General features: G+C 35.5%; 3 protein-coding genes across 4 annotated transcripts in view; all 3 read right to left on the bottom strand.

Moving 5' to 3' along the window:
- Positions 1-32,320: 32,320 nt before the first annotated feature.
- Positions 32,321-36,753, bottom strand: LOC107613704 (BES1/BZR1 homolog protein 4). 2 transcript variants are annotated; one of them, XM_016315813.3, is made up of 3 exons: positions 36,174-36,753; positions 32,750-33,483; positions 32,321-32,634 (listed from the first exon to the last, which is right to left on the bottom strand). In XM_016315813.3, exons 1-3 carry the CDS (start codon positions 36,384-36,386, stop codon positions 32,619-32,621), a joined length of 963 nt encoding a protein of 320 aa, XP_016171299.1. In that variant the 5' UTR covers positions 36,387-36,753; the 3' UTR covers positions 32,321-32,618. The 2 variants fall into 2 exon arrangements, with proteins under 2 accessions (XP_016171299.1, XP_016171300.1); XM_016315814.3 differs by lacking the exon at positions 32,321-32,634 and having other exon boundaries at positions 32,746-33,483; positions 36,174-36,718.
- A 22,560-nt stretch (positions 36,754-59,313) lies between these two features.
- LOC148547678 (uncharacterized) lies at positions 59,314-60,612 on the bottom strand. Its single transcript, XM_088495526.1, has 2 exons — positions 60,199-60,612; positions 59,314-60,012 (listed from the first exon to the last, which is right to left on the bottom strand). The coding sequence occupies exons 1-2, from the start codon at positions 60,610-60,612 to the stop codon at positions 59,314-59,316; spliced, it is 1,113 nt and encodes a 370-aa protein (XP_088351652.1).
- Positions 60,613-69,486: 8,874 nt separating this feature from the next.
- The window catches only part of LOC107614253 (craniofacial development protein), a 2,729-nt gene continuing 126 nt past the window's right edge, over positions 69,487-72,089 (bottom strand). The window contains exons 1-3 of the mRNA XM_016316477.3: positions 71,550-72,089; positions 70,387-70,504; positions 69,487-70,289 (exon numbers count right to left, since the gene is read on the bottom strand). The exon at positions 71,550-72,089 is cut by the window's right edge and continues 126 nt beyond it. Of these exons, the coding sequence (XP_016171963.1) occupies positions 70,068-70,289; positions 70,387-70,504; positions 71,550-72,089 (880 nt within the window). The 3' untranslated portion in view covers positions 69,487-70,067. The remainder of the gene's footprint in view (positions 70,290-70,386; positions 70,505-71,549) is intronic.

Below are 72,089 nucleotides of genomic sequence, written 5' to 3'. Positions count from 1 at the left end.
AAAAATCAACCTGAACGAAGGAAGAAGCTTCGAAAGAGATTGAAAATGGAAAGACGGAATCGCTCAGAAAATCACCGAATGACGCCGCAACGCAAGAAAGGCAAAGTGTAGGCGAAAACAGAAAGTGAGAGAGTGAAGGGAGAAGTTACAAATAAAAACGAAGAAAAGAAACCGTTTCTGATTGCAAAATTCAAAATAAAAAGCCAAGGGAAACGGGGCAATTAAAACCAATTAATGAAGATATTAAACCCTCGCACGTTCCCAATAACAGAGCGCTGATATAAAAGCGTGCGCTTTCAGAGGAAAACGTTCCACATTCAAAAAATTTCTACAAGGAAAGAAATCGACAAATGCTCGAGTTTGGCTTCACTAGAGAAGGATCGAAGTCAAGGACTCGACCTCAAAAAAGAAGACCGAGCTCAAGCAGGTGCACTGTTCACACCCTGGGTCGAGCTATCCGATTCGGGATGTTCAGTAACAAAGCAACCGACCTCTTCAGGTCAGGCTATCCGACCTCTTCTCAAAGAGCTCGGTCAAATCAACAGGAAAGCCCAAAAAGGGGCCCAACTTAAGGAATACGACCCAAATCCAAAGGCATCCCAAACCTACAGAGAGAAGGGCGGTTCCCTTAAAGATAAGCTGACCTCACTCAAAGATAAGATAAGATAAAGATAAATTAACTAACTTATCTTATCTAAAGAAGGTCACCCCACGACCATTATAAATACACTGGAGCACCCAGGTATAACTCATACTCTGATTCTACATAAAAAACCTGCTAATACCCTTGCTAACTTAAGCATCGGAGTCCCTTGCAGGTACCCCCCCACCCTCCAGTGACAAAGGATCAGCAGTGCAGCTAAATCAACACGTCTGACACGACAGCTCCGGCCGCCACTCACCAGCCGGACACATCATCTCCGACTAGCACAGAAGATCTCGTCCGAGATCGACCTACAGTTTCAAGTAACCCTTGGAACACAAACCATTCCACAACCCCTTTCTCGGGTTCAAAACCAAATTAGTTTCAAATCAAACTAATTCTAAAAATTCATATCATTCTCATCTTTCAAGAAAATAAATTCAAACTCAATTCATTTCCAACAGATTAAACTTGATTTCAACAACTTTTAAGGAACAACTTTGAAGAAGCACTTCAAGAACAGTCTCTTTTACAAAATCGAATAATAATCCAATCACACAAGCATTCATATTCATCCAAGACAACCAACATTGCATAAGACTTATACAATCACTCAAGAATACATTTTTACCACATAATATCCATATATAATAATTCCAATTTATAAAATATGCTTTTCTGAAAAGTCCCCTACCTTGATACGCGAAACCATAGCCCAAACGCCTCATAGAGGTCCTTTCGCCTCAACCTGAATTAACGGCAACCAAAATCTCGGCTCCGCTTGCTCTCACAAAATCTGAAACAGCTTCAAACGCCACAAGCAAACTCGGACTTTAACTCCTAAAATTATTAACATCGCAAATACTTTATTACACAGAATAGAACATTAACGCAGAGCTTTCGAAACAGAAATACTTACTGCACTAGCGAAATAAAATAGCGGCGGGCTCTGAACCAGTTTGGCAGCGGCCCCGGCAGCCACCTCAAGCGGCAGCGGCGATCGAACTCCGGCGATGGTGACTGAAACCCACATACTGAGACGATAAAATTTTTGGAATCTTAAACGAATGAAAACCAACTTAAAAACCCTTACCAGTAGTGTTTTTCCGGCGACAGCAGTGGCGTTCTCTGGCGGTAGAGGCTCAGCCACTCACCTCCAGGAGCAATGACGAAGTAAGCGACGGCAGTTGGACATGGCGGTGGTGGCAGAACCGACTTCTCCCCCCTCTTGCGCGCACACTCTCATCAGTCTCTCTCTCTCTCTCTCTCTCTCTCTCTCTCTCTCTCTCTCTCTCTATTTCTCTCTCTCTCTTCGGCCGCAATGGTGGCAGAATAGCGAGGACAAGCTCCTCCGGCTCGCGTGCAGCAGCGCTGTTGGGAGATACGGAAGCAGCAGCGGCCGAACACAAACGCGATACCTCCCTCGCGCATCAACCTCCCTCTCGGTGACCACTCAACGGAATGGCGGTGATAGCGCGGAGGCATGACCTCCTTCCCAGGCCCCGTCGACAGCGCGACGGCATGATGGGTGGCGATGAAACGCAGATGGAAGAATGCATGGTGGCTCTCTCTTCTCCCTTCCCTTGCGCGACACCTCTCAAGGCGTGACACGACGGCACGGCGGCAGTGATGCCCGCCGGCGTCGTCCTCCCGTCCTTCCTCCTCTCCTTCTCTTCCCGGTTTCTCTTTCTCCGTCCTCCCTCTCTTCTTCTGCTGGTGGTTGCGTGTGTGTTTCAAGTTTGGGGGGAAATGTTTGCTGATGGGGTGGCGGCTAGGAAGGGAAATTAGGGTTAGTGTTGTGTGTTAAGTTTTAGGATTAGGGTAAATTTAGGTACAAGGATAATTTTATAATTTTAATAAAAATAAGGTAATAGAGTAATTGAAAACAAAATTTTTAATCAAATAATAATATATATAAAATACTATTTAATTATTAACTTAGATTATTTTTAAATACACTCTAATTCAATAGCTAGTGATAATTAAATTAATTTCCTTTAAATCATAATAAAAATTTAAAATCTAATTATTCAAACTAAAGCAAATAAAATTCATTATTTTTCAATCACTAAAATTTTAAATCAATAATAAGAAAATACTCAATTAATATAAAAATTTCTGGTCATATTCTGGAATAAATAAAATAAATCACTAAATAACAATATTTAGTTTCTGAAGATTCGAGGTTTTACACAAAAACCTGCTTCCCTCCCTCCGGCTGTGGTGGAGGCATGGCGCCCAAAAAATCCTCAACCCACTCCCTTGTCGGGTGTCCATGCCTCTGTTGGAAGTCTCTGGTATAACCCCCAACGGCCTCTCCAGCAGTGCGTAGTCCAATGTGGTAGGCAACATCTTGGAGCGTAATGCTAGCCTCACCCCATGGAAGGTAGAAGGTGTGGGTCTCTGGCCTCCACCACTCAACAAATGCAGAGATCAAGGAATTGTTAAACATAAAATTCCTCAACTCTACTACATGTCCAAATCCCGCCTCCCTTATATAGGGCAACAGGATGGGCGGCGGCGAGAGACCCAGGGTCACACGGCGTGGCTAACCGTGGTCTCTACAATTCTCAAAACATTTACTAGTGCATATTAATTACATCTAAATTATTAATTGTTGCTAAACATTACTAAAACTTATAATCCAGCTAGATAAGTATTTACATTAAATGTAACAAATATCTATTTATTGTACTAACAGGTTCAATAAGAGTCACTTATTTTATTTCTTTAACTTAGCTCACAATTAGGTACCTATTTTATTTATTTAACTTAAGTAATTATAATCAATTATACAAAGTATACAACGATCCCAGGTATATCAAACAAACCAATATAACTCTTGTAACTTCAGCAACTCACTATACCTACTCCACTAACTAAGTCACTAAAGACTAAACATCTTAACCTATTATTAACTAACAATAAAAAGGGTTAAACTACTAACCTCAAAGTCTAATGCTCCAGCTACGTGCCAAATAGCATTCAGTCTGTTGATGTCTCCTTCGCTGACATATTGTCGGGGAGCCATATTTTTTAAAGGAACTCGATTTCATACGTCAAGAAGTTCACAAAAATGGAAAAAAGGGTTGTAGTGCACATTCTTCTCGAATGTTGTAACTTATATACACAATCGTCCTTATCTAGGATGTTGAGCCCCCCTTTAGGACAATTGCGTTTATCTCGGATGCTCAATATCCGATATCAGCGCATGTTTATATCATCGGTGTATCCGAGATATGATTCGCAGTCACTCTATCACAGAATGGGGTCTGTGTATCCGAGATATGCTCATTTTTAAAAAATACCATCAACATCCGAGATGTGACCGATGATGCATTTTGTGATTACCACACTGTTTATTTATTTTCGTAAATACTATATTTATTTAATTTAAATAAAAAATCCAATAAATACAGTATAAGAGAGTTATTAATTGTGATGAAATCTAGAAAATAAAACTAAGACCAAATCTTTAAAAAGGAAACAAGAAAAACATGAAAGGAGAGGAGGAAAAAAAAGTGGAGAAGAGAGGAGAAGAGAGGGCCAAAAGAGAGAGGAGAAAAAGATTAAGATAAGGATTTGGATCCTCTAAAGTTTGAATTTCACTTTAGAGAGTAAAGTGTGATTTTTCACCATTGATTTCATAGGTGGGACCAAGAATAAATATGAAAGAGAAACTATTCAAGGGTAGAAGATCACACTTTACTCTCTAAAGTAAAATTCAAACTTTAGAAGATCCAGATCCTTAAAATAAAGGTAAAAAAAAGTGGGTAGAGAAGAAAAGAAAAAAAGAGGACTAGAAAAAAAAAAGAAGGGCGAAGAAGATTTAAAAAAAAAGGAAAGAAGAGTGGAAAAAGAAAAGAGGATCACTGCTACTTTGGTAGTGATATAGTGACAACTTTTTAAGGATTAAAACTTTCTGATTCTTATAGGCTACGTTGGAAGGGAGACTCAAACAAAGGGTGTAAGTTGTCCAACCGAACTGAAAATTACTGCAAAACCAAACTAAAATTTACAACAATCAAACTGAAAATAGAAAAAATTAATTTTTTTTATAAAACCAACTGGTTCGGTTCTGTTTTCACTTGACTCAATAAAAACCGAACCAAAGATTAGCATAGAGTGGCGATGCTTTTACTATTTTTCCCTTTAACCTAGCAACAAAACCCCTATCCACAGCACGTCCCTCCCTCATCTTTTAGTTCTGAATTTCCATCCTCCTTTTCCATCCGCAACGCTCTTCTCCTTCCCTTTCATCATTCTCACGCAATTTATAGTGGCGCTTTCTTCGTTGCGTCGTCGCGAGTTCCAACTATTGCACTCTTCATAGAACCTCATTTTACTGTGATTAATATTCTATTAATTAGGATTTAAAAACCGAAAGAATCGACTGAAATCAAACCGTTTTTGGTTCGGTTAAATTTGATTGTTGCAAAAATAGCAAATCGATTAGTTGATGCTATGTGAGAACCGAATAGATTGGTTCAGTTGTTTTTTTGTCTAAAATCGAACCAAATCGAACCGATAACACCCCTAACTAAGACTGAGAGACTAAGACTAAATTAAGTCTTTATATTGTGTTTGATGTAAAATGTACTAGACTGAGTTGTGTCAAAGTATCATGTTTGGTTTAAGATAAATGTGAAGATTGAGGGGTAGATTTGGAATTTAAAAAGTTAAATGAGAGTATTTTTGAAAAAGAAGTGTTATTAAAGTTACAGTCTCCAGTCCTAGAAATTTCAATCTCCTGTGTTTTCATTGTTTGGAAGTAATGAAAGAATTGAAATTTTGTATCCTTAGACTAACATTTTAGTTTCAATCTCTGACCATCAAACACAAACACAATATTGAGTCACAATTTCTCAATATCAGCTCCCATCTCTACAAACAAACACTACCATAAAAATAAAACAAAAGCTAGAGAGAAGGCGGAAATGTAAAATGCTAAGACGTGAGTTTAGAAAAAAAACCGTCATAATTGAATTGTAGCAGAAAAGAAGATAACATTTACGCTAATTATAAGAAGTAAATTTCATCTTAAATTAATAAACTTTTAAGAGTTCTAAAATTTAACCAAATTATAATTCGACATGGTTAAATTTCAAATGATTAAAAGCTTTGTAAAATCAATTAACAACCTTTGAATTAAGTAAAGTGATGATTGTTTATTAGATCTGTTGGTTTAAGAAAAACCAACTAGAAATAAAATTGCATTAAAAAATAACTTAGAGAGTAAAATGACGGCAAATGGTAGTTTTATATATTGTAAAAGAGCAACACTACTATACTACACTCTTATTGTACTATTCTTTTGGTTTTTGCCTTCCAGCCAACTCACTATTACATCTCCCTTTTAGGTGATAAACAAGTCTAAGCTAACAAAATTATCCTTGTTTAACTCATTAAAAAAGACTGATTGGGCTTAAATTTTAAACTGTCAAGAAAAATATGTCTGCACTAACCAGCAACGCTTGATCCATGAAATATAGTAGGATAGGCTGACAACCACCTGTCCTTTCTCTAACACCTGTAATTTAGGGCTACAAAATTAAAATATAAAAAGGATAAAACCTAATCCAAAAATTCTTATTCCTTTTAAACACAATTTATAGAATCACATGGAAAATATTAGAGTAAACATCCAACTCGATCTCTGTCTATTTTTTCGAAAGACAAGGCGATCTCTAATAAAAAAAATGGACATTTCGGTCTCTAACAAAATTATTTTGAGATAATATGATCTATCTGTTAAAAATCCGTTAAATAGTAACGAAAATTAGTATTGTAAGATTTTTATTTGTAATTTATAGGAGTTTTAAACTTTTACAAAGTTCTTTTCTACAATAAGACCAACTACCATCACCACTATCACCACCTTTTCCATTATTATCGTTATAATTTCTATTTCTAATATTTTAATTATGCAGTCATATCTCATCATCATTATCTCCTCACTATCAACACCAACAACACCATCAACATCACCATGCTCTTCTTTCATTTTTTGTTCGTCGCTATTTTTATTTTTTGAAAGGTTTTATGTTGTCATTATTTTTTCTTCCTGTGACATTACTTCCGCAATGGTCCTTCTTCGCTTAATCACTATTAGTAAAGAAATTTTTCAAAAATAAACTTATTAATAGTTTGTGGGGATTTAAAATTCTACAAATTATAAATAAAACCCCCACAAATCTAGTTTTCATTACTATTTAACAAATTTTTCAATATTATATTGTCCTAAAATAATTGTTATTGGCCAAAATGTCTCTTTTATTTTGATAGGAATTACATTATTTTTTGAAAAAATAGACAGAGATCGAATTGGGTGTTTACTCAAAATATTACTAGAGAAGATACTTCTACAGGAATTAGTTTAAATGATTTTATGGATCTAAAAATAATAATGATGATAATTGAGCATTTGAGCTACTAAACTTTGTAAGAATGATATTTCTTGTCCTTTTATGTAGAATATGTACGGTAGACTTGCGAGCTTTTATCAAATATTTCTTATATTATAAGTTTTACTTTTATTTTAACTAACTTAACAATGCGTCGTTTAAGTTTTTTCATGTGAGGAATACATACTCCTTCAACTTGCTCTACTAGAATTTTTTCCAAAACAGAATTTTTGTGCCGTCTAGGTCAATGTTTGATTTTGTCAATTCCTTTCTTAATTCTCTTTTTTATTCCTTCCCTTTGATTCGCCATGAGAGTTTTTTTATATAATTGTCGCGGTTTGCGAAGATCCCTGACAGTTCGTAACCTTAAAGGGATGTGTTAATCCCACTCCCCCGAGATTGTGTTTCTATGTGAAACGAAAAACCAATCTCGTTTGGTAGAAAGTAAGTTGAGATCTTGTCATTTTACGGATTGGAGGATTGTTAATCCAACGGGTACAGCTGGTGGATTGGCTTTAGCATGGAAAGAGGAGACAACGGTTGAGATTCTTGCTGAAAAAGAGTTTTTTCATAGCTGTCAAGGTAAATGATCATGCTTTGAACTGTTCTTGGAGGTTGATTGGAGTACATTTAAATAGCTTGGATGGGATTCGGTCTACCCACATGGAACTTTTCTCTTTTGTACAATGTTTCTTTGGAAAAGTTATAATTATGGGTGATTTTAATGCTATAGTGAGCCTCGATGAGAAGGAATGAGCGGGGTTAAAATCAGTTTCATCTATTTCTGAATTTGTAAATTTATGGTGGACTGAAGGACTTGGGTATGATTGGGAGAAGGTTTACCTGGACTAATAGGCGATGAGGGCAGGACCAAATCAGGGAGCGGCTTGACCGTGCACTTGTAAACGGTGAGTGGATGGATTGTTTTCTATCAGCCTCGCTGTCTCGGCTCGCAAAATACGGTTCATATCATGCGCCTATTGGTAGCACAAATTGTGAATCACACTTTTCACAACGCGTATCACTAACCAGCAAGTGCACTGGGTCGTCCAAGTAATACCTTACGTGAGTAAGGGTCGAATCCCACGGAGATTGTTGGTTTGAAGCAATCTATGGTTATTTTGTAAATCTTAGTCAGGAAGTCAATTATGTTTATCAGTTGAATTGTGAATAACCAGTAGAGCATAAATTAAAAGTTACTTGTTATGCAGTAATGGAGAATATGTTGGAGTTTTGGAGATGCTTTGTCCTCTGAATCTCTGCTTTCCTCTGTCTTCTGATTCACGCACGCACGTCCTCCTATGGCAAGCTGTGTGTTGGTGGATCACCGTTGTCAATGGCTACCTTCCATCCTTCCAGTGAAAACTACGCTCACGCGCTCTGTCACAGCACGGCTAATCACCGGTTGGTTCTCGATCTGGTTGGAATAGGATTTACTATCCTTTTGCGTCTGTCACTAACGCCCAGCCTTCAGGAGTTTGAAGCTCGTCACAATCATTCAATCCTTGAATCCTACTCGGAATACCACAGACAAGGTTTAGACTTTCCGGATTCTCATGAATGCCGCCATCAGTTCTAGCTTATACCACGGAGATTCTGGTTAAGGAATCTAAGAGACACTCATTCAATCGGATATAGAACGGAGGTGGTTGTCAAGCACACGTTCATGGGTTGAGGAAGGTGATGAATGTCACAGATCATCACCTTCATCACAGTTAAGCGCGAATGAACATCTTAGATAGGAACAAGCGTAATTGAATGGAAAACAGAAATACTTGCATTAATTCATCGAGACACAGCAGAGCTCCTCACCCCCAACAATGAGGTTTAGAGACTCATGCCGTCAGAGAATACAAAGTTTAGATCTGAAATGTCATGAGATACAAAATAAGTCTCTAAAAGTTGTTTAAATACTAAACTAGTAGCCTAGGGTTACAAAATATGAGTGGACTATGATGGATGATGCAGAGACCCACTTCTGGGGCCCACTTGGTGTGTGCTGGGGCTGAGATTTCGTGCAGAGGCCATTTGTGGAGTTGAACGCCAGTTTTTGTGCCAGTTTGGGCGTTCAACTCCAGTTTTTGATCCTTTTCTGGCGCTGGACGCCAGAATTGGGCAGAAGGCTGGCGTTGAACGCCAGTTTACGTCGTCAATTCTTGTGCAAAGTATAGACTATTATATATTTCTGGAAAGCCCTGGATGTCTACTTTCCAACGCAATTGGAAGCACGCCATTTCAAGTTCTTTAGCTCCAGAAAATCCACTTTGAGTGCAGGGAGGTCAGAATCCAACAGCATCAGCAGTCCTTTTTCAGCCTGAATCAGATTTTTGCTCAGCTCCTTCAATTTCAGCCAGAAAAATACCTGAAATTACAGAAAAACACACAACTCATAGTAAAGTCCAGAAATATGAATTTTTCCTAAAAACTACTAGAAATAGACTAAAAACTAACTAAAACACACTCTAAACTATATGAAATTATCCCCAAAAAGCGTATAAAATATCCGCTCATCACAACACCAAACTTAAACTGTTGCTTGTCCTCAAGCAACTAGACAAATAAAATAGAAGACTAATAGGTTGGGAAGCAATAATATCTCAGAGTTTTTGATTGAAGCTCAGATTCTAATTAGATGAGCGGGACTAGTAGCTTTTTGCTTCTGAACAGTTTTGGCATCTCACTTTATCCATTGAAGCTCAGAGTGATTGGCATCTATAGGAACTCAGAATTCAGATAGTGTTATTGATTCTCTTAGTTCAGTGTGATGATTCTTGAACACAGCTTCTTTATGAGTCTTGGCCTTGGCCCTAAGCACTTTGTTTTCCAGTATTACTACCGGATACATGAATGCCACAGACACATAACTGGGTGAACCTTTTCAGATTGTGACTCAGCTTTGCTAAAGTCCCCAATTAGAGGTGTCCAGAGTTCTTAAGCACACTCTTCTTTTTGCTTTGGACCTTGACTTTAACCGCTCAGTCTCAAGTTTTCACTTGACACCTTCACGCCACAAGCACATGGTTAGGGACAGCTTGATTTAGCCGCTTAGGCCAGGATTTTATTCCTTTTTGGCCCTCCTATCCACTGATGCTCAAAGCCTTGGGATCCTTTTTATTACCCTTGCCTTTTGGTTTTAAGGGCTTTGGCTTTTTCTGCTTGCTCTCTCTTTTTTCTTTCTCTCTCTTTTTTTTTTTTTTTTTTTTTTGCAAGCTTTGTTCTTTGCTGCTTTTTCTTGCTTCAAGAATCATTTTTATGATTTTTCAGATTATCAATAACATGTCTCATGTTCATCATTCTTTCAAGAGCCAACATATTTAACAGTCTTAATCAACAAATTCAAAAGACATATGCACTGTTCAAGCATTCATTCAGAAGACAGAAGGCATTGCCACCACATTTAACCAATTAGAATTTGTTTTATTTAAACTCGAAATTTTATTGCCTCTTATTCAAAAGATCTACTATTTTATTCATGTTTAATGATGATGAAAAAAATAAACTATAGCTTAATTGGAGATAAAATCAAATAGATACTAATTACTATTATATGACTCCTAAGGTAAAATTAAAATAAGAACAGTTATCACAGAGTTAAGGCTAAGATTAGAACTCGACAACCTTGAGGTTTGGGAAGTGGATGTTCCTCTAGTTTGTGAGGTGCTTGGTCCTTTAAATCACGCCCTTGCTCCTCTTGGAGTGGGTTGTTTTCCTTTAGGGGCCATGATCTTAGTGATCACGGATAAGCACACCAAACTTAGAGCTTTGCTTGTCCTCAAGCAAAAGAAAAAGAAGGAGATGGGTAGAAGGAGAGCTCCTCCCCACCATCCTGGCGTTTGAACGCCCAAACACTGCCTGTTTTGGGCGTTCAGCGCACAAATGCTGATCTCCTGGGCGTTCAGCGCCCAGTTGCTGCCATTCCTGGCGTTCAACGCCCAGTGGGTGGCCACTTCTGGCGTTGAACGCCCAAATGCTGCCATTACTGGCGTTTTCTTGCCATTGAGCTCTTTTACTCTGTTTTGTGTGCCGAGGTCTCCTGTAAATGATTATTTACCTTGTTTTCAATGAACTATATATAAAAAATAAAGATAGAAATAGGGCAAAATGCTTAGAGGATTGTTGCCCCTTGGCTGGGTTGCCTCCCAGCAAGCGCTTCTTTATTGTCTTTAGCTGGACCTTGCTGAGCTTTTAATCTAGCTTCAGCCTTGAGCATTCTTGCTCAGTGTTGCCTTCAAGATAATGCTTGATTCTCTGTCCATTGACAATGAACTTCTTATCAGAATCAATATCCTGAAGCTCCACATAACCATATGGTGACACACTTGTAATCACGTATGGTCCCCTCCACCGGGATTTCAGTTTCCCGGGGAATAGCCTGAGTCTAGAGTTAAACAACAGGACCTTCTGTCCTGGTTCAAAGATTCTAGATGACAGCTTTCTGTCATGCCATTTTTTTTATTTTTCTTTATAAAGCTTGGCACTTTCGAAAGCTGTGAATCTGAATTCCTCTAGCTCATTTAGCTGGAGCAATCGTTTTTCTCCTGCTAATTTGGCATCTAAGTTTAGGAATCTGGTTGCCCAATAGGCCTTATGTTCCAGTTCCACGGGCAAGTGGCATGCCTTACCATACACGAGTTGGTATGGAGAGGTCCCTATAGGGGTCTTGAATGCTGTTCTGTAAGCCCACAGAGCATCATCCAAGCTCCTTGCCCAATCCTTTCTACGGGTATTTACTGTCCGTTCCAGGATTCTCTTTAATTCTCTGTTAGAGACTTCAGCTTGCCCGTTGGTTTGTGGATGATATGGAGTGGCCACTTTGTGGCGAATTCCATACCGAACCATGGCAGAGTAAAGCTGTTTATTGCAGAAGTGAGTGCCCCCATCGCTGATTAACACTCTAGGGACACCAAACATGCTAAAGATATGTTTCTGGAGGAATTTCAGCACTGTTTTAGTATCATTGGAGGGTGTGGCGATAGCCTCAACCCATTTTGATACATAGTCAACTGCCACCAGAATATAAGTGTTTGAGTACGATGGTGGGAAAGGTCCCATGAAGTCAATTCCCCATACATCAAACAACTTTATTTCCAAGATTCCTTGTTGAGGCATGGCGTAACCATGAGGCAGATTACCAGCTCTTTGGCAACTGTCACAATTACGTACAAACTCTCGGGAAACTTTATAGAGTGTGGGCCAATAGAAGCCACATTGGAGGACCTTGGTGGTTGTTCGCTCACCTCCGAAATGGCCTCCATATTGAGATCCATGGCAATGCCATAGGATTCTCTGTGCTTCCTCTCTGGGGACACACCTACGGATAATTCCGTCTGCACATCTCTTAAAGAGATAGGGCTCATCCCACAAGTAGTACTTTGCATCAGTAATTAGTTTCTTTTTTTGTATTCTATTGTACTCCTTGGGTATGAACCTTGCAGCTTTATAGTTTGCAATATCGGCAAACCATGGTGCTTCCTGAATGGCAAATAGATGCTCATCAGGGAACATCTCAGAGATCTCAAGGAAGGGGAGGGACGTCCCTTCCACTGGCTCTATCCGGGACAGATGATCAGCCACTTGGTTCTCTGTCCCTTTTCTGTCTCTTATTTCTGTATCAAACTCTTGCAGAAGCAATACCCATCTGATGAGCCTGGGTTTCGAATCCTGCTTTGTGAGTAGATATTTAAGAGCAGCATGGTCAGTATACACAATCACTTTTGATCCTACTAAGTATGATCTGAACTTGTCAATGGCGTAAACCACTGCAAGTAGTTCTTTTTCTATGGTTGTGTAATTTTTCTGGGCATCATTTAGAACGCGACTGGCATAATAAATAACATGCAGAAGCTTGTCATGCCTCTGTCCCAATACTGCACCAATGGCATGATCACTGGCATCACACATTAACTCAAATGGCAATGTCCAGTCTGGTGCAGAAATGACTGGTGCTGTGACCAGCTTAGCTTTCAGCGTTTCAAACGCCTGCAGGCATGCTGTGTCAAACACAAATGGCGTGTCAGCAGCTAGCAGATTGCTTAGAGGTTTTGCGATTTTTGAAAAATCCTTTATAAACCTCCTATAGAATCCTGCATGCCCCAGAAAGCTTCTGATTGCCTTAACATTGGCAGGTGGTGGTAATTTTTCAATTACCTCTATTTTTGCTTGATCCACCTCTATTCCCTTGTTTGAGATTTTATGCCCAAGAACAATTCCTTCAGTCACCATGAAGTGACACTTTTCCCAGTTTAAAACTAGGTTGGTTTCTTGGCATCTTTTCAGAACAAGTTTCAGGTGATCAAGACAGGAGCTGAATGAGTCTCCATATACTGAGAAGTCATCCATGAAGACTTCCAGAAATTTTTCCATCATATCAGAGAAAATAGAGAGCATGCATCTCTGGAAGGTTGCAGGTGCATTGCATAGCCCAAAGGGCATCCTTCTATAAGCAAACACTCCGGATGGACATGTGAATGCTGTTTTCTCTTGATCCTGGGGATCTACTGCAATCTGGTTATAGCCTGAGTAGCCATCCAAAAAGCAGTAATAATCATGACCTGCTAGTCTCTCTAGCATCTGGTCTATGAATGGTAAAGGAAAATGATCCTTTCTGGTGGCTGTATTGAGCCTTCTGTAGTCAATACACATGCGCCACCCTGTAACTGTTCTTGTAGGAATCAGTTCATTTTTTTCATTATGAATCACTGTCATGCCTCCCTTTTTTGGGACGACTTGAACAGGGCTCACCCAGGGGCTATCAGAAATGGGATAAATAATCCCAGCCTCTAGTAATTTGGTGACCTCTTTCTGCACCACTTCCTTCATGGCTGGATTTAGCCGCCTCTGTGGTTGAACCACTGGTTTGGCATTATCCTCCAATAGGATTTTGTGCATGCATCTAGCTGGGCTTATGCCCTTAAGGTCACCTATGGACCACCCAAGAGCTGTCTTGTGTGTCCTTAGCACTTGAATAAGTGCTTCCTCTTCCTGTGAATTTAAAGCAGAGCTTATGATCACTGGAAAAGTGTCACCTTCTCCTAGAAATGCATATTTCAAGGATGGTGGCAGTGGCTTGAGCTCTGGTTTAGGAGGTTTTTCCTCTTTCAGAAGAAAGTTCAGAGGCTCTTTCATGTCCCCTGAATCCTCCAAATCAGGCTGAACATCTTTAAAGATGTTTTCCAACTCTGATTCGAGACTCTCAGCCATGTTGATCTCTTCTACCAAAGAGTCAATAAGGTCAACTTTCATGCAGTCTGTTGATGTGTCTGGATGCTGCATGGCTTTGACAGCGTTCAATTTGAACTCATCATCGTTGACTCTCAGGGTTATTTCCCCCTGCTGGACGTCAATGAGGGATCGTCCAGTTGCTAGGAAGGGTCTTCCTAGAAGGAGAGTAGCACTCTTGTGCTCCTCCATTTCCAGCACAACAAAGTCAGTGGGAAAGGCGAATGGCCCAACTCTGACAATCATGTCCTCAATCACGCCTGATGGGTATTTAGTGGAACCATCAGCAAGTTGGAGACATATCCGGGTTGGTTTAACTTCTTCAGTTAAGCCAAGCTTCCTGATAGTGGATGCAGGTATCAGGTTGATGCTTGCCCCAAGATCGCATAAAGCTGTCTTGGTGCAATCACCTTCTAATATGCATGGTATCAGAAAACTCCCAAGGTCTTTAAGCTTTTCAGGAAAGCTTTTCAGAATGACTGCACTGCATTCTTCAGTGAGGAGAACTCTTTCTGTTTCTCTCCACTCCTTTTTATGACTCAAGATCTCTTTCATGAACTTGGCATAAGAAGGTATTTGCTCAAGTGCCTCTGCAAAAGGAATCTTTATTTCAAGAGTCCTTAGATAATCTGCAAAGCGAGCAAATTGCTTATCCTGCTCCTCTTTCCGGAGTTTTTGAGGATAAGGTATCTTGGCTTTATATTCTTCAACCTTAGTGGTTAAAGAAGCCTTTTTAGAGGGGTTGTTATCAGCACTTGTGTGTGTCTGATCCCTCACTGGCAATTGCGTACCAGAGTTAGAAGCTGGAGTGACGTTAGACGCCAACTCACTGTCTGTTCCTGGCGCCTGAACGCCAGAAATGTGCCCCTGTTGGGCGTTCAACGCCAGATTCTTGCCCATTTCTGGCGTTGAACGCCAATCCTGCCTTGTTTCTGGCGCTGAATGCTAGTTTTGGGCATGGTCTGGGCGTTCAGCGCCAGCCTTCCACCCATTTTCTGGCGTTTTAGTGCCAGAATTATTTTTCCCTGGGCTCTTACTGTCCTCAGGGGAATTTTTGGTGGGTTGCTCATTTCTTGAATTTTTAATGCCTTGAGGTGGGGTATTTAATGTTTTCCCACTTCTTAATTGAACTGCTTGGCATTCTTCTGCTATTTGCTTTGATAGCTGCTGCTTTGTTTGCTTAAACTGTTCTTCCATATGTATATTAGCTATCCTTGTCTCCTGTAACCTGTCTTTGAATTCAGCTAGCTGCTTTGTTAGAAAATCTAATTGCTGATTGAATTCAGCAGCTTGTTTTACAGTACTGAATTCAGCAGTTACTGTTTTAACCTCTTCATTCATGGAAGGGCTGCTGCTTAGATACAGATGCTGATTCCTGGCAACTGTATCAATGAGCTCTTGAGCTTCTTCAATTGTCTTTCTCATATGGATAGATCCACCAGCTGAGTAATCTAAAGACATCTGAGCTCCTTCTGCAAGCCCATGTAGAAGATGTCTAACTGAACCCACTCTGAAAACATTTCAGAGGGGCATTTTCGTAGCATCTCTCTGTATCTCTCCCAGGCATCATAAAGAGATTCATTATCTCCTTGTTTAAAGCCTTGGATGTCCAGCCTTAGCTGTGTCATCCTTTTTGGAGGGAAATATTGATTCAGGAATTTTTCTGTCAGCTGTTTCCATGTTCTTATGCTGGCCTTAGGTTGGTTATTTAACCACCTCTTAGCTTGATCTTTTACAGCAAATGGAAACAGTAATAGTCTGTAGACGTCCTGATCTATTTCCTTATCATGTACTGTGTCAGCAATTTGTAAAAATTGTGCCAGAAACTCTGTAGGTTCTTCCTGTGGAAGACCGGAATACTGGCAACTTTGCTGCACCATGATAATGAGCTGAGGATTCAACTCAAAGCTACTAACTCCAATGGAGGGTATGCAGATGCTACTCCCATATGAAGCAGTAGAGAGGTTAGAATATGACCCCAAAGTCCTCCTGGACTGTCCATCTCCACTTATGTCCATGATGGATCTCTATGGATATAACTTGGACTGATTTATCTTTTTATTTATTTTATTTTATAAGAAGTAAATACTTAAATAAAATAAAATAACTAAAAAGAATTTGAATTTTGAAATAATAAAAATTTTTTTTTTCGTAAAAAAAAAAATTTAAAAATAATTAGTTAAAAAAAACAGAAATTTTTAAAAAAAAGGGGAGATATTTTCGAAAATTTAAGAGAGGGAGAGTTAGTTAGGTAGTTTTGAAAAAGTTAAGAAACAAACAAAAAGTTAGTTGGTTAGTTGAAACAAATTTTGAAAAGATAAGAAGTTAGGAAGTTAGAAGAGATATTTTGAAAAGATATTTTTGAATTTAGTGAGGAGAGAGAAAAACAATAAGATAGTACAAGATTTAAAATTTTTAGATCTAATGCTCCTTGTTTTTGAAAATTTTGGAGGGAAAACACCAAGGAACACCAAACTTAAAAATTTTAAGATCAAGACACAAGGAACACTCAAGAACACTTTGAAGACTCACAAGAACACAAGAACATGAAGAAAGAACATCAAACTTAAAATTTTTAGAAAACCACCAAAATTTTCGAAAACCAAAGGGAATTCAACAAGAAAACACCAAACTTAAAGTTTGGCACACAATTTAATAGAGAAAATATTATTTATGAAAAAGAAGGTTTTGAAAAGAGTATAAAAGATTCTAACCCAATTACCAAGAACACAGATTAACGCTCTAGCCAAATGAGTTATGGAATTTTCGAAAATTTTAAGAAAGATTATTTTTGAAAACACCAAACTTAAAGTTTGGCACAGGATTTAACAGAAAAATTATTTTTGAAAAAGGTTTTAAAAAATTATGATAGCCAATTACCATGAACATAAACACCACGTTCTAACTAACTGAGTTATAAATTTAAAGTGTTTTAACAAGGGATAAATAATAAAAGACTCTAAACCAACAAGAAAGATTTTTTTCCTAATCTAAGCAACAAAATAATCCGTCAGTTGTTCAAACACGAACAATCCCCGTGGGATTCGACCCTTACTCACGTAAGGTATTACTTGGACGACCCAGTGCACTTGCTGGTTAGTGGTACGAGTTGTGAAAAGTGTGATTCACAATTCGTGCACCAAGTTTTTGGCGCCGTTGCTGGGGATTGTTTGAGTTTTCGGCAAGCTTTTGGTCCGGTAACATCAGTGCCAGATTCCCTTTTGATCCGGCAACAGCACCAAGTTTTTGGCGCCGTTGCCGGGGATTGTTTGTGTATGGACAACTGCCGGCTCATCTTGTTGCTCAGATTAGGTAATTTTATTTTTTTGTTTTGTTTTCAAAAATTTTTCAAAAATCTTTTAAAACTTTCTCATATGTTTTCGAAAAAAATAAAAATGTTTTCAAAAAAAAAAAATTTTTATTCAAAATTTTTAACAATGAATTCTAGTGTTGCATGAAGCATGTGAAGCCTGGCTGGCTGCAAAGCCATGTCTAAATTCTTTTGGACTGAGGCTTCCTAATCATCATCACAAGAGCAAGTTAGTTGTTGCCAATAAAATTTGCTATTGTATGCATGAGAGGTACATGCTGAAGCTTGGCTGGCCATTGGCCATGTCTAGTGTTTTGGACTGGAGCTTTCATTGAAAGCTTGGCTGGCTAGTGAGCCATGTCTAATTCCTGGACTGAAGCTTTAGACTAACATGGCAAGATTCCTGGAATTCATATTAAAAATTTTGGAATCCTTATTTTTCTTTTTCAATTAATTTTCGAAAAAAAAATCCAAAAAAATTAGAAAATCATAAAAATCAAAAATATTTTCTGTTTCTTGTTTGAGTCTTGAGTCATATCATAAGTTTGGTGTCACTTGCATGTGCATCTTGTATTTTTCGAAAATATCATGCATTCATAGTGTTCTTCATGATCTTCAAGTTGTTCTTGGTAAGTCTTCTTGTTTGATCTTGATGATTTTTTGTTTTGTGTCTTTTCATGTTTATCATATGCATTCTCGAATTCTTAGTGCGTAAGCATTAAAGAATTCTAAGTTTGGTGTCTTGCATGTTTTCTTTGCATTAAAAATTTTTCAAAATATGTTCTTGATGTTCACCATGACATCCAAAGTGTTCTTGGTGTTCATCTTGACACTCATAGCATTCTTGCATGCATTGTGAATAACCAGTAGAGCATAAATTAAAAGTTACTTGTTGTGCAGTAATGGAGAATATGTTGGAGTTTTGGGAGATGCTTTGTCTTCTGAATCTCTGCTTTCCTCTGTCTTCTGATTCACGCACGCACGTCCTCCTATGGCAAGCTGTGTGTTGGTGGATCACCGTTGTCAATGGCTACCTTCCATCCTTCCAGTGAAAACTACGCTCACGTGCTCTGTCACAGCACGGCTAATCACCGGTTGGTTCTCGATCCGGTTGGAATAGGATTTACTATCCTTTTGCGTCTGTCACTAACGCCCAACCTTCAGGAGTTTGAAGCTCGTCACAGTCATTCAATCCTTGAATCCTACTCGGAATACCACAGACAAGGTTTAGACTTTCCGGATTCTCATGAATGCCGCCATCAGTTCTAGCTTATACCACGGAGATTCTGGTTAAGGAATCTAAGAGACACTCATTCAATCGGATATAGAACGGAGGTGGTTGTCAAGCACACGTTCATGGGTTGAGGAAGGTGATGAATGTCACAGATCATCACCTTCATCACAGTTAAGCGCGAATGAACATCTTAGATAGGAACAAGCGTAATTGAATGGAAAACAGAAATACTTGCATTAATTCATCGAGACACAGCAGAGCTCCTCACCCCCAACAATGAGGTTTAGAGACTCATGCCGTCAAAGAATACAAAGTTTAGATCTGAAATGTCATGAGATACAAAATAAGTCTCTAAAAGTTGTTTAAATACTAAACTAGTAGCCTAGGGTTACAAAATATGAGTGGACTATGATGGATGATGCAGAGACCCACTTCTGGGGCCCACTTGGTGTGCTGGGGCCCACTTGGTGTGTGCTGGGGCTGAGATTTCGTGCAGAGGCCATTTGTGGAGTTGAACGCCAGTTTTTGTGCCAGTTTGGGCGTTCAACTCCAGTTTTTGATCCTTTTCTGGCGCTGGACGCCAGAATTGGGCAGAAGGCTGGCGTTGAACGCCAGTTTACGTCGTCAATTCTTGTGCAAAGTATGGACTATTATATAGTGCTGGAAAGCCCTGGATGTCTACTTTCCAACGCAATTAGAAGCACGCCATTTCGAGTTCTGTAGCTCTAGAAAATCCACTTTGAGTGCAGGGAGGTCAGAATCCAACAGCATCAGCAGTCCTTTTTCAGCCTGAATCAGATTTTTGCTCAGCTCCTTCAATTTCATCCAGAAAAATACCTGAAATTACAGAAAAACACACAACTCATAGTAAAGTCCAGAAATATGAATTTTTCCTAAAAACTACTAGAAATAGACTAAAAACTAACTAAAACACACTCTAAACTATATGAAATTATCCCCAAAAAGCGTATAAAATATCCGCTCATCACCTATCCTCCTTCATACAAATCCGGTCATAGAAAAATCTAATCGGAGGTTTAAGTTTCAGGAGAGATGGTGTGGTTTAGAAGAAATTTGGGTAATGATCATTGAAGTTTGGAAGAAATGGGTGGATGGCTCAGCAATATTTGTTTTGGCAAAAATTGAAGCATTGTAGACACCATATTGTTCAATGGCAGGAACAAAACAAATCTAATTCAAAGAAGGACATTGGTGAACTCACATCTCAGCTTAAAATTCTCAGAGAGGAAGTTATTACAGGGGGAGAACAGGTTGAAGTCTTGGAAAATAAACTTGAGGATACTTACTTTAGGGAGGAAAGCTATTGGAGGGAGAAATCTCGTGTAAAGTGGCTAAAAGAAGGGGACAGAAATACAAGTTTCTTTCACCAATCATTCTAATTCGGAATCCGGAGAAATAAAATTTGAAAACTGAAAAAGAATGATGGTACGTATGCTACCACCCGTGAGGAAATTGCACAAGTAGCTGAAACATACTTCAAGAATATCTTCACATCGATTAACCAAGCTAATCCGGTGCATGCATTCGAAAATTTTAAAACCAAAGTTTCAACAACCATGAACAGAAAATTAACTAGACTGGTCAGTTTTGATGAGGTAAAATGTGCGGTCTTTAATGTTCACCCCCAGAGCGACCCTGGTGATGATGGATGTATGATAGATGAGATTTACTCGATGGTTTAGATTTCTTCTTATAGAAAGAATTACTTCGTTGTAAGCATAGCTCCAAACCAACAAACAATTTCCACGTCAAAAATTTGAGTTGTAACATATACAAACCCCAATAAAAATTAACCGAAGTATTTAAACCTCAGGTCGTCTCACAAGGAATTGCATTGAAGTGCTCAATTATTGGCTATGAAAATGCAAGGGGTTTTGATTTTATATTTTTTCAAGAAAATAAATGACAAGAAATTAAACAACAAGAACTAATAAAATAAATGAAAGAACTCTTGGCTAGACATAGGTAATTGAGATCACCATCCTTGTCTACAAACCAAATATTGATAATTATGAGAAACCAAGCTCATTAAGTTTACTTCTATACTTGAAGTATATCAAATGGCTTAATCAACATCAACTCATAAGTCCCAACCTATCTACTAATTAGATTAGTAGTGGGTTAGTGTCAATAGGTATCAAATTGACCACCAAGGGTTCTCAAATCACCAATTCAATGAGACCCAATGACTCAAGGTCACTCAATTCCCTTAGCCTAGGCCAAGAGTCAAGAAAACTACTCAAAAACTAGTGAAAGCATTTTAACAAACACCTAGAGTGCAAAAAAAATAATCATCACAAAAATGTAAGAATTAATGAAACCCATGACTACCACAAGCAAGAAATCAACAATAACAACTAAGATAAACATAAAAGAGCATGGAAACATAAAATTGTATTAAAGGAAATCAAGATCCAACAATTATTCGTAAACATAAAAATGGAAAAATAGGGAAATTAACAACAAGAACTAGAAGAACAAAGACGTAGCAACAAGAAATTAAAAGAGGAAACAAAATCAAAACAAGAATTGAAAGATGAATTTAAGAAAATTAAACCTAAACTACCCTAAATTCTAGAGAGAATGGAGAGCTTCTCTCTCTAGAATTCTAACCTAAAACATGATGAAAACTTTAACAACAAATCTTTTTGGTTTTTAAAAAATTTTTAAATACACTAAAAACAAAACTTATACTACAAGCAAAATGCAATTCAACAACAACTAAACTAATCAAAACAAACTAAGAAACAACCAATCAATCAAAGCAAAATGTATAAGAGTATAGAAAATAACAAACTACCTACAATGGCAACTTGATAAACTGCTATTTCATGGTTTATCTTATGCTCAATTCAGTGGTTTTTATCAACTCTTTACCCACTTATTCATACTATTTGCATGGTTTTACTTTTTCCTTCCGGATTTTGTGCTATGATTGAAAATATGCCTCTTTGGCCTTATATTTGCTAACATTAATCCTCTCTTATTACAATTTGATACCTTGATATGTGCGTTAAGTGATTTCAGAGATTACAGGGCAGGAATGACTTAGAGAATAAAAAGGAAGCATGCAAAAGTGGAAGGAATACAAGAAATTGAAGAAATTGCTAAGATGTCCAGCCTGACCCTCTCGCACTAAAATGGTCATAACTTGAGCTATAGAGATCCAAATGATGCGGTTCCAATTGCGTTAGAAAGCTAACGTCTGTAGCTTCGAAATGATATATAATTTGCCATAGTGGCCATACATCTAGATGACGCGAACGCGTGCTTCCCGCGGACACGTCGCAGTGAATTCGCAACCAGTGAATTCCGGACTATTTCTGACCCAGTTTTTGGCCCAGAAAACACAGATTAGAGGCTATAAAGTGGGAGAATCCATTCATTCATGAAAAAAGCTTTAATATACACATTCACAATTATTAGGATTTAGATGTAGTTTTAGAGAGAGAGAGAGAGGCTCTCTCCTCTCTCTTAGGATTTAGGATTTAGATTTTTAGGATTAGAATTCCTCTCAGTTTATGGTTATTTCTCAATTTTAGGTTTAATGTTCCTTTTATTTATTTTTCCAATTTAATTTATGAATTTCCATGTTAGATTTGATTTCTTTTATTAATGCAATTTGAGGTATTTCAGATTTATGATTTTTATTTAGCTTTTTATGTTCTTGGTTTTAATTGATGAATTGATAAATTGGAGACACTTGAGTTATCAAACTCCTTGTTGATTGAAAATTGGAATTCTTTGCTGATTGATTTGAATTCCAATAACTCTAGTCTTTTCTTAGGAATTGACTAGGACCTGAGGAATCAAATTGATTCATCCACTTAACTTACCTTCATAGTTAGAGGTTAATTAAAGTGAGAGCAGAATCCAATTCTCATCACACCTGATAAGGATAACTAGGATAGGACTTCAATTTCTTATACCTTGCCAAGAGATTTTATTATTATTAATTTATTTTTCTTGTCATTTAAATTACTTGTTCCTTATTTTAAAAAAACCCAAAAACATATCTTTTTACATAACCAATAATAAATCATACCTCCCTGCAATTCCTTGAGAAGACGACCCGAGGTTTAAATACTTCGGTTATAAATTTTATTGGGTTTTGTTACTTGTGATAACCAAATTTTTGTACGAAAGGATTCTCTGTTGGTTTAGAAACTATACTTACAACGCGATTATTTTTATAAAAATTCTTTACCGGCAGAAATCAGTTCGTCAAAATGGTGCCGTTGCCGGGGAATTGCAAACGTGTGCCTTATTATTGGTTGTTATAAATATTTTCTTTTACCTGTTTATTTGTTTTTATTTTTTTGTTTTTAATTTTTATTAGTTACTATGAATTCTCACCTCCGTTGCTTTGAGTTTGGTTCTAATAATGTTGAAAGGAATGGAAGCTATAACAGGAACATGCATCAAGGTCAAAACAATCAGAGATGGACAGAGCCACGAGGATCTGATCAACCCTTTATGCAACAACACCTTCCAAACTACCATGGACGACGACCATTCAACAATGCATGTCGAGACAATAGTTATGGTGGACCCTTTCGTGATAACCATCACCCACCAATTTACTACCGTCAAGAGCCATTCCGAGGTGCATACCAACATGATAGATATGGTAGAACCCCTTGTAATTACCGACAAGTCCCACCATATGCCTATGAACCACCTCCTCAACACAACTTTGAACCACCACACTCACAAGCCAACTACCACCATTCACCTCCATATGACCCTAACCCTTACCCACCCCAATTCTAACCCAATTACTCCCAAGAACCACCACCTCCCTATGTACCATGTCCATATCCATTACCCCAAGAATCAAGGGAGCAACTCAAGGAAACATTTGAAAAATTTCATGCCACACTTCACCAATTGAATCAAGCGATAAATCGACTGCCTTCCCGACGTTCGGACACTTAAGGAACCCCCATGACTTTATGTGGGCAATCTAATGAAGAACGCAACATGAAGGAGATACTAGAAACTCCAATGGACAGTAAAGAGCATGATTTGTACTGGAACAAGTAGAGGAAGCTGAAATTGTCGAAGAAGAAGAAGAAGAGGTTAAAGACTTGGGAGATGCAGAACCTCCATGGGAAAGTCCAGTCATAGAACCTCCTTCCAAGACATTTGAATTTAATGCCAAAGAGGGTGTACAACCTCCAAGGCATTTCATGGCTAAAGACTTTGAAGAGGTTGATCAAGAGATGGAGATTAAAGAAGAAGAAGCACAACCTCCCATGCCCTTAGAAAGCAATGAAGAGGAGATTGAATTGGAAGAAAGCTACCAAGAGGAAGAGGTTGAAATTGAAGAAGCTTACAATGAGGTGGAAGTTGTCCAAGAAGAGCACAAGGGAGTGGAGCTTAAAATCACCTTGCCAAAGTTGCTGGAGACCTCTCCCCAAAGGCCATTACCACCCAATACAACATTCAAGTGGGTAAAATTCATATCCATTAGCTTTCTCATTCCACTTGAATATGGTTTACTTGAGACAGATGGTCAACTTAGAGCTCTTTGTGGCTATAAGAGCAAGAGGAAGATGGTTAGTGGTAAGAGTTGTCTTGCAAGGTTCATTATGGTTGCATGTTCCAAATTGAAGTACAAGGGTTAGCATAATTCTCAATTAATTGGGTTTAGGAGGATGTTTGGGTGCCTAAATGAGAATTCTAAGGCTGAACCACCCGGATGGAATCATCATGATCCACTTGAAGACGGGTGTAGAAACAAGATTTGGGATCCAGGCATACATGAGGATCCACTTTGGGAGCTCAAAGCTTGTGAAGAACTCCATCTAGGCTTGAGAAATTTACTTTGTATTGATAGAGCTTATTGGAAGTCCAAGCATTGGTGGAAGTTTCAAGACGAGTTCAAGCACAAGCCACCATGACAAGGAGCTCACCAAATGTCCAACTTAAGGACTTTAACTAAAAGTGCTAGGTGGGAGACAACCCACCATGGTATATTCTTTCCTTTTTATTCCTAGTTTATTTTATTTTATTTTAATTTTATTAGTGTCGTTCATAATGTTTAAATTAGCATTTACATACTGCATTCTGCATTTTGCATAATCAAAAAAAAAAAAACCACGCACGCGATGCGTAAACGTCGCTGACGCGTCCGTGTCGCAAGTGCGTTAGGAAGAAAAGCAATTTGAACAGAAAGTCACGCGAAAGCGTGGTTGGAGGCGTGCCTTAGGCACAACCATGCCCAAGTGACCGCGTCAATGACGCATCCGCGTCGTTTGGAAAATAGCCCTCCCACTCGTTCGCGTCACCCACGCGAACGCGTGCCCCTAAAAATCGACGTAAAAGAGGTGTATGGAAGCTAGTTGCAATGGAGCTGGGCTGGAATGATGCTGAAAGCCCCAGTCCCATCATGCGACCGTGTACCCCACGCGGCCGCGTCGTCCTCCAAAAATGGCCATCCACGCGATCGCGTCAATCACGCGATCGCGTCACCTAAATATTTTGGCAAAATGAGTTTGAGACAGAGAGTTGCGCGAACGCGTCGCGGCCCTCGCGCCCTTCGCACAAATTAAGTCACGCGACCGCGTGAACCACGCGTTCGCGTCACCTGAACTTATCACACACCACGCGATCGCGTGTCCCACGCGTCCGCGTCATATGCGACGCACAACTTATCCATATCAGCCAAGATATCTTATCTTTTTTTATCCCAAATCCTAATTTCTTTCTTCTTCTTTCTTCTTTCTTTCTTTTCTTCTCCCCCTCTACTCTTCTATCCCTTTAATTTAATGCATTTATTTGTTCTTTTTTCTTCTCAATTTCATCTTAGCTTAATTTCTTTTGGTTTCTTTTTCAATCCTTTTTCATGCATTTTTATGTTGGTGTTAGAGTTTTATTTGGATAGTACCTTATTTTACTTGAGCCTGTGGCTATTCTGAGGAGAGATTTGACAATTGACATTTACTTATGGCTCTCATATACATTTGGATTACATTATTTTCATCCCTATTTTAACTTGCACACCCAGTGTTTGTGAAAAAGCTTTTATGACATTTTGAATCTTATTTTATTTTACTCTTTCACTTACATACCTCTTTTTCACAACACTTGTGCTCCACATGTATTTGGGATTATCATTCACAATTGTCATAATTACACATGCCCTTTAATTTGGCACATTTATTACTTGATGCTTGAGCTATGCTTCTCATGCCTATTATTTGCATGTTTTTACCCTCTTGCATCTAATTATTTTGAATTGCCCTTTTTGATCTTTATTGTTGTCCTCCCTACATGTTGTAACTACCATGTAGTTGGGCTATCATCTTTCCTTTGGCATTCCTTATCACTTGGAATTTTCTCCCTTCCGGTCTTAGTTTTCTATATTTCACACTCTTCCTTTTTCTTCTTCCTTAGGCATGGGTACCAAGAAAGGAAAAGAGAAGGGCACTAACAAGACACTGGCACGGAGAGGAACCAAGAGACCTCCAGCTAAGGCGCCTCTATCTACAAGCGTCAGTTGGAGCAACCCGTCCACTTGCACATCTTAGCATGCACCGAGGACGGTGCAATCTTTAAGTGTGGGGAGGTCGATACCGACTTCCGTGGGTTAGTTATTTTCTTCTCAACACCAATGTCTTATTTTCTTTATTAGTTCATTGTTGCATCTGCATATTTGATTACATGTTTTTTTGATTTTATGCATTTAGTTACTACTTGGTTGAAGTAATATTTTCTTTTTCAAGAAATTTTTATAGTATTTTACTAATTTAAATTGAAAAATTTTTTCTGTTAAAACTTGTTTGAAGTTGTATTTGGAACATAGTTTAAAAAGCTCGAACACACAAAACCTGTGAGATTTTGAGCTTATTTATATGGTTACATTATTTAACCATAAATTTTTATTCTTGTATGTTTTCTTCCCTATGATTGCAATATTTGCTTTGTTCCATTCTATATGTCCACTATTTAGTGTATTTACATGCTTGCATATGATTGAGGTCATTACTTGTTTTAGCTCACTTTTCCCAAATAAGCCTACCCTTTTATGTCATCCTTGTTAGCCACTTTGAGCCTTTTTAATCCTATTTATTATATATTTTACCACATTACTAGCCTTAAGCAAAAAAAAATTAAATATCCTAATTGAATCTTTGATTAGCTTAAGATAGAAATTGTGTGTTAATTAAGTATGGGAGAATTGTGGAACATGGGTTAAAAAGGGAATGTGTTATGTTTTGATAAAATATTGAAAATTTAGGTACCTACTCATGTGAGACTAGAAAAATTAAAAATCCATGTGCATTGATAAGTTATGTTTATTTTTCTATTTAAAAAAAATAAAAATAAAAAAAATCCAAAAAAATCCAAAAAGAATATTCAATAAATAAGCAAATAAATAAGGGGACAAAATTACTCCAATGTTAAGTTTAATAAAAGATCAATGCATATGGGATAAAATTAAAGAAAAATTTCGTACATGAGTATGTGATGCAAAAGTGAGAATTATGGGTAGCTAGGCATGAATTAGAATTATATAGAGTATATGTATGTTAGGTGAAAGCTTAGGTTAATTAAAGATTCAATTTATAGCTCACTTAGCCATATATATACCCTCACCCTTACCTTAGCCCCATTACAACCTTGAAAAGACCTCATGATGTTTGCATTAGTACATTAAATACTTGTTGATTGGTTAGATGAAGAACAAAGTTTAGAAAGCATGACTAGAGAAGAGTAGAGTGATTAACCCTAGACACTTGAGAGATTAGAGTGATATACACTACCAGTGAGGGTTCAATGCTTGATTCTATGTTCCCTGCTTTCATGAGCTATCTTCTTACAAGTTTACTTATCTTTTATTGTATAATTTGAATTAGTGAAATCTGATTTATGTTTGTCTTGAAGAGCTTATTTACTTTTAACCAAGTAGGTAGAAACATTTTGCATGTAGTTGCATTCATATAGATAGGTTGCATTTCATACATTCTACCATTCCTCTTCACTCCTGTATAGCTTCTCTTGAGCTTAGCATGAGGACATGCTAATGTTTAAGTGTAGGGAGGTTGATAAACCGCTATTTCATGGTTTATCTTATGCTCAATTGAGTGGTTTTTATCAACTCTTTACCCACTTATTCATACTATTTGCATGCTTTTACTTTTTCCTTCCGGATTTTGTACTATGATTGAAAATATGCCTCTTTGGCCTTATATTTGCTAACATTAATCCTCTCTTATTACCATTCGATGCTTTGATATGTGCATTAAGTGATTTTAGAGATTACAGGGCAAGAATGACTTAGAGGATGGAAAGGAAGCATGCAAAAGTGGAAGGAATACAAGAAATTGAAGAAATTGCTAAGTTGTCCAGCCTGACCCTCTCGCACTAAAACGATCATAACTTGAGTTACAGAGGTCCAAATGACGCGGTTCCAGTTGCGTTGGAAAGCTAACGTCCAGGGTTTCGAAATTATATATAATTTGCCATAGTGGCCATACAGATAGGCGAACAAGACTAGTTAACCTCAATCCAAATGTCCTAATCAACTCACTAATGGAATTAGCAAGAGATTAGAGTCAATAGAAATCATATTAACTAACAACTCTAGATCACCAATCTAAATTGGGTATTAATGACTCAAGATTGCCCAATTACTCTTCCCAAGCCAAGAATGCTCAAAATCTACTCTAAAACCCAACCAAGCATTTTGTCAAACACTTGGTGGGTATAAAAGGAAAGCATGGTAAAAGTGCAAGAATAATAAATCTACCAACTACCAATTGCAAGAAAAGTAAATCACAACTCAATTCAACAATAAAAGAAACATCATCATTAAATTTCATCAAATGTAAACAAGATCCAACATGAGTGTTCATAGACATAAAAGAGATATAAAAGTAAAATTGACAAAAGAACTAAGAAGAATAGAGTAGTAGAAACAAGAAATTGTAAAGGAAACAAGATGAAATCAAGAAATCATGCCTAGATCTAAGATGGATTAACCTAACCTAATTCTAGAGAGAAGAGGGAGCTTCTCTCTCTAGAAACTAACCTACATGATGCTAATGCTACCAACAATTGCTCTCCCCCTTGCCCAAGCTTGAATTCTGCATGAAATAGTATTAGAAATGAGTTGGGTTGGGCCCAAAGTGCTTCAAAAATCGCCCCCAGCGATTTCATCTTTAATGGGCCACGAGCAGCATCGGCGCGCACGTGTACATGGCGCGTGCGCGCCCTTATACGCGAAGTAACATATGACAAATTTTATATCATTTCGAAGCCCCAGATGTTAGCTTTCCAACGCAACTGAAACTGCCTCATTTGGACCTCTGTAGCTCAAGTTATGATCGATTGAGTGTGAAGAGGTTAGGCTTGACAGCTTTACGGTTCCTTCATTTCTTCATGAGTTCTCCCACTTTGCATGCTTTTCTCCTCACTTCTTCTATCCAATACTTGCCTTATGGACCTGAAATCACTCAACAAACATATCAAGGCATCGAATGGAATTAAAGTGAATTAAATTTAGCTATTTTAAGGCCTAAAAAGCATGTTTTCACATTTAAGCACAAATCAAGGGAGAATTGCAAAACCATGCTATTTTATTGAATAAATGTGAGAAAATTTGATAAAATCTCCCAAATTAAGCACAAGATAAATCATAAATTCGGGGTTTATCAATGTACGGCTAAATTCTTTCAATTCTACTAGAGTTTAGTAGGGGGATATTTTTAAGGCTGTCCGCAGTTTCTTTGTTAGTGGTAGACTACTAAAGAGGTTTAACCATACACAAATCTGTCTCATTCCTAAGATTCTTGATGCAAGGATATGACACAGGTTAGACCCATCAACCTTTCCTCAGTTGTGTATAAGATTATTTCTAAAGTACTAGTCCATCGGTTACAGAAATTTATAACTTCGCTGATCAGCCCTAATCAAAGTCCCTTCATTAAGGGTAGATTGATCTCAGACAATGTCCTAGTCGCTCATGAATGTATGCACTATCTAAAGACAAAGAAGAGGGGCCTATCGAGTGAAATGGTTGTTAAATTGGATATGAGTAAAGCATATTATCGTATTGAGTGGCATTTTCTTTGGTTCATTTTGGAGAAGTTGGGATTTGAATCTAGGTGGATTGGTTGGATACAAGAGGCGGTGACTACAGTTTCTTACTATGTCGTTGTTGAACCTTTTGGTTTTTTTTAAACCAAATAGAGGTATTCGTCAAAGAGACCCTCTATCTCCCTACCTTTTTTTTCTATGCAGAAGGATTATCCTTTTTACCAAACAAGGCAGAGCAAAACAGTCTCATTGAAGGTATTCAGATCAACCAAAGATGTCCTACTGTTAATCATTTATTGTTTGTGGATGACTCAATCCTTTTTTGCAAAGCGTCAGAAAACAGTTGTGAAAATATTCTCAATCTTCTTCAGTCATACGAGGGATTCAGTGGCCAAAAATTTAATTTGCATAAATCAACTCTATTCTTTAGTAATAATACTCCTCCCGCTACTCGATTACTAGTGACTTGAAAATTGGAAATTGTTCATATTAGTGCACAGGATAAATATGTGGGTCTTCCATCTACAGTCCAAAATAAAAAAAAGGCCACCTTCGGAGAAATCAAGGACAAGGTGAGGAAGCGAGTTCAAGGGTGGAAAATAAAACTTCTCTCCTCTGCAGGCAGGCATGTTCTAATCAAAACTATTGGGGAGGCTATCCCAAATCATTCATTATCATGTTTCCGTCTTCCTGACACTTTAATTAGGGAGATTCACAACATACTCTCCCAATTTTGGTGGAGTAAAAAAGGTACAGAGCGAAAAATGGCATGGATTAGTTGGGATACTATGACAAGACTGAAATTGGAAGGTGGACTAGGTTTTAAGGACCTAGAGGCTCAGAATTTGGCGCTATTAGCAAAACAATGTTGGAAAGTTGTCTCTCAGCCACAATCACTCCTATCTAGACTCCTCAAAGGTAAATATTTTCGATACATTTCTATAATGAATGCAGAGATCAGAACAATACCTTCGTGGAGGTGGCGTAGCATATTGGAAGGGTATAAGGTTGTTGAAAATGGGCTAGTTTGGCGAGTTGGTGATGGGTCCAGTATCCGAATCTTCAGTGATTCTTGGCTTGCTCCTCCACATCTTTATGTTGTTACTTCATCTGAAATTTCTAATCTACAAAATCAACCACTGTTGATGGTCAAAGACTTAATACTTTCTAATGGTCAGTGGAATCAAACACTAATTAGAAGTATTTTTTCTGAGGGCACTAGTCAGCGTGTGCTAGTAACAACAATTGGGGGTGCAGAAGATAAAATTTATTAGACCCTTAATAAAAGTGGTTTGTATGAATTGAGTAATGGGTACCATGTGACTTATGGATTCTCGCATCCTCCCATTGAATTTTGTCCAGAGATTATGACACAATGAAATTTGTGGCGAGAACTGTGGAAATTGAAAATCCCAAGGAAGATTAAGATTTTTCTCTGGAGAGACTTCCATGAAAAGCTTCCAGTGCTGCAAAAGTTTCATCATCGCATCCCATCAATTCAACCTATCTGCCGAAGATGTCTACAATTTCCAGAAATAATCAATCATTGCATCTTTCATTTTGTAAAATCAAAGAAAATTTGGTCAAAAATGGGCTTACCAGCTACTAGAAGGAGTACCGAAGACTATAATTTCTATGTTGAGTAGAACTTGAGAATGGAAGTCTTGTGTATCCAACTCAATAGCTCCTCTCAGAGAATGATAATGGTAGGTTCATCTTTGATAATGTATCAACTAGTGTGGAAGAAATAATGGCGTCGACTTTGAAACTGCAGAAAGAACTTCAACAAATTCTCACTTCTTAATTGATGAGCACTTTACTTTTTTATCTCTTATTAAATTATTATATGATGTTATCTCTATAGTAGAGCGTTGGGAATTTCTTTTTTTTTTTTATTTGTCCTATGTATAGACACCTATATGTTTCTTTCATGTCATTAATGAAATTATCTGATTTGAAAAAAAAAAAAAAAAAAAAAAAAAAAAAAAAAAAAAAAACAAACTTAACAATAACTTTTTCCAATTTTTTTCCAAAGTAAGAAAATAGTTTGAAAAAATCCTTTTATAACCAATAGCCTATCAACTTGCTAATCTGCCAAAAAGAGGCAGCCTATCAAGTAGCCAATCCGGCAAAAAGCAGAATAGTATTTTCACACCGTGTTTTTAGGCGGGACGGGTGGTCTGCAGGCTTTGGCAAGGTAGGGCAGACATGCCGGTTGCCACCCCTACCTACTTTTGGGTTGTTGAGCAATTAGCAGTTATTATACAGAGTTCTTACTTCTTATGTCATGAATGCGGCATGTTGAGAAATGTAATTTTCCAAATGATGTTGGTAATTCTTGAAGGAAATATCCCATGGCCATACTTTGAACAAAGGTTAAAGTTTCAGTGCAGGCTCCCTAATAAAATCAGAAAAACAAAGAAAACATCCCATGGCCATTCAAGTACACTTGAATCTCCAAGTAAAATTTCATTCAATATCAAACCAAGATCCATACACGTATATTGATCTTTCTAATAGAATTCAGGGTTTGGACAAGACACTGACCAAGTCAATGGCAGCAAAACGCCTAAACCTAACTAGTGTATACAAAACTACTAAATAAGTTAAGACCTAAGAAAAAAAATTAACAAACCAAACCATCAGCAGTTGCTTATGCTCACTATGGTTGTTCCCTTCTCCAACTTTGTTACAGAGCAGACAAAAAGGGTGTCAAAGTCATGTGAACCACTGGCTGTTCATTCATGCAGAAGTTTGCCTGCAACACAACAAAATTTAGGTTAGGAATTTATTGAGAGAATATATTTTGATTTATCATACACCTGCATGGGAAAATAACTTTTAAACACTCGATAAATTAAGATCCTAGCTACCTGGTTTTTGAGCTCCCGAGGGTGAGCTCAAGGTCATCTGACCCAATAACGATCCTCTCTCCTTGCCAGGCATTCACAAAACCTTTTTTGGTGCTTCCAAAGGCAAACTCATCTGAAGCAGCTTCAGCCATCAGAATATCTGTTGTGTGATCAGAGCTTGCGGCGACAACAGGAGAACAAGTACCACTAGGAATTGGCGTCCAGTTGCAGGAGCTGCTGCCACCAAGAGTCTCCTCCTTGACGCCAAATGGGTTTGAGGAGACCAGGCTGAAGGTTGGAGAAGTTGTCCCATCACCCTGTGGAGCCCTAATCTTGCCGAACAAATCTTGGTCAACAACTTGGCGTCCAGGGCTTGGAGGAGTGGAGGAAGGCATGAAAGAGTACTGCTGTACACCCACCATGGGATTGGCGGGCTGGTCTTCCCATTCAGCTCGCGCAGATGGAGAGCTCAGTGGAGGAGTGACAGGAGCACTAATTGAGCCATTATGAATGAATATTTGGTGAATCCTTGAAGAGGTAGCTGACGATGATCCAGATGAGAGGTTCTTGAGCCATGGAATGAGTGAATTTGGATCAGCATTGGCATTTGTGGCAAAGGGAGATGAGCGCGGGCTAGGGAACGAAGAAGATCCTGGGCTTGGATTATAGGAAGCACAGGGACTTGGATGGAAAGATGAACATGGGGTTGCCACTGCAGAACCACCAACTTCCAAGCGTTCAACAGGTTTGCATCCCTTCATTTACAAATTGTTCAAGGTTAAGAATCTAGAGATAGCATGTAAAATTGTCAGAATGAAACAACTAGAATTTTTATAATTAAAATATATGACATAAGCAACAACAATTTTTATAATTAAAATATATGACATAAGCAACAACAGAGATCCAAATTACAAACAACAATGTAGCAATTTCTTCATGAACAAGGTACCTACATAGTATATGCTCTTGCAATTTTCATACATGATACATCAATTAGAGGTGGCAATGGGTAGTTTAGGGTGCCAATGAGTTATAGCTCAAATGGCATATTCTCCCCATACTCAATTAAGAGGCTGCGGGTTCGAGCCTCCTATCTTTGGTAAAAAAAAAAAAAAAAGGGGTAGTTTAGGGTAGGGTTTGAACCCAACCCTAACCCTCCCCGCGGGTTGAATTTGTTACTAAAACTCAGCCCTACCTTATCCGCGGGTTGAGAACAACCCAACCCTAACCCTACCCGCGGTCAACCCGTGGGTATCCAACCCTACCCACAGGTTTTTCACAAATATTATATAACCTAACGAGCATGCAAATTAAAAATTCAATACAAACAACATAATCATCCCACAAACAACACAATCGTCCCATAAACAACATAACCATCAAGTGTTCAATTCTACATAAAAGTCCTTAAATTAATAACACAAACACAAATAAAATGTTGTGATATTATGTTGTATTACTAAAATAGAATTGGTTTTTATATAAACAAAAGTTTTAAACTATCAATGGAGGATCTTGGCTCAATGGTAAAAATCTTTTACACTAAGTAAGTGGTCTTTGGTTCAACACCTACCTATAACATATTTTTATAACATATACATATATAAGGTGCGGCTTGGTCGGGTAGGGTTGAGACCTGACCTGCACTCAAACCCGCTCCACAGTAAGGTGCATGTTGCCACCCTTAACATCAATTACTTGTGAACTCAAAAAAAAAAAAAATAACTGAGCAAACATGTTCCCTGTCATAATACCACAGGTAAAGTTCTCACATATGCTTGTACCCCCCCAAAAAAAAAAAAGAAAATCACATATCCATTGCCTGAAACTGACAGACAGCAAAGATTTTGATCCAAACACTTCTTAAATCATAAAATCACTATTAATATTTAATAGTAACAATAATTTGTAATTATATATCCAACATTGGTGGTGTAAAAGATAGAATTATTTAAGTAAAGCATAGAATTTATCAATAGAGCATTGTAAGCAATCAATCCATGCACATAATGCAAAAGGGACCAAGTTGAATATAGAACATTAAATACACAAACTGTACAACTAACCTTACATAATTAGCTTCCTGTAGTTTTACCTGATTCAACTCAATTTCAAGTTGTCATTCTTACTTTATTCAATTACATCCATTCCATTACTGATGAAGACCAGCTTCCAAAAGTTTGGCATTGAAGAGTTTAAACATATTTATATGTCCATATGCATTAAATTTTTTAAACAGAATACATCAACCTAGATGCCAAAGTCTTTAGAGAGCAACTACAAATTTCCAAGACATCACTTAACACCTTAACTCAAGTTACATTAATTATCACAAGTAGTTTGCTCTTAACGAAGATAGAATATTGTACAACACCCCCCCCCCTTTTTTTTTTTTTCTCTCTTTTTTCCCCTTCTTTTTCTCTCCAAAACACACGTGCTTCCAACCCCTTTCTTTACCAAAATCAATTAAAAAAAAAAAGAAAAAGAGAAAAAAAAAGCAAAAGAAGAGAAACCAAACCAAACCCAGAAAAAAAGGCCCTATTCAGCATAAACAAATCTGGCGAGTCAAAACAAGCTACATCTCCAGTAATAGCCGGCATTATTGAACACTTTATGTAGGGCGTCATCAATAAAGGTGGGTGGCCACTGCAGAAACAAATAAATACAACTGCAAAAGCCCCTTAAAAAAAAAAGAAAAAAGAAATATCACGGGTTTTCAAGGAACCCCCCTCTTTTCTCCCCAAAAACAAATGGAAGAAAGAAAAGTGGCTATCCAAATCAGAGTACCATGCAATGTCTGCAAAAGGCTTCTGCCATGTTACCACTAAGCAAGCGCGCGCGCACACAAATAAATACATTACCAATGACTATGAGGACACTTTTTTAAGCTGACAAAACTACCCCTTTAAACCCCCTCTAATTCCCACTTCCCGGTATCAAATGCAAGATGATTTCCACCTTTCTGGCACTCCCTCGAACCCATAATGGCCATTTTATTCACATTCCTTTACCTCGAGATCTATGCCTTCATCCTATCTATCGAATGGGGACTAAAACAACACACCATACAACGAATCTTTTGTGCTCCATGCTCAATAGAGAGAGAGAGAGAGAGAGAGAGAGAGGCACAATAGCTTAGCTCCAACCAGATCTAACGTACACTGGTGAAGTGAAAACCCCTAAAAAGCAATAGAATCAACACCCAAAACTAAACACCAGAAGTCCAAAACAATTGCAATACTAACATCAGCATTTTAACACTGCAAAATCAAAATAAACTCGAACTCAAACCTCACATAGCATCAAAACAACAAAAGATGATCACAAATTCACAATCAATTTTTGCATAACAGCTAACATAAATTTAATTTAAACAACCAAAAACAAAATAGCATTGTTCAACAGTAACATCAAAGGTGAAGCTTTTTGCCTATTTCATTACCTTCCGATACGTGGTGCCGTCAGGTTCAACGGTCCAACCGGCTTCGTTGCACAGCGCCTTAAGAACTTCGTTGTTGTCGCAGTGCTTCGGGAGCTTGTAGTTTCCGTACATTCTCAGCCCGGCGAAGATCTTGGCGGCGATCGCCCTCCGCCGCCGCTCCCTCCGCTTGTTGTTCTCCCTCTCCTTCCAAGTAGGCTGCCTCGCCCCCGTCATCTCGCCGGAGAAAAATCCTCCGGCACAACCACTACTGAAGAAACCCTTTCCCTCTCCTCAGAACCAGCGAATAAATAAGGATCAAGAAAAACAACCGATTCGAACGTGGCGGCTGCGATCCCTGCGTGTTATCCGGCGAGATCGCTCATCGGAGCGGTGGGTGGTGTCGGCGAGCGCGGAATACTGGTAGCTCGGGGTAACTCGGACGAGTGGAATCGGAGGAAAACGACGCTGGATTATGGAAGAGTTTGAATCGAAGGAAGGTGATCGGAAAATGAGGAACGGGATTTTGGAGACTTTTGTGAGAAAAAAAAAAGAGGAGCGAAGAGAGTGTAGCCGGTGAGAAAGGGTTGGGTTAAATATGTTTGGGGGAAAATTAATTGACCTTGGTTTTCCAAAGTTATTACGATTGTGCCATTTATTAATTATTGTTGTGGTCTGTGGCTGTGAGTGGAGTTGTGTGATTTCGTACGTGTCTGACTCGACTACGTGCCTATGGTTGACTGAACCCCAAGCGCTGCCCCTCCACATGCAAACGATGGATTAAGATTTAGGGGCGCTTTGATAAAGTTGCCAATTTCAACTTTTTTTTTTAAAGATGTTTTTTATTTTGTGGTTGTTATTAATTTAAAAGCGTGTTATTAAAAGTGTTGTTTAAAGAGAAGGTGTTACTCTTAATCGTTAACTTGGCTCTGATACTAATTTTTTAGAGTCGATTTTTCTTTTAATTTTTTTTTCGAAATTTCTATTAACTCTTCATATTTTACTTCGAATAAATTTATAATTTGTATGGATTCAATTGGTGGTGCTTTATTTAAAGGATTTTGATAATAATTTGCAAATTCATAATCTAAAGTATTGACCATTTCTATTATTTCTCTTGTATTTGTTATATGATCATTTATTACTAGTCCTTGATGTATATTTATAATTCTGATTTCATTTTTATAATTTTTTCAATCTTGTTTTAGTTTATAATATTCTTTTTTGCATGGATTATGGTATGTAAAATCTTTTATCTGTTTGTCTTTTTCTTTAATATAATTTCTCAAATCCTCAAAAACTTCTTTTATTTCTACACTTTCTGTTGTTTCTAAATATCTTTTTAATTTTTCGACTTCATTCTCCATTTTTTCTTTCAACAGCTTTAATTCTTTTAAGTCATAATATGGTTTTCCAGGCATTTATAAATTTTTTAACTTTAATTCTAACTTATTTATATTTATTCTTATTTCTATCCTTTTTATTAAAAGGTCATCAATTTCGATCTAAAGATTATTTAATTCCCTTTTATACTCCTTTATTTTATTTTTTAATTTTTCCGCCCTTTTTCTTTTTATTTTATTTTCTGGTTTTTCAATCTTTTTATGCTTCATTATTTATTTTAGAATTTTCGCGAACTCTATCATTGATTCATCACCATTTTCTAGAGATTCTATTAATTTTTCTAACTCTTCAACTTCTCTTTTCAACTTGTCATAGATTATCTTTAGAGCTTCAAATGCTCTTTGATTTATTTCAGAGAACTGTAAATAATTCAAACGATTTTCTCTTTCAAAGAGCTCTTGTTTTTTGTCTTGATAAGTTACATATATTTCTTCTTTATTTATTGTCATAATTTAGTGTTTAGGTTTCATTTAATTTTTCGACCTTTTTTGTTAATTCTTTTATTTCAGAATTTTCTTCTTTAATCTTTAACTTAGATAAACTTAAAGGGCTATTAATTTTAGATTCTCTTATTTGAAAATTTGATGAAACTAATTTTCCTGATGGTTCTTTTAATAATAGAACCGGGTTTTCAATAGCTTTATATTTTGGTATTTCTGTTTTTACAATTTTCTGAAATAATTCATCGACATAAATTCTTTCTCTGTTTTTAAATATTATACTATGATGGCTATTTGTTAAAGCATAATTTATTGCTGTAATTGAAAATGGTTCATCATCTTGTTCCATTAGATTCCTTCTGTGAAATTTATAAGCCAAACTTATAGATCTTCCAAGATTTTCAGTTGATAAAGGTATAGCATATCCAAGATGGGCATTGAATTTAACATTTACGTTTGCCAAGTTTTCATGAACAATTCCGATTATTTGATATATTGGGTCATCAGTAATTCTTTTGTCACAGATTGCTAAGCTTATTGGTGAATTAATTTCTTTCATATATGTAGATTTGATTAAGACTTGTATAGTACTAATATGAATCCATCCAATTTTAGATCTTTTTTGTTGATCCTTAATTTTCTCAATCTGTTTGCTCAATTCTTCATCATTTATCAAAGCTATTTCAAGTTCTCCATTGGCGGATTTTATCTTTATAGGGGCTTCAAGTTGAATTTTTCCATAGTATATTATATTTTTTCTATTAAAAACTTCTTTTAAAAGATTTTGTTTATTAAAGTTTTCATTTGATTTGAGATTTAATTCTGTTTTTAGCACAGTCTGTTTTTCATTGTCTAATAAAGCAGTTAATCTAAAATAATCAGATTCTTCTGTTAATTCTAAACTTTCTAAATAATTCATAATTTAAAGACTAGGATGAAGATGTACCTTTCTGGAGAAAAACTTCCTTTATTTAGTATATTTTACATAAGGTGTTTTTATCTCCAGAGAGAGATTGTAGATACTAACTCCAGAGGGGAGTTTAGAATTATTTTTCCCTAAGGGAATTCTTCCTCAGACTATAGAATCGCCTCAGCAGCTTCCTCCTTACTCTCCTAGCATATGAGTACTCTTAGCCTTCTGCTTTCTATTGTCTGCCCCTTCTACAATTGCCTAAGCAACCTATTTATAATAGTTGGGTTTGATGGACAATTCCCATCCTTACCCTTCTTATGACGTCATTGCTTACGTCATTGTTTGTTATCTTGCACCAGCTACATTGTTGGTGCCTTATGACCTAAGTGCTTACGTCACTATGCAATAATGTTGAGAGATGCTTCAGATGCACTGTCCTCCTCTTTTATCATGTGACCTTCAGATGCATTGTCTTCTTCCTTTATCATGTGGGTTGATTCTGTTTTATTATTGCTTTCTTCAGATATCTCTGAGGCACATAGCTAGCACTTGTGGTCTTCTCTGTCTTTTATCAAATAGCAGAGATTCCTCTTTATCCCTTCAGGGAGCTTTTCTAAAGGTCCAGATAAGTTGTAGAATGCTGATTCAAATTCCACCAAGAGTCTCATCTCTCTTTCTTCAATTTCATTTCTTTTACTGGACACAAGCAGAGTATTTCTACTTTTATAATTAATCCTTGTGTGAGATTCCTTCGTTATTTTTTGAGTTCTTTCAAAGACCCTTGCTAATGTGCTGGCTAGCCTTCCTTCATGACTGTAAATTGTTAAATCTTGAATCTGATCAATTGGTTAAAAATTTTCTGGGAAGATGGACATGAATATTACTTGGTGTGCTGGAACCAAGCATTCTTCTTCTTCATTAAAAATAGGTTGACTGTTTGTAAATTTTAGGGATATATCCCTTGGATTTACATTGTCAATCATATTTTTAAATCTCTTTACTGCATCAACGAATCCTGCAGGAAACTCACTAATAATTTTTAGATCATTAAAAATTAAAATTGTATCAATTAATCCATACTGAAAAAACTGATAGGTGTCAGATGGAAAAGCATCTGGAAATATAACCAGCTTTGTTAGCTGTTCTTTGGCAATAGGATAATATCCCAAAATTGCCCTTTTTTCTTCAGTCAAATTCAGGACTATGTTAAGGGTTTCTCTGAGATTTGATCTACATACCCTTTTCTTTTCCTTGATTTCAGCCCTTGTAGGAATGTTTCTAATTATCCCTGTTCTCTGGGTTTGAATTTGAGCTTTATCTGCTCTTTTTAGGGTTTGCTCTGGATGGAGAGCTTCATATTTCCTAAAGGATTCCTTTGCCTCTTCCAGTGTTAAAAACCCTCCTTTATGAATTATCCTTGATTGATGTGTGAATGGTGCCGCTTTTTCCCAAGCATCATATACTCCTTTCATAGGGCCATTATAAATTACATAATATTTTTTATCTTGGGTGGATTTTTTAATAATTTCAGCAATTGTTTTATTTTCTGAAATTTTTTCTTCACCTGATTTGTCCACCATGCTTAGCTGGCTGAACTCTGATAGTTTTGCTTGTTGTGTTGATTTCATTGCTTCAATGGCCTTCTTGAGGGATTGGATCTGTGTCCTTATTTGCTGACAATGCTTGCATTTTTTGAGTTCTTGCTCATATTTTTGAATTTCTTGATCTAATGCGTTGTAGACGAACTCCATTCTCTTGTTAATGTATCTGCAATAACATTTTTGTCACCCTTAATATATTCAATTTTTATTGGATATTGTAACAAAAATAATTGCCATCTTACCAATCGTCCATGATTATAATCAACTTTTAAATTATATCGTATGAAACCTGTTAGGTAACTTGAATCTGTCCTTAATGTGAATTCTCTGGGTAGTAAGTCAATTTTCCATTTCTTAAGAGATTTAATTGCTGCTAGAGTTTCCTTTTCATGAGTGGTATATCTCTGTTCTGTTGGAGTAAAAGTCCCTGAAATATACCTGCAAAGTAATTTCTTTGGGGAATATTTAGAATCTAGTGATTCTTTTTCTTGTTCCAAACTTTTTATAGCTTTCTTAGCTTTTAGACATCCTGACCAGGTTATGTCTGAAGCATCTGTTTCCACTATTAAATAGTCATTTTCTTCTGGAATATAAAGTTCTGGAAGTTTTTCACATAATTCTTTAATTCTTTAAATTTGCATACTATCTTTTTCATCCCATTTCCATTCTTTTTTAGTACTTATTTTTGGAAATAAGCTTTTAGTGTATTCTGTTATATTCTTTAGAAATCCTTGATCAGAAATATAATTTATACACCCTAAAAATCTTTGTAATTGTTTTCTATCTTCTATTTTATTAGGAAATAAATTTACCTTTTCTAAAACATTTGGTTGAAGTTTTAGCTTTCCTTGAGTGGATAGAATTAATCCAAGAAACTCTATTTCTTGTTTTGCTATTCTTGCTTTCTTTTTGTTAAGAACTAATCATTTTTCTTTACATCTTTCTAAAACTATTAATAATTTTTGAAGATGATCTTCTTTATCCTGTTTTGTAAAAATTAGTATATCATCAATGTACACTAAAACAATTTCATTTAATTCTTTTAGATTTTCTTCTATAAATCTTTGATAAATACCTGGGGCTTGTTTTAATCCGAATGGCAATACATTCCATTCATAGAGCAACACACTTGTTGATTCTTTTGTTGGGCAAGTAAAAGCAGTTAATTTCTTTGTTTCTTCGTCTAAACGAAGTTGCCAATATCCTGATTTTGCATCAAGAGATGAAAACCAAGTTGCTCCTTTGATTTTTTCTAAATAGAATCTTTTCTTGGAAGTTTATGAGCATCACCAATAGTTGCTTCATTCATCTTCTTATAGTTAATAACTATTCTTCGTTTTTCCCTTTTAATTTCATTATTGTTTTCGACATAAAAGGCTGGAGCCGCATGAGGACTTTTACTTAATCTTATAATTCCTTTTTCCAAAAGATCTCTACATTCTAATGAGAACTCTTCTCTATCTCTTGCGGAATAAGGAATTTTATTTGGAACATTTATCTCTTTTGTAGGATCTTTTAGTTTAATGCTTACTAATTCGTTATTTGTATTTTTAATATCTAAAGGATTTTCAGCACAAATTTCATCCAAGAGTTCTTCTATCTTTATTTCAAGATTATTTTTTGGAATATTTATCTGAAAGTATAAATTTAAATAACATGTCTCTAATATAGAAAATATTTTAAATTTTAAGATCTTATCTATAGTAGTAGTTGGTATTTTTATACGTTTTGATTTTTGATTTATTGAAGAATTGTGTGGAGCTTTTAAAACTATATATGTTAATTCTTGAATGAATGGATGATATAGCTTTAAAAAGTTATTTCCTATGATAAAATCCATTCCAGAATCTAACATATATATAGATGGAACAATGAACCTATAATTTTGAATAAAAATTTCAGTCATCTCTACTTTTTGGTCAATTTTATGTATTGATTTGTCAGCTATTCTAACTCTTAATGGTTTCTTTAATTTTTTCCAATCAAGTTTTATATTTGTACTAGCAAAATATTGTGTTGCTCCAGTATCTATGAAAGCATTATAAATTTTTCTGTTATTTTTATAGTAATAAATGTGGCATTATTACTCAGTCTCTGAGTCTGTTTCTAAGACATATTCAAAAATATAGTCTAGGTTATCATCAGATTCTTCTAATGGTTCCATGAAACAAGACTTAGCAATTTCTATTTGTTTGGTAAGATCATTTTTATCCTTCTTTTTTGGACATTCATTTGCATAGTGTCCTTCTTCTTGACAATACCAACACTTATAATTTTCTTTTTTATTTGGGCAATAGTCACTTTTTTGTCTTTTGTTTTTATTGTTATTTCTTTTTCTAAAATACCTCTTTTTTCTCCAATTTGGATAGTATTTTCATTTTCTAGATTGATATTTTCTTTTTCTTTAAAAATTTTTATTAAGACCATATTTTTGGGGTATCTCTTCATTATCCTGACAGCAAATTCTAATTATATTTGCAATTCTTTTTTGAGTCGCTTCTTGCATACAACGTTCTTTTATTTCCTCTCTTATTGCAGAGGTTGCTCCACCAAAATTATTTTCAATTGTCCCTCTATTTATTTCTCTTATAAATCTTCCTATTATAAATTCATTAGCAGGATATGGAAGTTTTGTTATATACATACTAAGATAATGATTTTTATCTTCTTCTTTTAATTTGTAATAATGTATTCTATATTCACATATATAAGACTCCGCATTACATAAATTATATATCTGAATATTAGCTAAATGGTTTTTTGCTTCTTGATATTCTTTATTATAGACTTCTTGTCTATGATCTATAATATTTTTTCCAAAAAATTCTTTATATAGAATCATCATTATATGTAATATCTTATCATAAGCTGTTGTTTTTGTTGCTAATTCTTCTATTATTTGGTTTTCTATTGATGTCATATAATCTCTTATAGTTCCTTTAGTATGAAACCCTATGTAATTCCAAATATCTCTTCCAGATAATTCACTAAGTTTTGGATTAGTAAAGGTTTCTAATAAGAAGGAATTCAACCAATTTTCGAAAATTTCTTTTTCATTCTTTTTACAGTCTAAATCGAGCATTCTTTCTCCTTCCATTTTCTGGGTTTTAGGAACGTATTTTGATGGTATTTTTGTATATTTTAAATCTTTATTTATAAACCCTTTTTTAAAAGCATAATTATCAAAACCTGTTTCCCATTTAAATTGAGATTAACTATCCTTAGATGTTCCAGCTTTGTTTTTTACTTGTATTGGAATTGCTAGTTCTTTGTCACTTGAATAATCTAGGATGTGTTCTTCATTTTCTATATTTTCAGAATTTACTAATTCTTCTTCTATTTGAAATCTCTGTTCCATAATATTATTTTCCTGAGCCATTTTTAATTGTTTAAAAAGCATTGTAACTTCTTCTAATTTTTCTTCAATATTCATAATTTCAATGGTGGTTTTACTTTTAATTCTGCTATGTTGATTATATTTTGAAAATTTTCTTCTTTGGGATTCTCTTTCTGAAAGTATTTATTTAATATCTGTTTGATTTCGTTTATATTAGGTTCCTCTTTTTCCTTATTTCTTTGAAATTTTATGGATACTAAAATTTCTTCAAGCATATCTACTATAGAATTTAATTGTGGGTTAAAAGTATGATAAAGATGTGTGGGAATCATTTCCATGGTAGCATTTTTTAGAAATTCCGTGTGAAATATAAGTTTTTTCAGGTTTTTGAAGTCCTTCAATAAAACTTATAGTAAAATAAAGATTTTGAGAAAAATCATTTTGTATTGATTTTAGGAATTCGGTGTCATTACAATTAACATTAGTTAAAATCATTAGTTTTTGATCTATTAATTTTGATAGTTTAATAATTTCTTCTCTTAAATCTTCTAATTTACTTTTTTCCATTAGGTAACGCTTTTTCTTATAAAAAGCTACGATTTTAAGTGTTTTGTAGTGAAAAGTGTGGTTTTAGAATGTATGGTTTAAGTTTTGCCACGTAGGCGTCTTTAGAAAAAGTTATTTTTGTGATATTTATGTGAGTGGTGGCTTAAGATTTAAGATGCAAAATGATCTCTTAAAAAATAAATAAATAAATAAATAAAGACCCATTATCCATTTAAAATAGGGATAAGGTATTTTTTATTTAAAAAATGAGATATTTTAATTTTTTATTTTATTATTTTAGAATAATATGATAAAAATTCATTAAATAATAACAAAAAATTAATTTCGTAAAAATTTTATTTGTAATTTATGAGAATTTTATTAAATAATAATAAAAATTAAAGTTCTTTTCAACAACATAACTATAGTTGTAGAAACTTAATCGAATTGATTGGTTCGACCAAAAATTAATAAACCGAATCTCCAACCAATTCAAAGATCATTTAAGGTCAAGAATTAGTGAAAACCAGTTAAACCAGTAAAAAGCGGTGAAAAATCGGTCCAATCGAACCATTTAAAAAAAATTCTAAAATTGATAAAGATGTGGTTTGAATTCAAGTCTTCTTTAAACTACATGCTCTCTTTGCTGCTAAGCTACAATCTTTTTTATTATTTCATATGTTAATTATTAATTATATAGCAAAATCGCACAACAATTTTTTTTTAGATATTATTATAAATTTATATTCACTATATTTAAATTAATTATATTTTTTATTATTTATAATTATTAATGTAAATATTATTAAATATGTATAAATAAAAAATATCAAATATTTTTATTAATTATAATATAATTATTTTTTATAATTATATGATATTTATTAATATTATTTTTCAATAAATATATATAGTATATAACAATATAATAAATATAAAAATACTTTAATATAAAAATAAAATTAAAAAATTTTTATCATAAAAAATGCTAGAATTTTATATACTTATTTAATAATAACTAGATTATAATTTGTTAAAACTTAATTATTTTTAAAATATTAATTAAGATATGTATTTTAAATTTTAATTTTATGATTTTGACTATTTTATATTTTTTATTTATGTAGACCAGTTTGACTAGTGATTAGTTGGTTAAACCAAAATGAACCAATAAATCAATAACTCGACCGATTCAGTTAATATAAGCAACTATGAGCACTACTATCACCACTTTCTTCATTCTTATCATTATAAATTCTACTTCTACTATTTCTGTTGTGTAATCATATTTTATTATCATTGTGTATCTCTTCTACTGTCATCATCACCAATACAAATATCATCAATATTATATTATTTTATTTCATTTCTTGTTCGATTATAGGGGTGTACACGACTCAGTCCGGCCTAAAGACCCGGACCCGAAGACCCGGCACGTGGCCGAAGCCGAAGTGACCCGAGTTTGACCCAAAAACAAAAAACAACGCTCGGAAGAATATCTTAACCGGGTCTAGGCCATATTTCGGGTCACCCAACCAACCCGGTGAGAATACATATTCTAAAATTATTGTTTTGTGTTTAAAGAAGTATAAGACTTGATTCGGGTGGTTTCGTGAAAAATAGATTACACTACAAGAAAAAGCAATATTTGTAACAAAAAAAGGGGCCGTTGCAGTATGTCCCGTTACAAAAAGTTTTTGTAACAAAAAATAGAATTGTTACAATTCAAAGTAATATTTTGTAACAAATTTTTCTGATACAAAAAACTAAAAGTCATTACAAAAGTGATAATAAATTTTGATCTTCAAAATATTTTTTGTAACAATTTAAACTTTTGTGTCATAATATTTTGTTACAAAATACTACTTATTTTTGTAATATTTTTTATTCTTAGTTACAAAAATAGAAAATTCATTTTAAAATATTTAATTAAATAATTAATATATCAATTAATTTTCTAAACATGCTAACTTAACATTTATATAATATATAATCATATAGATAATTAGAATATCTTACATATCATTAAGATTCTTTTACAATAAAATAAGTTCTATAAATTCAACTAAATACAACTTTTTCCTAACATAAAATTATATCATATCGGATTTCTAATTCTTGATTCTTCTAGCATATTTCAGTCAATATAAAGTCTAGCATATTGGCATCAATTTTGTACCCCTGCAAATATGAGCAATGAAAACCAAAATTAAAAAATCACATATAACACTATTTTCATCAAAGTAAAAATAAAATTAGAACTTACAAGTTAAAATTAACTAATTCTTTAAGAATCTATTCTCAAAGTTTAAAACTAGTCAATCAAGAATGCAAATTATCAAAAATTAACAATTCAATATATAAACTCGGCCTAATTAATCATAATTCAATTCATTAAATTTACATAAGTATCAATTATCTAAAAATCACTATAAAGCACAATTTCCACCGAAGTCATCATAACAAATATACTTGACTTTTGGAAATAGTTTGGAAATAGAAAAGTATAGCAAGAATGGAAAAATAAAACCGAATAACAACTTGACAGCTAAGCCACACTATCTTGAACTTTCTTGACAGCTAAGCCATACTAATCCAGAGATCTCTTTTGCCACCTAATTTACTTTTATATGATTTTTTTTTTAAAAATCGGCTATTGATTTAGTACAGTTCAGAAAAACAGCAAGCAGTAACCAATTTAAAAAAATCATATAAAATCCATCTTTTGTTGGATTCTCCTAAATTTTGATGTGGTTGAACTAGAATTACCCATCTTTCACCCAGTTCAAGTCCCAGAGAATTTTTACTTCTCTAGAAAAAGTTGTCTCTTGAAATATGATTTTGTTTTAAGGAAAGGATGTTGTCACAGCAATGAACAGCCCTGCTTCTAGAAAGCAAAACTTTCTCTACAAAACTCGAATTGTCCTGAAATTTGGACATAAAATACTAGACATCCTAATATTTCACCCCTCTTTGGTTTCACCTCCAAAGAGTTTCAGAGTATTGAGATATATGGTTTTGAAGTTGCTGTTCCAGAATTCGGACAGATATATTTCTACAAAAAATGACCATTTTCTAAAAATCATATCTCCCAAACCACACATAGAAAAATTCTGAAATTTTAGAGAAACAATCTAGACATATCAAATTTTTATAGAAAAATAATTTCACCCATTTTGAGTGGCTAGATTGCTCCCAGTTTTGTTCACAAAGTGCTGTCCGAAACTGCATAATTCTGCAACATATAACCTTGGGTTTTGAGAGGTCAAAAATTGATTCCTAGCTTTTCATTCACTCTAACCTTGTATTCTAACTTTTTTTATCTATTGTGACTTGTTAAAAAGATTAAATTAGCCTCAAGTGCTCAGGATTAATAAATCGCCATTTTTAGTCAGTTTTCACATTTAAGCATACTCATATGAAATCAACAAGTTCTGCATTACTAAACACAATCCAGCCACAAATCACTCAAACAATTAACATATATTATCATCAATTTACTGTATCATATATAACAAATAGTCCAACATCATCTCAAATAATCATTAGCATGTATCATCAATTAATTCAATCATGAAACTTGGCTTTTAGCCTTTCAACAAATTCTGCACTCTAACAAACAGAATTTTCAGCATCATCATCATTTAATAAATCAAACACAGCATTATTCTATCAGTTTAAACAAAAAAAAGTTTTCTAAAGTTGCAATAATCAAAATTCTATACACGCATCCTCATCACAGAAACTATACACGCATCCTTAATAAGAAATTCTAATCAAAATTCATAAATTTCAATAATCAAAATTTATAATCAGTACAATTTAACAATTCATAGTATTTTTTCTTTGAAAATCTCTTTACAGGAATAATCACATTTTGTTTTACATGTATCTTCTTCTTGCTATCAATTCAGCTACATAACTTGGATGCAGATGGCTTTAAATATTAGTATTTACACAGCATCTCATCAATTTTAATTCCATATATATAATAAATCAATATATCATTCCATCCATCAAATTAACCATCATCTAAGTCTGGGATAAGACATGACTTAACATTTTTTTATATACATGAAAGGGGGTTTGGACGGTTGACACTAACAGGAACTCAGGAAGAATAAAATCAATCAATATTATAAAGCCTTAATCAAAACACTAATAGGAACTCAAGAAGAACAAAATCAGAACAATTCACTAACAGGAAGAGAAGAGAAGCAAATTTCAAATTTACCTAATTAGAACTTCTAATAACCAAATCCCAAATTTCAGAAGAGAAGCAATCTTAATCAGAAATTCTAAATTTCCAATAATCAGAACCCTAAATCCCTAATCATAAATTCCAATAATCAAATCCCTAATCAGAAATTTTAATAACCAAATCCCTAATTAAAAATTCAAAACATGTAATTTACCTGAACTGAACTTGAGCAGGGGCTAGAGAAGAGAAGAAGATCAGCGGAAGAAGCAGTCATTGTCGCCGTCGTCCTTCAGGCTTTGAGGGTCAGAGAAGCTCCGTCGCTGTTTGCAGTTATTTGCCATCTGAAAGAACACATCTCCTCCAGACTTCCAGCAGCAGATTCGGCAAGACACAGCTCCACTGACGGCACCAGGAAGCACAATGATGACGGCTTGGTGAGACGCGACAGCGGCGACGGCTTCGTGGTGGCGTTGCCCTTCACACGCGCTCTCTCTCCTCTTTGTGATTCTTCTTAGGCTACAGAACCGGCTTGATAGAAGGCAGAACGGTGACTGGACAGCGACGAACGGTAGACTCCAAGGTGGCGACGGCGCAGTGGCGCTGTGGACAGCCCCCCTTCCTCCCTTCTCTTCTCCTGGCACGACTCTCTCTTCCCTCTTCCCTCTTCCCTCATCCCTCTTCCGTTTCTTTCTTTCTTTCATATTTCTGTGTGTAGGTGTGTGGAACAGGTGACCCCTGTGTGACTGGGTGTATGTGCACGCTGAAGAGGGGTGGGGGTTCTAGGGTTAGGTTTTCCTAAGGGTTTGTAATTTTAATTAAATTAGGGAATAGAGTATTCATTAAAAATATAATTTAATCTCTTTAAATTACTTTAAAATATTAATTAAATTATCAATTTGTTAATTAATTCTTAATATGTATCCTAATTTAAAATATAAGATGATATAATTAATTATAAAAATTAAAGTATTAAATTCAAAAATCTCAATTATTTAAATTAAATAGTATAATTTTTTTTACAACTTACTAAGTCTTATAATTTAAATATAGAAAATTATTCAATAATTATAAAATTCAGTAAAATTTTTATTTTAATTACCAAAACCTTATTTAATTTTTCTCAATGAAATAATTTTTTAAAATAAAATCGCTAATAAATAAATAAATTTGGAATCAACTCAAAATAGGATTTTTCAAAAGTTTTGGATCTTACATAAATAATTTTTTGAAAATAAAACCATGAATAACTATAATAAATCACAATACAAATAATTTATTATTTATTTTCTAACAATCGTAGATTTTACCCGCTTAATGATGAGTGCTAGGTTAAGGTGGGGTTAGGACTAGTAGAGAGAGAAAAAAAAATCAGAGCTCTATATTTTATACTTAAGAGAGTTTTTCAAAATTTTATTTAAATGGACGAGGATAGTAAATAACAAAATAAAAAATAAAGGTGAGGGTTAGAGTTAGAATTTTTATTTTTTATATTTGTTTTTATTTTTAAATTTTAACTATTTTTATTTATGTTTAATAATTAATTTTTTAATTTAAAAAATTAATTTTTAATCAACATTTAAGATTTAATTATTAGTAAAATTATATATTAATTTTATAAAAAATATAAAATAATATATACCATTTTTAAAAATAAATCATTTAATCTTTAATTCTTTTATAAAAAATAATTCTTTTAATTATCTTAGAGATTTTAATCATTTAATCATTTAATTCTTTTAATTATCTTAGAGATTTTAACATTTTAAAATAATTTTTTTACTTACAAAAATTTTTGTATTTTGTGACAAACAAATAACTTGTTACAAACAATATTAAATTTTATGACAAATTAATTTTTTGTTACAAAATAATTGGAGCTTTTGAAACAAATGGACATTTTGTTACAAAAGATTTTAAACTTTTGCAACAACTTCATCTTTTGTTACAAAATATTTTAAAATTTTGCAACAAAACAATTGTTTGTTACAAAAGCCAATATAATTTGTAACAAAAAAAATCAAGTCGTTACAAAATATCAAAACATTTTGTAACAAATTGTATTGTTGTTACAAAACATTATTATTATGTAACAGTTACTAATTTTTGTTACAAAAGAATAATTTTTTGTAACAATTTTAAATTTGTTACAAAATTTTTGTTATGAATGTTCAATTTTCTTGTAGTGTTAAGTGAAAAATAATAGTTAAGATGAGAGATTAGGGGTAAGTAAACTTGTGAGGAAGACACTTCTATTAATGGCAAATAAGCAATACAAGAACTGATAGTGAGGAAGAGAGGTGGAGAACAAGTGTTGAGACCTCCACTAATATCACAAGAGGATGAATGAGCTTTGTTTAAACTGGACAAGAATGGTTTACAGAGAAGAGAAGCTCTCAGAAGAGGATGAAGGTGAAGGTGAAAGTAAAGGATGAAAAGGGTTTCAATGTCTGTGAAGAAGAAAATGATCAAGGTGAAAGTGAAAAGTGAGAGTGAAGGATGAAGGTGAAGGTGAAAAGTGAAGTCTGGTTGAAGGTGAGGGTGAAAGTTGAAGTCTGGTTGAAGGTGAGGGTGAAAGTTGAAGTGCTTTACAGAGGTGGCTTGAGGTCCTTTTTATAGTGTAAAACCATGATGAAGAGGACACCCCTTGGCCAATAGTTTTATTCTGACATTTGGTTCACTGCTCTTTCCAAAATATCTTTAGGTACCCCTGTCACCTCAAGTCTTGTCAACTGAAAAGGTAGGAAGTTGATTCCCACAACACGTTAAACTAAAGCTCCTGACATGTGACATTAGTGAAGGAACATCTAGTTTGGTTTTCTTTCAACTAGATGACACCTTTACACTCTAAATCCAACCAATCCACTTCCACCAATATAGTTCCCACTGAAGAGAAATTCAACTCCTCAATGTGTTCTTTTGGGTTCCATCCTTTTAGCCAAATACCTTTAGGAGGAACTTAACTCTTTTTTGACCATGTTTGTAGGTCATTATAAAAATAATTATGTACAAAAAAAGTTTATATTTTTAGTACACAATCATAAGCCTCCATGCAGTCTTTGAAGGTACAAAATATTCCCTCAAACTGCATTAAACTTTTTTGTACTCAACAGAACAAGAATAATTAAATTTTTTTTGTTAACATATCATAACTCTAAAGAATCAAATATCCCCTCTTTTATTCATTTTTTGTTATAGTAAGATATGTATTTGTAAATATTATAATATTTAAATATAAATATTTCTGTATAATATGAATATAATTATGTAGTCGTAAAAAATGAATAAAAGAATGTTATTGTGCAAATATTTTAAATATTAATAAAATAAATAAATAAATAAATAAGATTAGTAAATAAATATATTCATAATTTATTTGTATGTATACGTATTTATTTTTAAAAGTAGTGTAGTATATATACATAATATTGTTATTATATATATATATAACCCCTGGAGGAGTATGCATATTATATTAAAAAAAAAAAAAAGAGGGCAAACATAACACCCAAAAAGAGGTGTACAATGAAAGTCATAGAAGCAGTAGGACAAAAATATATTTTGTCAAAGTATTATATATTTACAAAATAAAGTGCTAGAAACTATCACAGCTACAAAATATCACTGTAAGAAATCACAGAAGAAGCAGTCTCCTTATACTTGGCCAATTGCTCTCGCTCCATGCTGACGCTGGCTAACCTAGCCTTCATGGTGTTCAATTCAGATGTAAGCTTGTTAACCTTTTATTGAAGAGCAGAAACATCAGAAGAGAGAACGTGATGCTCTTTAGACAACAATTCTTCTCTAGCAAGATCAGAGATCCCAGGTGGAGGCTCCAATTTTGCAGAAAGATTTTCAAGCCAACGACCATTAAATTTAAATAACTTAAGGTTATTTAGATGATTTTCTACCATATCCCCATGAGCACCCCACAAGTCTGCAAGGGAGTGTGAAGTGAAGAAATCCCATGCGTCCAGAAAAGCTTGGTACCCAAGCTTCTTGAAAGGCAGTTTAGGTCATTTGGAAGTAAGAAGGAAGGAGCCCAGGATGCAATCTCCGATAACAAGTTCTTCGCATCGCCATTAAAATGCTCAAACTCATCGCGGACAGAAACTGAAAAGCAAAACAACCTTTTTTCATCAGGAACTTATAAAATGTTGGCACGCTTGACAAATGAAAAGAAATACAATGGAACACACCCGAAGAAGCACTAGTTAAAAGTTCCTTTGTGATTTTAGAAGTGCTTGAAGCTTGAAAGGTGGACTCAGAAGCAGTATGAGAAGCTGAAGATACAAACATACACACAAACAGCATGAACAAAATCATGTATGCAAGTCTCAAAAAAAAAAAAGAGAGGTGGAGTAAAACAGTTGTACCTGCACCAGGAAGAACCGTTTGGGTAGGAGTAACAACACCTCTAGTAGGATCCCCTTGGCAGGTAACACCCAGCTCAATGTCAACATTTCTCTTAGAACTTGCTTTTGCTTGTAGGCCATCTCGCACAACTTCTTGGGTAGTACCCTCGTCAGGGACGTCGCCAACAACAAATGAATTAGGAGAGTCCCCACTGACCCTTTCTAGAGAGCTCTCATCGCCTACATTTACCAGATCAGAAGGTGCATTTGGAATTGTTTTCAGTTTACCCAAAAGACGATGGGATCTACGCTTCACAACACTGCTAGATAAGCTAACCACAGCCTTACCAGGAGACTGCGATGACTTAATAAAGCAAGCAGCAGCAGAAGAATCTTTAGCTTTTGCTGTCGAAGAAGGAGAAATTCCTGAGCCAGTAGAAATTGGTGAAGGCGTAGCATCAATGGAAGGCCCAGGTGTTTTTGTAGGAGACCTCTTCGAAACCTTAAAATTTGAACTCTCCACTTTACTGCGCTTGACCACTTCAGCAGTAACAACTGAATCATCTGGTTTTCTTTTTGAAAAAGGTGGATGTCTATAATACTTAGCGTTCAAGTCTACAAAACACCAGCACAAAAAATATAGCAGTCAAACACACAAGGAGGAGAGAGAGACGAAAAAGAAATGAAGAAACAAAAAATAAGAATCAGCAAAGAGCAAATATTACTTGTAATAGTTGAAGGGGAAAGGTTGCCAGTCATGAAATATAGATCCTTAATCAAAACCGGGACAAATGATCTAATATCAGGGATGGAGGTACCCTCATATTGCCTAATATGCTCCTTCATACGCATAAGGTAATCCACATACTCCATTGTAACTCCCCCATCCCTGTCAAGAGGAACAACCAAGAAAGGATTGTACTTCGGGAGTTCTTCTTGAAACAGAACCTTTTTCATTAAATTTTCCGGTGGAGAAAAAATATGCTCCACATTTTTTGGGTCATGGTCTCACCCTAGTTGGCGACTTACCCTATCAGGGTGGTAGATCACTGGACAGATCAAAGCTCCACAGTGAAAATCCCTATCCATAACAATCAAACCAGGAAGGGGGTAGGAGAAGTGTGATGACATGTCACCATGTCATGTTTTTCTATACTTTTTCATACAAGAAATTGATGATTTGTGCTTAAATATTGAATGCTTTTATACTTAAATGATATATTTTCTTGATCTTTTAATTTTATAAATCTTGTAGGAAATAAGAAGAAAAAGAAGCAAAGAAGTACAAAATAAGCTAAAAAGGAGAAAAAAAGAGCTTTGGGAAACACTTTGAAGTTGGAGCACACTTTGGAGCCTTAGGCCACGCTTTTAAAAGCGTGGCCCATGACCAAATTTAAGAAGAATAGGCAATCAGCACACAAAGCTCCACTCTTGCCAAGAGCGGAGCATCATCCTGATGCAATTTCAACTTGGAAGCAAGAATTTTCGCCAAGTTAAAATCTGGGCGCTCACAGCATGACTATGCCTCCTTCAAAGGGCTATAACTTGAGCTACAGATGTTCGATTGATGTGCTTCCAGTTACGTTGGAAAGCTGACATTCAGAGCTTTCTAACGATTTATGGCAATCTATATTTGGCATGAAATAGAGGCACGAATGAAATGCATCTTTAAGGGCCAAAAACAAGCAAAAATAGACCAAAGTGCAACCACCAAGATTCGAAGAGGGAGCCTCACTCCAAGGCAAAGAGGCGCTTCTAATAGTGCTCACTTGGAGAGCACAGCGCTCTCTGGGAGAGCATTGTCGTGCTCTCGTCATAAAAATTCAAGGAAAATCTTTTCTCCAAATGCTTTCACAAGGGTTTGAACTTGGGACCTCCCCTTGGAAGCATCAATGCTCAGCTCACAAGGAGAGCAGAGCGCTACTCCTTGGTGCACACAAGCAAGCTTGACACGGCCAGGACTTGGTGCGCGCATCATGACACGGGCAAGGAAGCAAGGCGCGCAAGACATGCACCCAAGGCACCAATGCTCCGCTCCCCACATGAGCATAGCATTATCCTGATGCCTCTCCCAAGCATTGGCACGCAACAAGGATCCCCAAGAGAAGCTTCAATGCTCCGCTCCCCACAAGAGCAGAGCATCATCCTGGGAGCAATTTTTTTATGGGCCAAAATTCAACCAAAATTCCATTTAAATTCAATTCCTCTCCAAATTGAATCAAGGCCAACCAAACCTATTTCTCCTCAAATCCAAAGCAAGCAAAGCCCACATCATCACTCAAAGGCACAAGAACAAGCTAGAATTAGGATTTTCATTTAATTTGTTTTTCATTTCAATTTCATTTTCATCTTCACTTTGTAAAGCCTATATAAAGGCATCAATTTCATCTCATTAGGGAGGATCCCCATTAGAGAATATTGGAGGGTAGCTCCATTAGAAAGCTTTCTCTTAATTTTCATTCTTGTCTTGGATCTTGGGTGGAGAATTGAAGAAATTCTATTTCAATCTCACATTGAGATCTCTTTCTGTTTATTTTGCCTGCATAATTCAAGGAATTGTGGTTTGGAATTAAAATCTCTCTACTGTTTTCATCTTTACTTCTTCTGCAATTTGTTCTTCTACTTTTTTTGCACTTGTTCTTGGTTGGATCAAGGAAGGACTTGAGATCTAGACTTGTTTTCTAGTCTCTTTGATTCCCTAAGATCCTCAATTTTATTTTACAATTGAGTTGAGTTTTCTTGCTGTTTTGGATTTTTCAAGCAACTTCCCTTTTCTGTTTAGATCTATTGCAAGCTATTGCATCTTCTATTTCTCTGTTTGATTGCTATTTACATTTTCTTGTTGAAGTTTTAATTTCCAACACCAAATTCCTTTTACCTTTTCTATAACTAGATTCCTCTACATTTTACATTTGTGTTGACTGTGAGCTTGATTTACATTTTCTGCAAATTTACATTTCCTGCACTTACTCTAAGTTACTGGTTTACTGCTTCTCTTTAATTTCCAGCACCCCAGCCCCTTTACTTTTCATGCAATTTACATTTCTTTTCATTTAAGTTTCTGCAATTTACTTTTCTTGTTCTTTAAGTTTCTGCACATTTACTTTCTGTAACTTTAAATTTCCTGTCATTTAAAATTCTGTTGGTCACTTTTCACCTCAAATCATCAATGTTAGCTTGACTAAACTAATCACCCACTAAAGTTGCTTGATCCATCAATCCCTGTGGGATCGACCTCACTCTAAGTGAGTTTTACTACTTGATGCGACCCGGTACACTTGCCGGTTAGATTTATGTGTTTGGAAATTTGTTTTTCTACAAAAATCCCATCAAAGTACACAAAAGCCAAAAGTCATAAACCCCATCCTTGCCGGTGGAAATATTATTGCGGTCATGCTCAAGACAAGCAGAATATATATGATGAATAGCCGATGCATCAGGCTGGTAAGAGGTTACGTATGGGCGAAAACAAAAACTTTTCTCCAAGTCAATAACATCCTCCAAAGATTTCGAAGGATGATCTGAACCCCAAATCCAAGCACGAGGACTTGCCTTCTTATCTGGAAGAATTGTAGGGGGTTTACGGGTGGAAGCAAACAGAGAGAACCGCTAAAAAAAAGAGTTGAAGAAATATTTCGTCAATGAAAGACAAAACTGGAAAGCGACCATGAGCAATCTTGAGTTGCTGGAAAAATTGATCAAGCCGCATATATAAGCTGCCGAGATACATAGGAGCCAATGGTAAACGTTCTCCTCTAGCAATCAAGCAGGCTAAAAGAAACACCCCATGGCTCATACACTCATTCGCCGGTCCCAAAAATACATATTTACTTAACTAATAAGCAACAAAAGCAGCTTCCCTAAGATCTGAAGAAACAGCAGGAGCAGGGACAAACTCACCATTGAGGAAATCACCAAAGAAATAACGAGACCAATTAGAGTAAGAATACTTAACAGTAATCTTCTTCTTCTTGGAATCTTACTTGTCGCCAACCACCTCTTTTCCTCTCGAGGACCGACGAGTCTTCGGATGCTCATCCTTGGAGGTAGATTTCTTAGCATGCCTACTCTTGGACAACTCTTTTGCATATCGACCAGCATCACTTAAACTCATTTGAAGATGTCGTGCAAGCTTAAGCAGATCAGAATCTGGGCGAAGAAGAGTGAGATCCACACTACTAAACACCGGCAGTTGAAGAAGAACCACAACATCTTTCAAAGTGGGTGAAAACTCACCCCAAGAAGTCATAAAAGTATGAGTCTGAGAACACCACCTCTGCCAAAGTAAACTCATATCATATCCATTTCGCTGAACACCCAAGCCTGCCAAGAAGAAATCAATTAGTGCTTCTTCAACATATAGCAACAAGGTAAAGAAATTATAAGAATCAATTATGAGGATAGATGGTAGAGAACAACCAACCTGCAGATGTGCGAATAGCCTCGGCAACACCAGCTAATTCTAATCTCCTCACAAAACTACCACCCTCCTCAAACAATACTGTGAACACCCACTTTTGCCAAACCTTATTTATGTGAGTAGCTGCCTCAGATTTAAAAGACGTCCATGGAAATTCTTGGCGCTTCAACCGAGAACAAAGTAGAGCAGGACCCACTTGATATGAAGGCTTCTCAACAAATTCACCCAAAACTCTACAATCTGAAGAATCAAAGGCGGGTTTCATAGTTTTATCCATACCTAATAACAAGCCCGAAGAAGGAGGGTCCAAAAAAGGTTTCTTCATCAGAGGAGGATCCACAAAAGTAGCCCTCTTATTTGATGGTTTAACCCAAGGTTGGGGGATAGATACAAAAAATCCCATTGCATATTTTTCAGGAACATCGTCCATATCATTCACAGAAGAGTCAGTACCTAAACTATTACTAGAGTCCTCTGGGTCACTATCCATTATCTCAGCAAGTTTCACACGAGGCATGACAACAAAAAAGAAGCAATTCCTAAAAAAAGGGGGGGAAGAAGGAGAACAGCAACAACAAAATAGAGTAAACATCAATATCACGCAAATACCAACGACAAAAATGTTCAAAATATAAAGGAGAATATTGTAGAACACTCAAGAAATTCTAAAAAAGCCAAAGAGCATCGCATGTCAAGAAAACAACCAAGGAGTTCTCAAATGAAACAAAAAAGCAAAGGTATGAAAATCATTCATCATATTCTTTACTCGATAAGGCCACTAACTCTTCATATCCTCACAATATCATATTTCATTTGGTGACATATATGAAAATATTGCAAGACATTATACGTTTATAGCTTTGAAAGAATATAAATATGGAACACTAATAATTTGTTCTAATTGAAAAAGTTTATAAACAAATTACTTATGACTATACTATACAAAAAAAATTAATTAAATTATTTTTATTCTTAAATATCTATTTTATAGTTGCAGATGAATATTGCTCATGATGTTTAACTCAATTTCTTTTATTTTGTGATGCCATTGGAAATATATACAAATGAGAACATGTACAAATGAGGATATAACATCCAAGTTGTAAGGTGAAAGATCTTTATCAGAGAATCCCTATAGCTAATTCCAAAATTAGCAACTCAATATACATGGGAGCTGAGAGGGGTTACATGAGAACAAAGGCAAAGAACATAATAATAAGGGTTCAGAGTAACAAAGAGTACAGAATGATCATCAGAGTTCAGACACGAGTTCAAAGTAACAAAAGTTCAGAACAATACGAAAAAAAAATGTCAAATATACAATAGTAAATATTCAAGTGCCAGAATCTCATCTAAGAAAATAGGAGTACGCATTATATGACAAAAAAGGGAGCAAGACCGAAGACAAAAGCAAGAAAAGATGAAAAAGAGTCTTACCAAATAAGAAGACAAAGTGAGAAGACAGAGCAATGTTGAATATGGGAGTGTCCTTTGTCCTAAGAAAAACTCCCAATTATTGAAGAAGACCCCTATCCTCCCAGGTGTTCTCCCCTTCTTATGTGTCTCTCCAAATCCAGGTATTCAAATTTAAAACGCGTCCAATTAAAAGGGTAAGAGTTTCTCCCCTTCTTATTTCCTTATCTATTAAATTATTATATTAAATCAAATCATCCCTCTTTTTTTTTAGGCAAAGAAAAGGAAGGTACCCATAACTTTCTTGCCCTATTTATGCTCGACTCTTTTTAGGAGCTTGGAGGGTGGGGCACTTCACTTTTCAGAAATATTTTGTACTGCAAATTTCTTAAGATGCATCATTCATAACTTTTGAGTGTATGATTGCTAATGCATTTTTTTGTGCATTGCAGGAAGCTTGCAGAATAATATAACATAAACATTGGCTCTTGATAAAGAAGCATTTTGGAATTGAAATTCTAACTACTAAAGCTGAAATTAAGCATAGTAATTCTTGACATACTTGAAATTGATGGGGCCAGTGGTTGTTCCATGATCTGGGTCCAGCAGGATACAGTGTCCATTGGGGTGTACTTCAGAAACAATGTAAGGACCCTCCCATTTAGGATCAACATCTGGCAGGAGAAAATCATCCTTAGGGCAAGCTTTGTTTAGATCTCTAAAATCCACGCAACACCGGATCTGCCCATTCTTCTTTTTCACTGGCACTATGTTGGCTAACCAAGAGGGGTGTTGTATTGGTTTGACAAACTTGGCTACGAGTAACTTTTCGATTTCTTTCTTTACTTGAGCTTCTATTTCATTGGAGAATTTTCTAGGAGCTTGCTTGACAGGAGTTGCTCCTTTCCTCACGGCTAAATTGTGGGTTATCAGGTTTGGATCTAACCCCGGCATTTCATCATAGTTCCAAGCGAACACATCTCTGAACTCTGTTAATAATGCTATCAAATTCCTTTTCTCCTTCTCCCCTAAAGTTTTGCACATGAACAAAGGCCTCGGGTGTTCTTCAGTCCCTAAATTAATCTCTTCCAACTCTTTCTCCTTCTGCTTTGCTTCATCTTGGAGTTGGAAAGGGGCATTTTCTATGCTGCTTTGCAGATGTTCTTTTTCTTGTACACTTAGGATGTCGGGGCTAGGAGAGTTCTGGTAATTTTCCTCCGCTGGACCCCCGAGTTCCTATAGGATACACCACCGATATCCTCCACCTGGGAGAATTTTCTTACGAAGCCCTAGGTCTTCGATTGCTGTTGCTTATTTTTTGGTGTTTTCTTTTGGTACTTCCTCCATCAGGGTGTCCTTCCGTATTGCTTTTTATCTGGGTGTTCCGATGGCGCATTCCTGCACATGCCTTATTTTGTTGACCCCTGGTAACGCAAGCTCTTCATAGAAACTCGCATCCACTAAATGTGCTTCTCCCGCATCAAAGAGTGTTACAGTGGCTGAGATGCTAATATCCTTCCCTCTCCAGCTAGGCTTTATGCATTGATGCCAACTTGAAGGAACGCACCGATGTAAATGAATCCATGAACGTCCCAGTAGGATGTGGTAGCTAGAGCTTCCATCCACCACATGAAACTTATTATTGGTCTTTATGGGGCCAACCTCCAAGACAGCATTAACACACCCTCTAGATTTCACACCCACTCCATTAAAAGTATTGAGCCCTACTTGAGTAGGCCTTATCTGATCAGCAGAACCTCCCATTTCTAGAAATATATGAGTGGGTATGATGTTTACCCCTGATCCAGCATCCACCAAGGCCCTTCTGACATTCATGCCTTCTACCACTGCTTCCACGTACAATGATTTATTATGGTAGAACTCCCCATTAAATGAGTCAGGGTCCCGAAACACCAGGGCGTTTGCATGGGCCTTTGCTAATCTTGTGAGCTGAGCGTTGATGCCCCCCAAAACTTTTTTCATGCTTCTGAATGACTCCTATTAGAGCTCTGGCCACCTCTTTCTGAATGTGGGGTTCCAAGCCAAGTTGGTTGAACATGATTCTACAACTTCGAGACTTCAAAAGACCTCTTGTCAATGTGTCTTCATCCAAGGACTCCTCCATAGTAACCATCTCTTCTGCTTCATCTACGATCTCTGTCAGCATTACCTCTCCTTCAACGCCTATCATTCCAACATCATGTTGAGGAAAAGGAGTGCTTTTTACACCTTCTTGGTTTTGTTCCCCATTTAGGAGTATCTTCCCTTCCTTCACTTGCCTATGAAACATCGTCCTCACCACATAACAATCAATCAACCCATGGCCCTTATTGCGGTGCACCATGCAATATCTTGGATCTCTCAAGTCTTCAGATGTTGGTGGCTCTCTATCTGTTCTGGGTTTAATGTTCCATCCTCAAACCATCCATTTACGACAACCATGGCCCGAGCTCTGGAGAGAGGTAGTGGGGGTGGAGGACTGTTTTTCTTAAAACCCTTAGAATAGGAACTCCTTCTGCCCTTGCCATCAGCGGCACACACTTCCAGAGGAGAAACTTCTTTATATCTCCTTCCATTGCACTTCATTGCCTCTGTTATGTCAGATGATCTCTTTAAGAGCTCAGAGAAAGTGTTTATGTTGCTCATAGAAAGATAAATTTGGAATCCATCTTCCACATTTCTAATATACTCGTACACCAATTATGGCTCTGGGAGAGTGTCTATACAAAGTAAGGCTTGATCTCTGTACCTCTTGACGAACGCCACCAATCCTTCTTCTTGTCTCTATTTCACTCTCCCCAGGTCCATGATGTGCATGGAGGGTTCCTCTTCCAGGAACTTGTTGCAGAACTCCGTTACTAATTGCTCCCAGATGTTGATGCTACTGGCTTTCAACTTGCAATACCACGTGAATGCCCTTCCTGTCAGTGATTTTGAGAACTCCTTGATCTTGAGCTCCTGGTGGTTCCTGAACACCCCAAGATCGTCCAAGAATGACAGGATGTATTCTTTGGCACTTCCAGTACCATCAAATTTACGAAAGGTAGGTGGTTGGTACCCCTTAGGGTAGGTTTTGCCAAAATATGATGCCCGAATGGTGGACTTATCTCCCAAGTGGGCTCACTTGCTTCTCCTTTGCCCTTTAGAATATGTGCCAACTCCTTACGAGTGACTGGGGTGTTCTCGTCTTCCTCCATATTCTCCTGGTTCGTGAATGGAGGCGGTGAGGGGGTTCTATACCTCGTTTGATCTCTAGCCATCATTTCTGTGATCAAAGCTTGCATCTTTTTTTGGTTGTCTATCATATAGTTGTACACATGAGCAGAAATGGTTACATGAGTGTGCATGCCAGTGGTACCTCCAGCATGGGGTGTGAAGAAATTTGCATGGGCATGAGCTCCTTCTCCTCCTGCACCCAGATTCTGCTGCTCCATGTGTTCCTCTTCTTGGTTGTGCCCGTCCTCGTCTTGAGGTGATCCCAAGCTGAGGTTGAGATCCCGATGAGTTATTGAGCGTTGCTTAGGTGGTCGATTCTGCCCAGGATGAGTATTGCTAGATTCAGCCATCACGTCAAAGTGTTCCTCCCCAGTGGAGTCGCCAAATGATTCGGGTGATTTCGTGAAAAATAGATTAAGTGAAAAATAATAGTTAAGATGAGAGATTAGGGGTGAGTAAACTTGTGAGGAAGACACTTCTATTAATGGCAAATAAGCAATACAAAAACTAATAGTGAGGAAGAGAGGTGGAGAACAAGTGTTGAGACCTCCACTAATGTCACAAGAGGATGAATGAGCTTTGTTTAAAGTGGACATGAATGATTTACAGAGAAGAGAAGCTCTCAGAAGAGGATGAAGGTGAAGGTGAAAGTAAAGGATGAAAAGGGTTTCAAGGTCTGTGAAGAAGAAGAAGATCAAGGTGAAAGTGAAAAGTGAGAGTGAAGGATGAAGGTGAAGGTGAAAAGTGAAGTCTGGTTGAAGGTGAGGGTGAAAGTTGAAGTCTGGTTGAAGGTGAGGGTGAAAGTTGAAGTGCTTTACAGAGGTGGCTTGAGGTCCTTTTTATAGTGTAAAACCATGATGAAGAGGACACCCCTTGGCCAATGGTTTTAGTCTGACATTTGGTTCACTGCTCTTTCGAAAATATCTTTAGGTACCCCTGTCACCTCAAGTCTTGTCAACTGAAAAGGTAGGAAGTTGATTCCCACACGTTAAACTAAAACTCTTGACATGTGACATTAGTGAAGGGACATCTAGTTTGGTTTTCTTTCAACTAGATGACACCTTTACACTCCAAATCCAACCAATCTACTTCCACCAATATAGTTCTCACTGAAGAGAAATTCAACTCCTCAAGATGTTCTTTTGGGTTCCATCCTTTTAGCCCAATACCTTTAGGAGGAACTTAACTCTTTTTTGACCATGTTTGTAGGTCATTATAAAAATAATTATGTATAAAAAAGGTTTATATTTTTAGTACACAATCAAGACTTTAAACTAATACATAATATTTTGTGTTATTCATATGTGACTTACATATTTGATGTTATTAGTATTGATTCATACTTATGCTTTAATTTTAGAATTTGATAAGTATTTATTATATTTTTCTAAGTGAATTTTATCACATGAAATAATTGTTGGAGATTTGGAGCTTCTCCCATACTAATATTCAAGAAGATAATACGTTTTGTCTTGAACTAGTGTTTTCTGACTAATATTGTGTAATAGTAATTATAAATTAATCCATTTATTTTTAATAAAAATAATTGTGAAACTAGAAAAGAGATATAAAGATGCATAAAATTATAATTAAAGGCCCGATTTTCACTTAGTTTTTATCCGATATAATTGTAGCTCGAATGTATATAGATTACATCAGGTCTATGGTCTAAAAATAGGCTCGATATATATTTAAAGCTGGATCTGAATTAGAATAAATGTGATTTCACCCGATCCATGTACACCTCCATTCAATACTATTTTTATTTGTTGGGAAATTATTTAATTTCTTAATTTGTTTGTGGGTAATACATATATTAATTACAATCACAAATTATGTTATTTCAAATTAAATAACTTATATAACGGTGATCTCATTTATTGTTATAAATGCTAAATTGAATAAGTCATTACTTTTGATTTGTAATTAAATGAGAATAAAATCAGATACTATCTTTATTTGGGCTTTAGATATTATTTTATTTGGACTTTAAGATTTAATGAGTATCATACTCAAATATAAATAGTGACTTTAGGGTTTTGGTTCCCAAAATACCAAAACCGCCTCTATCGCTTTTTTTTCCATCAAAGGAGTTACAATTCAGTCCTATCAGGAATACAGAAGGTTTTAGTTGAGAAAGATCGAGACATCTCTTCGATTAATTTTATGGGTACAGGTATGCTATCGTACTATGATATATAATTTTTTATGATTCAATATGAATGAATCAGGATTAATAAAAAAATAATTTGTTCTAACATTTTTTTTCTTTAAAAAATTTTTGTAAATAAATTTATTAATAGTGTGTGAAAATTTTAAAAATAAAACTCCCACAAAATTAATTTTTATTACTAAAATAAAAAAGTTGAGAATCAAATTTATTTTTTTTTTGTGAAAATAAACAAAGATTGAGTTAAATTTTACTAAAAAAAATTAATGTTTAGGCGGTCCCTAAAAATTAAGGACAATATGCAAAGTAAAATTTACAATTTAGCTCGTATTATGCTTTTAATAATACGACGTGTTACTTAATATTTTTTTTTTGGTGACTGTGTTACTTAATATTTAATAGTTAACTGTAGTACTCAATAATTAATCTAAATCACTAATAAAATATTTATTAATTAATAAAATGTTTAACTTGAATAATATTTTTTTTTCTTTTGTTTCGTATAATTTTTTTAGTAGTTTGAACATTAACCTATATACAAGGAGAAAATAGGGTAGGGTCATCCAAAATTATATTTATTTTTGTAAATAAGAGAGATACTAGCATATTTATGATTATGAAGTGGAATACTTGATTTTTTTTTTTTTTTTTTGGGCTAGGAATTGTAAATGTTTTCTCACTTGTTGCGATCTTGCAAAGATTATCATATGAACACCTGTCTTAACAAAACAAAAACAAAAAAAAAAAAGGGAGGGGGGAAACCGGACCTTCTTGTGTCAGGTAGTTTTTATCGCTGAGTCTTAATCTGGAAGCTTTGAACTATGTAGTAAATTTTTCTACGAAATTAGGAAAGATGAAGTAGAATATAATAAATTTTTTTATGTTTGTTTGTTTGGATGGAAAATAATTAAGAATTTTAAACAAGCATAAAAGTATGAATAAATAACTAAAGAATGTATTGACAAGACAAAAAATAACACGATGAAGTATTCCACCAGCTAACTATAAGTGATGCCAAAAAGTAAATAATAACGTAAATTGGGAAATAAATAACGTGTTTAATAATTTTAATAAAATTACCCTATTTAAATAAGGATTGTTTAGAAAAATACATATAAGAATATTATAAGCAAATATATAATACAAGTGTCAACAAATCCACCCTATTTAATGAATTTTTTGTATCATCCAAAAAAAAATGCAGTAGAAGAAAAAAACGCTCTAGTTAGTGTCAAATTATTGAAGTAGAAGTTAGAAGCCAAGCTTTGTTTGGTAGGGTTGGGAGTTGATGGTTAAAAAGCAAAAAAGGTTGCATTATTTCAAAGCACGCTTATTTGACCTGAAAAGCCAAAACTGATGTTAAAATGCCATGAGCCTTTGTGATGGTGATAGATGTGAACATGGATAATTCGACAATCCTGGTAACAACAAGACAAAGAAAAGGCTGAAACTATGCCAGGGGTATTCTAGTAATTTCCACTTGGCTCTTTCGGGCATAGAATCGTTAAAGAAATACCCATTTCAAAAAGTGTGCTCTACAGCTATAGCGTCGTTTCCGTAACGGTATTCCATCTCAATCTCAGATGAGGAAAGGAGGCACGTACGTAGGTGTAGGGTTGCACGTGCTTGAGAGGGACAGTGGCGTGCACGCGACACGCGTTGCGTGGAGAAGGAAGACAGGAGCCGATGATGTTGGTGGCGGAGGGTGGTGACTTTCACGTGACCCCACGGCTTTGCATGACTCTTGTGGGTCCCACTCTACCCAATCCATTTTTATGTTTTCAGCCAATGTGCTTCGTCCAATTCTCAATCCCTTGCCACAAACGTGTGTGCCCTACTTTCTTTCTTTCTCCAACTTCGTTTCTCATTAAGAAATAAATTATTTTTTATTCTAAGTACATTGTGTTTTGTGTTTGCTTCAGCAATAATTTAATCCCGTAATTATTTTTTATTTTAACATTATTAAGATAATGTTTGGCAAATACATTCCTCGAATTAGATTAGATTAGATTAGTTGTAATAGAGGGTGACGCATTGAGAGGCAGCGCCTCCCATTGATTGTAATATCGCCACGGAGTGAGACTGGAAAGAATCAAAGCACGTGCAAAAATGTGGCAAAGACCGGTCAACGTACTACATGTATTTTGTATTGTAATAATGTACGTGAAGAAGAATAGGGAACTAATGGAATATCTGTACAATGTGTATAATGGGGTTTAGGAATGTTCAATTCAGTAGAATATCAGATGTTTATTATCTCTGGTATCCGGATGATTATTGTAGATAGTATAGATGTATTGTATTTGAGAAATTAGTAGTAATTTATTATGAATGTTTATTTTTAAACTCATATTAGGCCAAATAAATAGCTCATTGCATACATTGTATAAATACTCAATTAGCTTCCTAGCAGAATTTAATGTATATACATACTACATACTTATATGGTACATGTAATACGTAATTCATGTATATATAATAATAAAATAAAGTTCTACATCCAAGTAAAATACTTAACTAAGTCTAACAAAGTTGTTATAACAATTTTTTAAATCATGCACCTCCTCTTTCTCTATTTTCTTCTCATTCTCCTTGTCCTCCTCCTCCTCTTCCTTCTTCTTCTTCTTCTAAATTCGCGAAAATTCTTCTTCTTCCCTTCTTCTTTTTCTTTCTCAATGTTGCGTCTTCTTCTTTTTCTTTTCCTTTTTCGTTATTGCCATCACCAATAATACCAATATTTTGCTAACATCTTTATTAATTCTGATTTTTTCTGATATCATCATTAAATAATTTCTGTTTATTTCTTAACTTATTTCGGTTCATTTGTGTATTAATTAAGATTCACTTGATATTGCTGATAAATATTGACCAATTTTTTTATTCTTTAAGTAACTTTTTGACTGTTTATTCAAATCTGAATCGAATTTGGTTCATTTGTGAATTGAGTTAGGTTTACTTGATACTATTTTTAAGTATTCACCAAATCTGTTATTCCTTAAGAAATTCGGTTTATCTCTTAGTTTAATTGAGTTCATTTGCAATGAATTGAAATGTGCTCTTCTTGCTGATTGAATATTTATCACTTTTTGTTAGAATCTGAACCGAATTCGGTTCATTTGTGAATTGAGTTAGATTCTCTTGATACTACTATTAAGTATTCACTAAATCTGTTATTCTTTAAGAAATTCGGTTCATCTATTAGTTTAATTGAGTTCATTTGTATGCAGAAATGAATTGAAATATGTTTTTTCTTGTTGATTGAATGTTTATCACTTTTTTTTTCCAAATTTGAATCGAATTCGGTTGATTTGTGAATTGAGTTAGGTTCACTTGATACTACATTACTACTGTTAAGTATTCACTAAATATGAACCAAATTCGGTTCATTTCTGGATCCAAATGAACCTCCATTATAAGGAGGAAAATAAAAAATGCAGCAACAACAGCAACAATAAAAGAATAATGATTGAGAGAAAACACGCAAAGAAGAAGAAGGAGCGCGAAAAAGAAGGAGGAAGGCGAAGAAGAAGAAGGAAGAACGCGAAGAAGAAGGAATGCGAAGATAAAGAAGGAGGAAAAACGAAGAAAAAGAAGGAAGAATACGAAGACGAAGACGAAGAAGCGTTATTAAAACGCGTGTGTGTACACGCATGTGTAATGAAAGTGATTTTTGTTAAGTTTAGACCTACTTGATTGAACTTGGATATAAAAATACTTGAACGTATAGTTAGGCTGATAATAATAACAGTCAGAACTTGCCTTATTCAACATTAATTAATTGTCGCAACAATTAATAAATGCTAAATAAGGCAAATTATAACTGTTTTTGGCCGATTTTCTTTGGTTACCAAACATTTCCGATAATAATAATGTTGAACAATGAAAAAATTGAAAATACATAAATGCCTGCCTCATATAGTTTGCTTCTTTTTCCCTCCCGACAAAAAGAAACAGACAAATACCAATTTCTGCCAAATGCTAACTATGCTTCTTCCCTCACGTCATTCAATATCTTTCTGATTCTGTTGTCCTTCCTTTCCATACCCCACCGTTTATTTTTATTTTTTTCAACTTTGCCATATCATGTGCAGTTCTCCATAACTTGTGAGATGGGGACGAATTTGTTGGTCCATTCTTGTTGTGGCTACTGGCTATCGTTATTCGTTGGTACTAGGATGTGCCCATCGTTTGTTTTGTTTTTCTTTTTTATCCTATTCGTTTTTGATATTTTTAGAATTGGTTTACTCTTATTATTCCCTTTTTAAAGCTGGATATTGAGATTTGACAAAAGAATAGCATAGTTTTAACTACTTATAAACATCAATAATACAACGAAGGACATGTAATTAGGTTGTGATATTTAAATAATGTTAGATCGAAATATCTAAAGTAATTATTGAGTAAAATATCATATACAGAACCAATTTATTGAAGTAAATCTCTAGATATAATAGGATTCAATTGGTAAATGGATTTCAATTGTTAGAAACAAAAATGTGAGCTCTGGGCCATATTAAATGTGTCTAGAAAGAAATTAAATGTATCTCTCCTCTTAACATTCTGGGCCTTTATTCCAAAATGCTGATGCTAATGGATAATTTATTTCCTTTTCTCATACAAGCCCCACTAAGAACTCCCGAGAACCCAAAGAATAAGGATAACTTCCTGACAAAAAAAAACCCGGATAAATTAAACTAACTTTCCGCTACCAAGAAAAAAAAACTAACTTTCCTATTCCATGACAAGCTTAATAAAATTCATAAGACTAAAGTATATTTTGTGTTCTTCAGCTTTTCAAAAATTTTTAAAATATCTTTAAATTTTATTTTGTTTTTATTTTGTCTTTGAAGTTTTCAATTTGCATAAAATATGTCACCGACAGCTAAATTTTCAAAAAATTTAAGACCAATCTAACAATAATGCATGACAATTATGTTAGATTTGTTTGTATTAAAATTTGTTCTTTTGAAATTGTTACTGAATTGGTCCTAAACTTTTTGAAAAACTAACTGCCAAGAGTATATTTGATGTAAATCAAAAACTTTTAGAACAAAATTAAAACAAAATAAACCTTAGAGATATTTTTGAATTTTTTAACAAATTTCAAAAATAAAAAATATACTTTACCCAATTCATAACTCCCTACTATTCCCTCTCTTTCAAAATACTTGCACTTTCCTTCTTTGGTTTCATTGAAAAATTAATGTATCTAAATCAAAGAGTGAAAGCAACAATTATTTTGAAATGGAAGGAGTATTTATATAGCTCATATGACCTTCTCTAAGCCACTTTTTAGCTGAGGTTAATGTTAATTTTAGAAAATACCAAATACCAAATTTATTTTACTTAAATCTCAAGGGATATGTTTTTCAAAATATAGCAAAATCAAGTTAACTTGTTACATAGGTTATATAAGTTAAATTCAATACACAATATGAAATGACACTGTATTCAAGACTTGAGAGAAAGACAGCAAAGACCAATTAAAAAAAGTGATATGATTCCATTGTGCAACGAACTTCACCACTCATCTGAATTTCTGAATTTCTGGAGTGGTTTTCTTCTTCAGGTGGGTTGAATATTGCCTTTGAGCATCAATTGATAACAATTTAGGATCATGCAGTAAAAGCATCCATCTTCAAAGATGGTTTGGAAGTCCCAAGTATGCTCACAAGCAACCACTTGGTTAAAATGTGAAGGCTAGACTCAAAGGTTATCAAACTTGAGAATTTGCCTAAGCTCATGGAGTTTTAGTAAACTTCAATCATAAAACTCAGCTTTTACACTCAATTTGGGAACCTGAACTTGTAGGAGTTAACTCGGGAGTTTAATAAACTTGGTTGGACTAAATCATATTTCATTTTCACGAGACTCTAAATGCTTCTAAGAGATTTGTAGGAAAAAGCTAATCAGATATGGTTTGACTCAATTTCATAGCCTCCTTCAGCAATTTACGGACTGAGTTTTTCACTGTATCAGGCACTACCAGTTTAGGGTGCACCATCTCTAAATCATATGAGGTAAGTACCTTCATGACCACAACGAAGTTCAAAATCTTGGTGTCACCTTTCCACACACTTTGATTTTCAAACTTGCAAGATTCTCTCAGCGCGCATTTGCTGCAAACCTGATGGAGAATGAAACTGTAAATGACAACAGCAAGCAGGTACATGATAGATATATTAGAACACAAAGTGGAAGTATTCGGTGCACTTATGCCTTACAGTGTTTTCTGGAACCTCAAAGAATTTTCGTAGTCGTTTGCAAGGAAAGACACTTGCCCTGTCGACGGAGGGACAGCCAAACATCGCCACTTCTTTTAAAGCACTTCCTGATAGCCATCTGTGAATCAAAATTCATGTTCATTATAGAAATTAATAATTCAGAGAAAATTACAAAAGATAAACACCGGGGAAAAAATTGAAATGAAAATGTAATTTGCAACCAATCCAGTTTTAAAGGGAAATGCAAATCTAGCCACTTGCAAGCTTGCATAGGCAATATCATAGAATTAGAATCAGAAACTTGATCATTGTAAAAAGTTTCTCCACAATGTAAGATAGCTTAATGTATGGCAACCAATTCAAGGTTCTTTTCTCCTATGCAATAATTGTCTACTAAATATAAAAAAACAAATCCAGAATCCCAAAAGTAGATATTTTAGACATTCATTTCATCATGACAATCACAAATCAGTTACTATTTGTGAGTTTAAAGCATATACTTGTGTTTTGAAGTCGCCAGACCAACCACATATCAACTATCAGTAAAATCAACTAACAGGAAAGAAATATCCTTGGCATCTAACAAGACCTGAGATGGATAAACTCCTCAAATAGATTCAGTGGTACTCAACATGTCACACTTTGCATACAAGATAATCACTTAAAAAGCCCAATTCGGATTGGATAGAAGTCAAAACCCTATATTGAACATCTAACATACTTGATAAGTCACCCACTTCTTTTCAAGGTAGTATAGAAAATCTAATCACAAACTCACAGGTCTTAAAATAATGATATCATTGCTATGATTTTAGCTACCTACCATAGCATGGTAGTTTATCAACTCATTAACCTAAAAGCCTATACAATCCAAAATCATCTCTTAAGTAGAAAACAGTGCAATTTATTCATTAGTCACTCTGCTAATCAAAATTAACGACAAATACTTATCCCACTAGAGGGATTAGCTAAATTTATACTTGAACCTCTTCATGATCAACAGTCACAGTTTGACATCCTCCTATATGCATATATATTCTCGATTGAAATCAAACACATATAACAATGTGGTAACCATTAAGTAACTAATTGAGTAATTCACATTGATTCATAGTAACTAATCTTCCCATTTATAAAAACCAAACATAAAAGAGCATTCTTACTTGGCCAATTCTTGTTTGTCCCTGCCGAATCTCTGCGCCGCAAACTTTATATACCCTCTTCCAAATTCAGTATCAAACCAGCTAAGATCAAACATGTCCTTACTCTTTGCGAAATTGGCATGGTTGAAGTACCCCATTTGGAACAAAAGCTCCAGAAAAACCTCCATTTCTGGTGAAAGCTCCTTCAAGACCATTGGCTCCCTCTTCTTGTTGTTCACAATCTGGGTGTCGTGTTCAGGAGGCTGGTTGGTGAAGACAGAAAACAAGCTCCTCCTCTTGGTGTTAATGACCGGCACGTGTTTGTTAAAAGTCCCGAGTTGCTGCTGTAACTGTGTGAGGTTTCTCTTCAACTCGAAGTTGCTCTCTGATTCTGATTCTTGTTCTTGTTGGGGATGGTGGTGGTGTTTGAGGCCAACGGCTTCCATGAAGAGAGCGTGGAGGGGCTGCTTCTTCTTGTTGTTGTTGTCGTGGTGGTGGTGATGGTGGTGATTGGTGGTGGTGACAAGTCTGTGAGAGTGAGGGAAAGGTGGGGTTTTGAGG

The sequence above is a fragment of the Arachis ipaensis genome, chromosome B8, assembly GCF_059453495.1.
Source record: "Arachis ipaensis isolate K30076 ecotype BB chromosome B8, ASM5945349v1, whole genome shotgun sequence".
In the NCBI taxonomy this organism is placed as follows: Eukaryota; Viridiplantae; Streptophyta; class Magnoliopsida; order Fabales; family Fabaceae; genus Arachis; species Arachis ipaensis.
This window is presented reverse-complemented; position numbering and strand designations above follow the sequence as displayed.

Bases quoted from the DNA above. Each gene is read 5' to 3' on its own strand.
- LOC107613704 (XM_016315813.3), bottom strand. From the start codon at position 36,386: ATGACGGGGGCGAGGCAGCCTACTTGGAAGGAGAGGGAGAACAACAAG. The intron at 33,484-36,173 runs GTAATGAAATAG...TTGTAAATGAAG, and splicing joins ACGGCACCACGTATCGGAAG to GGATGCAAACCTGTTGAACG.
- LOC148547678 (XM_088495526.1), bottom strand. From the start codon at position 60,612: ATGAATGTCAGAAGGGCCTTGGTGGATGCTGGATCAGGGGTAAACATC. The intron at 60,013-60,198 runs GTCAACAAAATA...TGTATCCTATAG, and splicing joins AAGAGCTTGCGTTACCAGGG to GAACTCGGGGGTCCAGCGGA.